At 39.5% G+C, this 71,851-nt stretch overlaps 5 protein-coding genes across 5 annotated transcripts in view; 3 read left to right on the forward strand and 2 right to left on the reverse strand.

The window, feature by feature from the left end:
* ulk1b (unc-51 like autophagy activating kinase 1) overlaps positions 1–5,408 on the forward strand; it is a 35,697-nt gene extending 30,289 nt beyond the window's left edge. Inside the window, 5 exon segments of the mRNA XM_055153584.1 lie at positions 516–706; positions 1,238–1,356; positions 1,450–1,607; positions 2,036–2,171; positions 3,098–5,408. Coding sequence (XP_055009559.1) covers positions 516–706; positions 1,238–1,356; positions 1,450–1,607; positions 2,036–2,171; positions 3,098–3,153 — 660 coding nt within the window. The 3' untranslated portion in view covers positions 3,154–5,408.
* Positions 5,409–5,800: 392 nt separating this feature from the next.
* On the forward strand, positions 5,801–16,986 carry si:ch211-222n4.2 (uncharacterized protein LOC101885505 homolog). The gene is made up of 7 exons (XM_055153983.1): positions 5,801–6,259; positions 9,799–9,846; positions 10,315–10,435; positions 12,567–12,762; positions 12,830–12,930; positions 14,688–14,747; positions 16,671–16,986. The coding sequence occupies exons 1-7, from the start codon at positions 5,950–5,952 to the stop codon at positions 16,795–16,797; spliced, it is 963 nt and encodes a 320-aa protein (XP_055009958.1). The 5' UTR covers positions 5,801–5,949; the 3' UTR covers positions 16,798–16,986.
* Positions 16,987–21,688: 4,702 nt separating this feature from the next.
* On the forward strand, positions 21,689–29,750 carry crkl (v-crk avian sarcoma virus CT10 oncogene homolog-like). Its single transcript, XM_020931588.2, has 3 exons — positions 21,689–22,847; positions 23,202–23,673; positions 25,939–29,750. The coding sequence occupies exons 1-3, from the start codon at positions 22,543–22,545 to the stop codon at positions 26,071–26,073; spliced, it is 912 nt and encodes a 303-aa protein (XP_020787247.1). The 5' UTR covers positions 21,689–22,542; the 3' UTR covers positions 26,074–29,750.
* An 11,475-nt stretch (positions 29,751–41,225) lies between these two features.
* LOC110166363 (T-box-containing protein TBX6L-like) lies at positions 41,226–48,399 on the reverse strand. Its single transcript, XM_020931599.2, has 8 exons — positions 48,387–48,399; positions 48,156–48,303; positions 46,678–46,780; positions 44,261–44,425; positions 43,966–44,186; positions 42,738–42,802; positions 42,437–42,632; positions 41,226–41,412 (listed from the first exon to the last, which is right to left on the reverse strand). Exons 1-8 carry the CDS (start codon positions 48,397–48,399, stop codon positions 41,226–41,228), a joined length of 1,098 nt encoding a protein of 365 aa, XP_020787258.1.
* Positions 48,400–71,651: 23,252 nt separating this feature from the next.
* The window catches only part of LOC110166364 (matrix metalloproteinase-17-like), a 165,388-nt gene continuing 165,188 nt past the window's right edge, over positions 71,652–71,851 (reverse strand). The window contains exon 10 of the mRNA XM_020931600.2: positions 71,652–71,851. This exon is cut by the window's right edge and continues 126 nt beyond it. Coding sequence (XP_020787259.2) covers positions 71,652–71,851 — 200 coding nt within the window.

Genomic DNA, 71,851 nt, shown 5'->3' on the forward strand with positions numbered 1-71,851 from the left:
AGTTATTATTATTATTATTATTATTATTATTATTATTAGTTATTATTATTATTTTTATTAATATTATTTTTTTGTCTTTTAACTAAAAATATGAAAACAAATATACTGTATATTTATTAAACGTTTGTTTTATTCTTGTTTGCATCTGTGTTTTGTTTTTGCCTAAATTTGACCTGTAAATAAAGTCATTTATATTAATATTTGACATAGTTATCGAACATTTGTACAGCCCTAGCTACTATTTTTCCCTGCAAAAATCTCTTTTGAAATAGTGCCGCTCAAATCACACTGCATAAAGTCATTCAGTTTAGCCTTTACTCAGAATTCCAGATGGCTCTATTCCAGAATTGTTAAAAATGTCAAATGTGAATTGAAATAATGTGAGTAGATCCTTTTAAACCAGGGTAAGAGTCTAGCCCGAGGTGAGCTTGAAGAAACAAGTGCACGTATTAATACAAAGCTGTTTAAAATTCTTCCACTGAACTATCTTCTTCTCCTCTTGTCTCTGGGAGCAGCAGGAGCATACGGACACAGTTCAGAGCCTGCGTTTCACCCTGGAGTTTGCACGCTGTCTGGTGGAGGTGGCTGCAGCCCGTGGCAGTGCAGCGGAGCACCCAGACACACCCCCTCCTCCTCCCCTCCAGCAGCAGCAGCAGCAGCACAGCCTGGTGGCCGATCAGATCAGCTCCCTCAGCAGAGAGTGGAGGTAAGGCTCCTCAGTGTGGTGAATGAGGTGAATTTGAGCTTTCCACGTTGTTTTAATGTTCTCTCATCAAAAACCTGCCGGAAGAGGTTAAAGATGTCATCCATACATGTTAGAGTAATGTAGTGATTTCTTCTGGGCAGTATTCGAACCCTCATTGCAGTTAGTTGTAAAATTCTGTCCAAAGCTCAATCCACAAGCCTTTGTCATACATGCTCCCATGCAACAAAACTCGATAGAAAACTACACAAAAACTTGACAAACCTGATGTAATGTGCAGCAGCTTCATTAGCAGAATGCTGATTGTATCGCAAGAGTGTTACATTTAGTCAGCAGCATTTTTTTTTAAATGGGTCAAAGACACAAAAAGTTAAATACTATAAAATAAACACCCAATCATATTTCAGTCATAGATTAGAGATGTGTAATTTGCATAATTCGCTGTTAATCTGGGCAGAAAGCAGGGTGTTTTGGGGTTAGACACTGGTTAGGAGAAGTGTCTACATTTTTTGAAACGTGTTTTTCTTTCCATAGCTATGCCGAACAGCTGGTTCTTTATCTGAAGAGCGCAGACCTGTTGTCGACCGCCTTACACACAGCAAAGGAGCGAGTGAAGGAGGGCAAACTCTACCCTTCCACAACTGTCAAACAAGGTGCACAGAGCTTTTCCCAACTTGAACGTTTATTATGGACAGTCTCTACTGACTTGAGAGCCTGACAGACTGTGTATTTTTGCCTCTGTGTAGTTGTGAAGAAGCTGAATGAGCTGTACAAGACCAGTGTAGCCTCCTGCCGCTCCCTTAGCACTCGTCTGGAGCGCTTCTTTTCCAGGAAGCATCGGCTGATGGACCAGATCAGCTCTATCACCGCGGAGAGGCTGCTGTTCAGCCACACTGTGCAGATGGTAAGTACCAGCAAGTGTAAAGTCAAAGAGGAGGGGTGGCTATTGAACAGAACACAGTATACAAGCTGATTTGAAATAGGCTCAAAGTACTTCCCTCACCCACAACAATATATATTTTATTTTATCTTATTAAAGGTTTGGGTTAGACAAATAAATGCTGATTGTAATGTGATAGTGCTCTGAAGGTACAGTGACTTAGCACAGAGAGCTGAGAGAGGTGAGACTCAGAGGGTCAAAATGAAACTGAAACCAAACAAACATGTTAATACCTTACAATAAAAGGTAACATGGTGATCTAAAAATGTTCTGTTAGCAGTTAATACCCAAGAGAATAGTAATACCGCCTCTTTAAGGCTTTTCAAATATAAAGTGTTACCTTTTTTAATTTATGTATGTATATTTTCACTTTGATTGTCCTTGTTGTGCAGGTTCAAGCTACTGCGTTGGATGAGATGTTCCACCAGGGGGAGGCCTCCATCCTGCGATATCACAAAGCACTGCTGCTAATGGAGGGCCTGTCTATGCTGCTCTCTGAACAGGAGGACATCCTCAGTGTTAGCAAATGTGAGTGTTTATTATCGTTGTCATGATACTAACATTTCAACTCGATTTCGATACTAAGGAATAGACACTTGATACTGAATCTGATGCCACATTGATAATAAAAAACACTCAAAAACGCACTTATTTAGACAATATTGATGTATTTTTTTTCAACATTAATAGTTAAAATTAATTGGCGTATATTAGTCTATGTGGTCTTAAAACTGTTCTGATGTAGCTCAAGATCATTCTAAAGCTATTCAGGAAAGGTTCATTTCTGTCCTGTGAATATGACTTTTTTAATACTGATAGTTGCTCAAATGAGTATTCAGTACTAGTAAAATTGAGTATTAGTTTTAGTATCAATTAGGGGTGTAACAATAACCAAAATATCGTGATATCATATAATCAAAATTCTCACAATAATATTGTGGACCATCACAATATATCGAATTACAAGTCTCTTTCCTTAAATTAAGAGTTATGGTGCAGCAATAGCTAAAAAAAAAGACAGGGAACTACATACACCATGATCCTTTGCTCTATTTCAGTGTAGACAACATGAAGAAATAACAGTTCTAAACACTTTTAAGTCTTAGTTCTTTGGATTAAGTCTTGTCAAGGCATTTTAAGAGGAAAAACAGTTAACAGTTTTATTATCCTCCACAAAATATCACAATAAATATCGTACCATGAGATGTATATTGTGAAAATATCATGCAGAGAGATTCGGATTTTGTTACAACCCTAATCTTGAGCCTCCTCACCATATCGTGAGCTTTCCCATGATATCTCAATAAATATCGCACCGGGAGGTTCATACCCTGACGATATCGTATCGTGAGACTTGGATATCATTACACCCCTAGTGTCAATTATTTGTACTGAAAGATTATATTCTATCCCAAAAAATAATTAAGATCAACAATTTTGTTCTGTTTTGACAGGTAAAGAGTGCATTGAGCGACGCATCACAGCTCTACAGTCTGGCCTCTGCGTTTAGGAGTGGACCACAGTGTAATGGAGTTTAGATCATATGTCATTTTTTCACCCAGACAAACTCTCAACAAGTCCCATATTTTCTACTAGATACATTATTTTTGTCTTCAGTTAGTCATCCAATTCAAGGATTTTGATTCACCTCCACGTCCACTTGATCATCTTAAACTATGGACTGTTGAAAATGGCTTTGGTAATGGGTCGGACAAAAAGCACGAATGTCTGTCTTGGAGATAGAAAGACTCTAAAGGCACTGAAGTCCAACAGAATCTCCTAAACTGAAGTAAACCATTGCAAATAAAACAAAGAGGACACCTATCCACACACTTAGTACACCTTGTTAGTGTTCTAGATGCTTCTAATTGCAATTGACAATTCTATAATCAAATCCAAATGCGGGGAATTGTAGCTCATGTAAGTTTTTTTTTTTTTTTTTTTCTGTGTGTCTCAAAGTTCAATCAAATGTCAGTGTACCCAGGTAAAGGACAGAAAAAGATCATTCTTAGCTTTTCAGCACACTGATGAAACCTGTTCAAATGACCAAAAACAGTAAAGTTACACTGTTAGATGTATTAGGACATGCTCTCTGTGGGACACGTAATAGAACAGAATAGAAATAGACAAAGTGAGTATGGCTTGCTTTTTAAAATAATCAAAACATCAACTCTATCCAAAAAACTGGAACTTTAAAATGTAGCTTTCCTACAAGGACTGGTGTTTGCCCCACTGCTCTCACTTTAGTGTGTTTTTGAAGAATGTGGGGGCGAGATGCTGTTGATTCCATATTTGTGTTCATGTCTGTTATGTCGGATCTGAATGAGTACAGTCACATTTGAATGTAAGCAGACGGGAGGAGCACAGAGCTAAGTCTAAGTGTTTGTCCAGCATTTAGACTGATCCCCAAGCTGTGTGGAATGACTTTGCACTGTTTAAGTACTGTATTCAGTGGTTTGGAATGGAACATGCAGAACATGCTACTTTTGATCATTTAGTGATGTTTCATTGAGTTGTTATCTAGTTACTGTTGTGTGTTAGATGTGAGAATGCTTATCCAAGACTGTATAAGCTATGTATCATTGCAGAGTTCTGCTGGTGACAGTGTTGTTTTTGGCGTGTGCATTCATTGTCTTGTTTTGTTAGTATAGTTTATCAGCCTCAGTCTGTCCTGAAGGCGCTGACATGTAGAGGCTGTTTTATTTGGAGTTTTCAAAGACGATGTGCATGAGCACATGCATGAGTGTTTTATTGAGGTATTAGTGATTTGATGAAATCCATGTTTGAACTACTAATGTTGGTTTCCAGTTTACACTGGGTACACTGCGTTTTACAGACAACGCACCGGAAAGTGGATTTCTCTAGATTGTACTTGTTTGCCTTAATAGTTGTTAAGTTGTTTGATAGAGTAAACCTTTAAAGAAATCAGAGTTAAACTTTTAAGACACAGAAGAAGAAATGAGTGAAGACACTGTCAGCAGAATGAAGCAATGTGTGAAGTGAATCTTTCAGACAGAAGTCCAGAGAAGGCTGTGTATATTTTGCTTTGTGGCCTTGTATAATGTTTGGTTGATATTACTTGTGTTTGTATGTGTGCACATTCCACATAGACTAACCATCTCTGTCTGACACCATATACTTAGTATTTGCAGACTTTGTTTTTCTTCTACTATAGAAATAATGTTGATGACTTTATAAATGAAACTAATGCATATGTCACTTTTACTTCCCATAATTGTTTATCAGCGTTTTTGATCACCTTAAGACTCAGAAATTGGATTTATGCAGCAGCCAGTTTCCTGGAAATGCCTAATGGACACCCAGAGTGTGTAGGGAACTACGCACCATCGCCTCGTACATGCTGTAACATGTTACAAGTGTCCTTGAAAAGATGGCCTCCAGTTGTGCTGGTAAAGAGAAGTGGAACCCCAGGAAGATTCAGCTAAAACATGCACTCCACCTTCTTCTATCATCGATGTATCAGACTTGTTTGCCAAGAATGTTTTTGTATTTTATTTTCACCTGACAAACTTTGTTTCACTTGTAAATATTGTAAATTAAGTTATTGTTGTTGTACATATTGAGCTATGGGTATGGAGGGAGCAGATTCCACCTACGTTTCCAAAGAATGGCGCTCTGATCTACCCAGTGCCTTGATAAAGGCGTTTTAAATGTGTCTCATCGGTGACACACTATTTCCTTCTTGTGTGAGCTCTAATATTACTGTGTGACTGAGAGTTGCAATAAAAAACAAAAGCAAAAAGCTATTGTATTTTGTTTGTGTTGATTATGTGGCTCTAATCAAATCTACTCAAACTCCTAGAAACATGAACCATTAGTCTATATACAAAGAGGACTCATGCTGCTGCTTATGTCACTGCTTTGACATCCCAGTGAAGAGTCAGTATTTAGGCCATTTTATCTTACTTGTATCTTATTTGAGGTTTTATTCTGTTTTCTCTTCACCCTAATGTTCACATGTGGTCACTTTTTAACAGTCTCCTCTGCTCCACCGTACCAAAACACCACAACAAACTCTGCTCTGGGACAGGGCATGAAACTATTTGATTAGCCAATGCACCTGTCAATCATGCACGAAGCGGGGGCGGGTCATCGTGCAGGAACAGGTGGTTGTCAAGGCAACGGCGTAAGTCTGATCAGGCGAGCGGCGCAAACTAAAACACTCCACAGCCAAACGCACGAGAAAGAGTAAGTGTAGTTTCAATCGCAGCGTTATTTAGTAAACTGTCTTTTTATTGCCTGTGAGAAAAGTCGTATCCGGTATGGTTCGGCATCAACACAAACTATGTCAAGCAGCAACATCAACCTACCCCCGGTGCGACATTTGCCTCACTGGACCCGAGTTGGAAGTCTGGGTAAACCATGCGCCGCGCCTCGCCTTCCGCCGGGGATCCAGCTAGAGCCGCTTCGTCCCGGCCCACCAGAGGACAGGGGGTCGGTGATGAGGGCGCATTCACCGGAGGAGGGCAGCCACACAGACCCGGACCCCCGCGTCGCCTCGTTGCAGAGAAATATCCAGTTCCTCCAGCAGCAGCACCAGGACACGCTGGGGAAGCTTCACACGGAAATCGAATACCTCAGACGGGAGAATAAAGGTGAAGACAGAATGTGTGTTTCAGTGGAAGGCCATTAAGGAATTGGCAATGACCTGGACACTAGACTGAGGTTTATAATGTAGTCTGCTTGGCCTCAAATCCACGTAAAACCATGCGTAAAACTGAGTACAAATGTAGGCCTCCAGACGCCCCCTTGAAGCTTATAATGTCAAACTTTCAGTCATTAAAGGGCCCGTATTACTCTGCTTTCTCATCTGTGTTATAATGTTGTTTCCTCATCAAAAACAGACCTGGAGATGTGTTTTGTTTCTTTTACACATGTTTAACACACAAACCCTGCAGATTTAGGCTTCTGAGTTCTTCTCTTAAACAGAAAAACACTAGTTCCACCTCGTGATGTCACGTGATAAAACGGGAAGTGCTCCACTGTGTTTGTTTTTTAACTTATACACTTTCACTAGAATCATTTAGATCAATTGTTGATCTCTACTGAACAAAAAATAAAAAGGTAGCTGTTAACTTGAAAACTACCTCTACATGACATCACAAGGTGGATCAGAGCATTTGAGCTTTTGTGGATATAGACTGACTAATAATAAAGGATGACCAAACATTTCTGATGAGGCAACAGCATTATGACATAGCTTGAAACTCAAGACTCAACTCTGAGTAATCTAGAATCTTTAAAGGTGCACCATGACACTTCTGGTGGAGTGTCCATCGTCTATAATTTGACAATTTATCTCCATGGGGAAAAAAATTATGGAGAAGCAACACTGCTCACAGTAAGAATCACAGACCGTATATATGAGTGGATGTAGCTCATGCTTTAGCCGCTGATAGGAAGTTCACCAAGAGGCTCTTCTGGCTCCTTCTGACTCTGGCTTCAATTGGCTTACATTAGGATCTCGTGGCTCCTCTCTCTGTACCTGCTGCAGTGAGCCTCATCATTTTGGTCTTAAAATTTTCATATTAACCTGCTCTATATGATCCAAATTTTTTTTCACTATTATGTCCATCAGAAAAATCCTATTCATAACATATTCAGATTCAGATTGGCTCCTGTAACCGTTAGAATCACGAGCCTCATTTGAGCAGAGCTGGACGCTATGGATGACTTCACACTCGCTTAGTTCACTTCCTTTATACAGTCTGTGGTAAGAAGGTATCTTTTTCATGGGCTGTTTTTGAGCAAACAAAACACCGAGTTGAATACATGCACAATGGTTAAGTCTAATGCCATACAGTCAGTGTTGGGAAGGTTACTTTTAAAATGTATTCCCCTACAGATTACAGATTACACACCCCAAAATGTAGTTTGTAACGTAATCCATTAAATTACTTAAAGTGAGTAACGTAATCTGATTACTTTGGATTACTTGATATTGTCATGTTTTTTTAAACGACATGAATGTAGCAACCACATCCTGAAAATTCTTGTTTGTTGTCTTCAAATTGTCTGAGCCCAAGTCTCCATGAATAAACAACTGTTTGCTGTAGAGAAACAAAGACCACGATATCTGAACATAAGAGGTTTTGTCTGTTAAAAGACAGTAACAAGATCAGCCTTTCCTTCACCAGATTAAAACATATTATTGATAGAGAAATTATTATTTTTACATGAGATCACCTTAAATTATGTCAACCTACTGTTAGGTGTCATGTTGTTTAGACCTGGTTTAGTCCTGATTTTTAGACCTGGTTTACTCCTGATTTTAGACCTGGTTTAGACCAGGTCTAGACCAGGTCTTTAGTCCTGGATTAGTTCTGGTTTAGTCCTGGATTAGTTCTGGTTTAGTCCTGGTGTTAGTTCTGGTTTAGAGGCGCACAGGAGGAAGTGCGGTTTACGCGAGAAAACACGTTCCACACGCGGCGCATGAGACGGCGGTGTCCGCGCTGTAACTACGGAAGGAGAAGTGGTCCGCGGGTTCTCAGGTTGATGACGATGATGAAGGTGTTTGTGTGTGTTTGTGTGTGTTTGTGTGTGTGTGTCCTCTCATGTCGCAGGTCATTATAGGACAGTAGTGCAGACATCATGAGTCTATGCAGGTTGTTTTCACCAGTGCCAGTAGCTCCTGTTTCACATTTAAGTTGTAGGCGATTTTATATTTGTTTTTTTTAATATATATATATCACATCGGGAGAAGAATTTTCAAGACACAAATGCGTTTTTACCAATGCACTGCTTTTTCCACTGTGTGACTGACACCGCCAACTTTAACATGACGTTTACATCGCTCTTATTGCGCGTTCTGTTTGGGTTTCCGGCAATGAGTGAAATGACCGAAATAAAAAAATAAATAAATGGGATGTAGCACAAAATGTGAAAACAGGAAAATACCGTCTTGTAATCCACTTATTTCAGCAAAGTAACTGTAATCCAATTACCACTCATTGAAACAGTAACTGTAACGGAATACAGTTACTCATAATTTGTACTCTGATTACGTAACGGCGGTACATGTAATCCGTTACTCCCCAACACTGCATACAGTGGAACATTGCAGGCAAAGCAATAACAACTCCATGAAGTCAAGCAGGCGGTGGACCCCACACTAGAAAAGTTACACAGCGCACCTTTGTGGAAGGCTCAGTATTCTAAACTATTTTTAATACCACAGTGGCCACGTTTACATGATGTTTGTTTGTTTTGTTTTTTTATTCTGAATAATCATTACGAATTAGTGTTTACATGGTCTTTTTAAAGCAAAATTTATTTTTATTCCAAATTAAGTTATTTTTAATCAGAATTAAAGCTCTCATGTAAACAGGACAAATGATAAGAAAGTATTTTTAGAATGGCTACAAATGTATTTTTGTTAGGCATACGAAATAGTTGTAGTCCTTGAAATAGGATCAAGGTAATAGCCTTTCTAGCCTATATCCTTCTAAATCTATTCAGGAAAGGTCAAATTCTTATGTTTTTTTCTCTGTATTGATGCCTGTCCAAACGAGTGAGTAGTTTCAATAGGCCTACTAGTTTTAGTATTGATTAGCAGCTGGGGATCGTTTTTCTTGATAACTCTAATGTAAAGTGGGCCTGACAATTCCATGTAATGCACTTCGCTACATCACAATTCAACTAAAAGTCATGGAGTCATTAGGCTACGGACTTTATTTGTACTAGGCTAATGTCCTCATAGGCTCCTCAGTATTATCTTATTTTACTTTAACAATTTCATGTACTCTACAGGGAACTTCTTTAACCTAATTTGTCTCGTATTAAAAATGTATCACAACTTAATGAGTGAAACAAATTGCCCTGTTTTCCTCCTGCTTTGGCGCTGAAAATCACTCGAGTGGACATTTAATCTAGGCAGGGTGGTCGCGTAGCAACTCCAGTGTTCTGACGGGGAAAATGAAAGGTGAGTGCTCGCTTTGTGGGAGGCGGTGTCACTTTCCGGCACGTGCTGGCCCTCATGCTGTTCCATATAGTGGCACATCTCAACACCGTCCCTCAGTGGTTCCTCCGTCACCTGTCTCTGCTCAGGCAGCACCTTATGGGCCATGTTACAAATGTGCATCTAATGAGCCTCTATATGGCACACTGTACACCTCTTGTCTTATGGCTGTTACAGAGCTGCAGTATAAGCTGATAATGGAGACGCCCACTGTCAGTCGGAAAGGTAAGTCACACAAAATAGACTTCAAATACATTTCAAATGACTAGGCCTGTCACGATAATTACAATATCAGCTTATCGTTCAATATATGAAAACTGGAACAATATTTATCATGGGTAGGATCATAGATTTTGCAAAAATGAGGAGCTGTTTTGACCATTTTTATGTAATGCCGTAAGATTTGAGTTGTAGAATAAATAACTAATGACTAATTACTCGTTCATTCTGATTTTTAGTGGGTGCAGCTCATGATTTTTAATGATATAGTATTGTTTAAAAATGGTTTACTGACATTATCCTGCTTTGTTTGAGTGGCATAAAGCAATTTTAATATTATCGTTTATCACCGTATATCTCTGTAGCAATATATGATGCTTCATTTTGTTATGGTGACAGGCCTACATGTTACTTTCTGTTATAATTTGAGTTGATATTAGAGTGTGGGTTTAATCTGGATGTTGTGGATAATAGCAGGATTGCCCGTGAGTCGCAGAGGCCTCAGACCACCCACTCAGGGCAGTGATGTGCGCTCAGGACTGTACCTGGAGGAACAGCTGCAGGACACGAGACCCCTGCATGATCAAGCAGCCAGGTTAGAATGATCTGTGTACACACCACCTGTCTGTTTTAGTGGTGGAGGAAGTACTCAGCTGTGTTACTTAAATGTGCATTGTGTAGCTTTTCTGGTGGAGGGTCTGCCAAATGCTTTTATTATTATAAACTGCTTTGTCTGGAATGTGTCACAGTATGGTGTTAAACCTTTCTATCTTCATGGAGACCAAACCAGAGCAAGTTACAGGTCAGATCTGTCAAGAGGCGACCCTGCTCACAGTCAGAATGTTCTTTTTCTAGGTATTTTTGAGTTATAAAACCATCTGTAACTGAATAAATGTAAGACTGATCTGTTTAATGTCATACTGTGGAACATTCTAGGAGAAGCAATGATATAACCATAAAAACAAGCAGGGTGACGGACTGCAACCAAAAAGTTAAAGTAGTAAGTAAAAGTGAAAGTATCACATGATGGGTTTGCCATCTGATTGTCTCCATGGAGATATTGATTTGCGTGGAATGTTCCACAATAAGTATGATAATAAATATGTCATGCATTTATTTAACTACAGGCATGTTTATTTATTTAACAACATTCTTACTGTGAACTGGCTTGCATCTCCCCAGATCTGACTTATCAAGTTTTCCTGGAGGCATCATTAGCTTATGTCCATAGAGATACTGCAAGACCAGGATGTAGAATAGGTTTGAGGTGGGAAAAGCAATAATATGACAAAATGTACCTGAGTTCTGTTTGATCTTTTATAAAAACCAGCATGGTCGACTGAGTCATGTTTCCTGTAAATATGGTTTTTATACATGCAGGATTCTAGTCCAAGGACCCTAAAAGGCTTTCTGTCCTTACACTATATACTGGCCTGACGTGCATAACATCTATAAATATGCTAAAACCAGTCAACAAAAGTATTTTAAATTAATAAAACAAAATTACAAATAATTTGTTATCAATGATCAGCCTCCGCCGCCTGGATTCAAACATGGCCCTCAGAAAAAAAGTGTCCACTATGCTATTAATAAGCATCTTAAAACCTCCACTTGGTTAATATTAAAGGTCCTATATATCTCTTGTAACTAGGGTGACCAGACATTCCGAAAAATTTGGGACAGTCCCGAAATCTAAAGCCCTAAATGTCCTGAAAATTACACTCAAACAGAAAGTAGTTATTTTCTGATAAACATGAAAAATTGTTCGTAGAGAGGTTGAGTCGCCTGCACGCAGCCACTTAGAAACCGTCCGGGACTGCGTGCAGCCCCCGCTATAATCTATCTATTTTGTTTATTTTTTGACGTTCTTCGCAGCAGCCAGCAGTGATTAATTGGTCGCGGGCCACATGTGTACATTGTTATTTTTCCACAATGACATTTTGAGTTCATGTCTGTCATGATTTTATGTTGTTTTCTTGTGGCAGAAATATTAATGAAACACTTGATCTTTGAATAAAAGTATGTTTGTGACAGGTTTGAACCCCACCCTCCAAAAAACAAAAAACAAAAAAACAGTCCCGAATTTCAGCCAATCCCATCTGGTCACCCTACTTGTAACTTTAAATTATAATGCTGTTACTTCCTTAAAAAGAAACATACCTGGAGTTGTGTTTTGTTTTTTTTTTCACACAGGTCTTTAGTCTGTCTTCATCTCCAAAGCTCAAAATGTTCTTTTCCGTCTTGTGATATCATGAAGCGTCAGTTTTCATGTTAACAGCTACATTTAACTTTTTTTTTTTAAATACACATTGGCAATTCGAGGTGTGAAATTACCCAAATGATTCTAGGGAAGGTGTATGGAGTTTAAAAACACAGTGTAGCACTTCCTGTATTACCACATGACATCACAGAGTGTTTTCTGTTTGAAACAATTCAGTTTAAATATGCAAGATTTATCTGTGTAAAATGTGTGAATGAAACAAAACACATTTCCAGGTACGTTTGTGATGATGCGATGAGGAAACAACATTACAAAAGATCAGAAAATAATGTAATATGGGCCATTTAAGTTAAAAAATAAATAAATATGATGTGGGACAACACAACCTCGACCCGCATACATGGAGCGCTGTAATATAAGCACATGATTTATTATGTATATGTACTACTACTATGTCTGCTATTAACCTCCATTCTGTGTGATCTATAATTCATACTGTGAGAAGTCTGGGAGAGTCCACAGACGCAGCAGGCTCCTTCAGCAAAGCACATGGCACGGAGCCGAGAGGGGGTCTCATCACGTCACTACAGCCTCTGCGCATCCACAGTAGCCCCGCCCACCCGCCACGCCCACCCACCCTGCACGAGTGTGAGGTCATCATCCGACAGCTCTACAATGCCAACAGTATACAGTCTCAGGAAGTAGGTCACTCAAACAGGTTACATTTGTGGTTTTTCAAAGGCTGATTGTTGTGCTGGTCTCTTTTAGCTTTTACGGGTGAAGGCTTTGCTGAGAGATATTGTTTTTAGTAAGAAAATCACACCAGAAAACTACATTCTCACCAAAACCTACCTTGCAGATGGGACAAGGTATTTGTTAGGTATTTTATTCATATTAAATTAAAGGTGCACTGTGTAACATTTCTGGTGGAGGGTCTGCCTTCAGATGTTATTGATCAGCCCTTCATTGGTGGGATATCCATTTGGAGTTTGCCATTTGCCTGGAAGATTCCACAGTATGGCATTTAAAAAACAAAACTCTTTTGCAAGTAGGCACTGACCAAACAAGGTCTGCTAAGTACTGACACTGCAGAACTAACATCACTTTAGTGCCAACTTTTGCTTCCTTGGCTTTAAATATATGCATCAATCATTAACTAAATATACTGCACTGGTTTATCAGCGTCACAGGTGCTCGCGCATCACAACTGCACATTGTACAAATAAATGGCACGAATGACTCACATTTTAAAGGTCTTATATTAGACAAAATATAGTCTTGCAACAAGACTAAATTTAACAATACTGCGTAACAGTATTTTTATCTCCTGGAGTTGTGTTTCATTCACACATGTTTGAGTAATCCTTTATTATGTGTTTGTCTACTAGCCAGGATGGCGCCATCTAGTGCCTCCGCTCAATTTCATTTCTCTCCAGTGACTAGGTCAGGAATCAGAATACACAAGACAGTTCACAAAAAACATATATTCTGTGTTGGCAACAATTCCCAAGAGAATGTTTAGTGAATTTTATCAAGTGGAAAGACGTTATTGCCCTTCTTCCTACAGGATTTAGGAAAAGCTTAATATACCAGTTAGCCCCGTTAGCGGCGCATTACATCACGACCAAATAGCAGCGATTGGTTAAATAAAAAAAGAACCCGCCTACCGTCGGGCAAACGAATTCTAATGCTGCGAGGTCAGACAGTTTCTACGAAGTGAAACCGAAACATATAATGCTCCATTCCACCCATGGTTGACGTAGTGGCCACTCATTGGTCCTCTCATTTTGATTGGTCAAAACAATCAAGTGATACACGAGCCCGCGCTCCATGCGTGCGTTCGCGTGCATTTGCGTGTGTCTGCAGGAGAAAAGAGCACTACTGCGCATGCTTGGTCGGCCCACAGCCACTGGAAGTACCTCGCCACGCTAGGATAATCTGGGATCATGCGCCATTGAGCTTGGCCCACTGATTTTAATGGACGGCCATTTTGAAACCCCGGGGCTTGGTTCCACCTTGTGATTTCATGTAGTCATAGTTTTCAAGTTAACAGCTGTTTACCTTTAGTTCAGCAGAGACGACCAATTCCAGGTCTGAAATCATCATCATACCAGTGAACATGTGTGGAGTTTAAAAACACAGTGGAGCATTTCCTGTATTATCACATGGCATCACAAGTTGGAACCTGAGTGTTTTCTGTTTGAGAGAAGAACTCAGCTGAAACATGCAAGCTTTGTGTGTTAAACATGTGTGAATGAAACAAAACACCACACCAGGTCTGTTTGTGAGGTAAAAACTATTTTATAACAGATCAGAAAATAGCCTAATATGGGCTCTTTAACAGTGTGCAGCGTCTGTGTAAAGTTAAAGCCAAAATAGAAAGTCGAAGCCACATTCCTGAACATTCTCCATACGTAGATATACATATATTTTATGCCATACTGTGGAAGATTATAGCTAAAGGAACAACATTTTCACATTTCCATGGAAGCAGGAAGTACGCAGAGGCCCTATTCCAGGTCAAGTATGAGTCACGTTTGTGGAGATGCAGATTCCTCCACCAGAAAAGTTACATAGTGCATCTTTAATGTGTACACATGTTGCTTACTTGAATTTTGTTTTGCAGGAAGTTTTCTGAAACAGAGAAGTTGCCAAAGCTTGGTCTTCAGACATTTCCAGAAAAAATGTATGTCATTATTTTTATTGTTATGAAGATACATGTTTGTTATAGTCTACTGTACTTTATAGCGTATTAGGGCTACTTACAGGTCAGATGAAGAAAAAATACATGTAAATGTAAATGTGTCAAAAACAAAACAAAAAATGGCCCCCAAAAGACATGCACATTTTTCAAAAACAGCTCATTTCCCTTAAAACACACACATTTGATGGACTGAAGGAAGTTGGTAGGGCTGCTTATAGATAAAAAAAAAAAAAAAAAAAAACTATGGTAAACAAATGCGACCCTCAGAATTATTTTGAATTGGCCCATATTACTTAGTAAGTTACTTAAAAAAAACAAAAAACTACCCTGATAAAGCCAGTATCAAATATGTTGTGTGTCCTATTGAGGATTGGCTCATTCTAAGCTTTTATTATGCACATATTTCAATTATTCACCCTACTGACCATGAGTCTGTAGTTCTTGATCATCCCTCTGCTTCGTCCGTGTTTTGACATGTGACCCTTGATGAAGAAAGTTTGAACACCGCTGTTGTAGATTGTGGGAAAAAATGAAGTATCAATCCTGTGAGTCTTCCGCATTTTTTTTCTCATAAATGTGCTACTTTTTTCTTGTAAATTTCCCTCTTTTTAAAGCATGAGTTGCTTGATTCAAAACTTATAAAATTGCTATACTTTTCTCACAGATCTGTGTTTAAATATTTTTTCCTTCATCTATAAGTGGCCCTAATACACCATTGTACTAATAGACTGTCAGAGAAAGAAACAAATATGACAAAAAGTAACAAATATGCATGTTTTTCTCTTAAAAATTAGCTGCTTTTTCATGCAAATTTGCCACTTTGCCACTTAAACACCTATGAGATTCAAAAGTTCTTCTTTCAAAATAATATCTTTGAAACTCAACAGTATTTAGTATTAGATCAATATTGTCCGTATGTGATAAGTGCCAGTTTTCACCAGTTTATCAGCAATCTATTTACGTTTGTTGCGGTGTATAGGCTGCATTCACACTAGACAACAGGAGTGTGCAAAAATATTGAAATATCGACATATCGTATTGTTTCTGATGATACAGTCTCAATATTGTGGGCTGTTGTATATTACAATATATTGCCAAGGGTATGTTTTTGGTATTTTTTACAAAATTATTTTGTGAAAGAGCTATAATTGTGTTTCTTGTTTGGAGAAAGTGAACTTGTTTATGCAGTACATTTGACATTTTCACTGTTTTGATGAGTGAAATGGGCATATTAAATGAAGTTAATATTAATATTCACTTTGCACAAACAATTTTTACTATCACTTCCTTTTTTTAGCCTTTCTTTTTACTGAACTGTATAGAATTGATTTGAAATATATCGTATTGAAACGTATTGAAACATATTGAATCAAAAGTGCACTGTATCGTGTCTATATATCGAAGTATGTATCGTATCGGCAACTTCTTAATGATACCCCGCTCTGCAATGACCAGGACAAGTGTGAGCTGGGCCTGCAAGATCAATCAGAATCGCATCAAAATTGCAATTAGCAAACTGCAATGGCTGCAATTTTTTAAGTGCCATAATTTCCTTCACAAACTATACGCAGAATATCCAGTCTTATTCTGCATAAAAAAAAAAAAGTGCTAACCCTGTAGCTCAGATCTGTACAAACGTCCTGAAATGTGATTGTTGTGTTAGTTTGTCAGTTCATATTTCAAACTTTTGGACACGTTAATAATGTGAACTTTGAACAGAATCCTATTAATAAAACATAAGTCACAAATCTAAACACAATGCTGTCAGAAAATCACTATCACATACTGTATTTTCCTCAAATCGTTCAGCCGTTGTGTGAGCGCAGTGTAAGATTTGATTGCCCACGAGTAATAGCTTTTTAATTGGCTTCTATAATCTTTTAGTCTTGTCTTCTCCGTCCACAGCTCTGAAACTCCCCAGTCGGCTGTGATCTTACCTGCTCTCAAACAGTCTTTCAGCACGTCCATCGCAGACAGACAGAGGAGGGCCCGCGCTGTGCAGAGGGGCCGATTCAAGAGAGTGGTGCAGTGACGCCAATACGCATCAAGAGGGTTTGGTATTTTCAACAAGGACTGACATGAGACTATGGAAGGCTTCTTAAAATGTGTTTTCATTTTGTAATTTTTCTTGAGTTTTCACAAGATCTTAAAACTGTAATGTCAACGCAAGGTACACATAGAAAAAATGTTTTATCTTGATATAGTAGAATGAGTTGTTTTTATGTCTAATAATAACAGGTGACATTTTGTTTAACTAGCTGGATAGATGTTTTCTTGTGTAATTCTGAATTACATTATTTTCAAATGAAAGTGTTGTTAAGTGTGTTCTGTGTTCTACTGGGTTTCTGATGACATCACAGCATTCTGTAGGCCAATGTTATTCAATATAGAGCTTGTGCGGTAGCTGAAATTAATATTATAAAAATGCAGGTTTTTGTTATAATATAGCAAGATGAGGGGTCTAGTCACTAATGGAAATGATCAGGCTGATTTACCTTTTGGATATTTCATGGCAAATTATAATGTAATCAACAGGAAAAGCTGACTGTTGCTCCCATCTGTTACTACATCATTACATTCTCTGAAAACCACCAAGATAAACTGAAGAACCATATTATAATTTATTGCATAACTAATGGTGCGTTCACACTTGGTTTGGTTCTGGTTTGAGCCCAGTTTGAGTCCTATAATGTAGATTTGGTTTTGTCTTTTCTAGTCCAGGTTTAGTCCTAGTCGAGTCCAGGTTTAGTCTCAGTTTAGTCCCGATTTTGATGTGAACATACCTTACACTTAGTATGAGTTTATAAAAGATCTAGTTTTCATTCATGAAATCAAATGAGAATTATTTATTGTCTGTTATTATTATTTATTACATGTATTAATGTTCTGTCACTATAATGATATTTTAAAGGTCGTATATTATGTAAAATTGGCTCTTATGAGCTTTAAAACATGTTATTATATCATCAGAAACATACCTGGAGGTGTGTTTTGTTTCTTTCACACATTTGAGTAGAGCAGGGGTCTCCAACCTGTAGCTCGGGAGCTACCAGTAGCTCTCCACCCCCTTCCAAGTAGCTCTCCAAGGGATTTACACATACACATACACATTGTGTTCAATAAGTAAGATTTTATGAATTAAATGCCTTTTACCATTGTACATGAATCATTTTGATGCCTAAGTTTGTGCACTAATAAATGGATAATGGTTTATGTTTTATAGACATTTAACTGTATCTCACCTAAGGCTCGATGTGGCTCTTATTTATGCTCAATTTCTTAAGACCACCAAAACTAGTAGCTCTTTGGCATTTTTGTTTTGTAAAAGCAGCTCACTGGAGGAAAAACACTGGAGACCCCTGGAGTAGAGACTGGTAATTCTAGGTCTAAATTTATCCAAAGGATCCTAGTGAAAGCATATGGAATACACAGTGACGCACTTCTTGTATTACCACATGACATCACAAGGTGAAACAGTGTTTTCTGTTTGAGAGAAGGACTCAGTCTAAATAAATGGGTTTGTGTGATAAACGTGTGGATGAAACAAAACACAACTCCAGGTATATTTTGGCTGAGAAAACAACCCAATAACAGATCTAGAGAATAGTGTAATATGGGCCGCTTAAATAGCAGATATCATACACTGACACACTCATTTGGAATTGCATATTTAGAACTGCCCAGTAGACAGCCTTTTCATAATACCTGCACCACATATTCGACTGTATGACCACATATCTTGTCACATATATATACAGTCCCTGACAAAAGTCTTGTCGCTTATCCATTTTGTAGAAACAAAAGCTTATAACCTGACTTTAAATTAATCGATTGGTTTTAGAAATGTCTCATATGAAAGCTAAAACCCTCCCAAATTATGCTTAATATACTAAAATAAATTTGCTTCACTGAAGAAAGATTGATCATTTAATGAACACAGAAAGGTCAGATTTTGGCAAGACAAAAGTTTTGTCGCCTACAGAAAATTGAACAAATAATTTACTTCAAATACAAAAATATGTTGCATAACGTCAGTGAATGAAGTAGTGGTGCTGTGAGATCCATATTTAATATCTTGTATGACTTCCATGAGCTTGAAGGACGCATCCATGCAGTTCGACAATGATTCATACAGTTTGTTGATGAAGTCATCAGGAATAGCAAAGAAAGCGTCTTACATGCCTCCCAGAGTTCATCAAGATTCTTTGGTTTTGTCTTCCATGCTTCCTCTTTCATTCTACCCCAGACATGTTCAATGATGTTCATGTCTGGTGACTGGGCTGGCCAGTCCTGGAGCACCTTGATCTACTTCGCCTTGAGAAACTTTGATGTAGAGATAGAAGTATGCGATGGAGCACCATCCTGCTGCAAAATCTGACCCCTTTTATGGTTGGGAATGTAAGAGGTAGTTAATACTTCTTGATATTTTAGGTTATTGATATTGCCTTCCACCCTGCAAATGTCTCACACACCCTCATACTGGATGGAACCCCAGACCATGATTTTTCCACCACCAAACTTAACTGTTTTCTGGGTGAATCTTGGATCCATGTGGGCTCCAGTAGGTCTCCTGCAATATTTGTGGGGGCTGTGATGTAATTCAACCGAGGATTCATCTGAGAAATCCACCTTCTGATACTTTTCCAGTGTCCATCCTTTTATCAGGCTGTGGGCCTTGGCAAATGTCACACAGTTTTTTAATTGCCTTTTGTTTAGTGCTGGTTTCTGTGCACAGATTCGACCATGGAGGCCATTTCGAGACAGAATTCTACAAACTGTTGTGGTTGACACAGGGACTTGAGGTGACCAGGCCTGGTGGAGTCTGCTGCAGTGGAAAAGGGGCCTTGGATTTTCGAGTCAACAAACGGTCCTCCGGAGCAGTTGTCTTGTGGGGTCTGCAGGACCTGGGCTTGTCAAAAACATCTCCAGTCATTTCAGATCTTTTTCTTATTCTTTGTACTTGACGCTGAGACACATTGAAGGTGTCACCACCTCAGCAGTGGATCTGGTCTTCAGCCTCTTGATAATTAACGCTTTGGTCTCAGGGTGGACCTTAGGCATGTTGTCAGAGGTCAAGTTACAGTTGATGTGAAGGTCTGGTGTGCTGGGGTTCTTTTTATACACACCCACTAATTGACTGATCAGTAACTGACCACAGGTGAGGCTGTAATCTAGGATTGGGTGCATCATATGACAAGGCGACAAGACTTTTGTCTTGCCAAAATCTGACCCTTCTGTGTTCATTGAATGATCAATATTTATTTAGTGAAGCAAATTTATTTTAGTATATTGAGCATAATTTGGGAGGGTTTTAGCTTTCATATGAGACATTTCTAAAACCAATCGATTAATTTAAAGTCAGGTTATAAGCTTTTGTTTCTACAAAATGGATAAGCGACAAGACTTTTGTCAGGGACTGTATGTTACATCATATCTTGAGTGTAAATATCTGCAGCTCATCCATGTTAAAATCATCTCCCCAGTGATTTTTATGTTCACCTTAGGAGGAGCCACCCACTTCGATATTTCCATTAATTTGTTGCATCACTGCGTCTTTGTGTAAATGTGGGAATTGGCAGGCAGAGCTATTAAGACGCAGTGACTACAGACCTATTAAGATTCACACTGTGTTGCAGTGGTGGGAAGTGCCAGCTGCAGCCTCAGGAGCCACAGTGGCCACAACCCAAATACCCCAAGCACAGAAACCTACACAATTTCCTTTTGCTACTCATTTTGCAGAGGTGGAACTAGAACTGAAATGTGTTTTTAGTTTATAGGCCTACTACCAGCTGTGGTATTAGGAGTGTAAAGTACTGACTTATTATTACTTACTATTTATTACTTTTTATTTCCAGTGATGGGAAGGATACTCTGAAAATGTATTTAGTTATAGAATACTGAATACTGCATAAAATCTGTATTTTGTAACCTATACCGTTACATGGGACAGAGTACTGTATTCTGAATACATAAACTTTTACATTGATTAACATTATATTATGATGTAAAAAAAAAACATGATTTATTACAAACAACTTTTTTTATTAGCTATGCATTAATTTATGTCTAATGATACACAAATCACACATACACAAGAGCTGGGTTCTCTTATACTCTTATACTAATATTGTGCACATAAAGTCAAAATTGGATGATATAGTTCTGCCAAGTATGCCTTTGGTTTTAGAAAAATAAAACCGCGTATCGACAAATGCAAAAGTATTTCTGGCTGATTGTGCAGTGGTTAGTCACAGGGTGCACTAAAAGCCCCTAAAAAAAGTTACTAATAAAGGTTGGGAATCACTGACTGCGCTGTACCAAACAAATTTAGTTGCTGTCACCAAAAGTAGACCTGGATAAAGTGTCTCAGTGGTAGCACAAAAGCTCATGGTTTAAAGGTTTATTTATTTGTTTTTTAAGGATCCCCATTAGTCTCTGCAATTGCCCAGACTACTCTTCCTGGGGTTTGTGATTTAGTCCATTTCAGCCAACTTGCAGTGACTGATGAGTAAAGAAATAATTCAGGATAAAGCAACTCTGGATAATCGATGGAGCTATAGGCTGTATAAACTGAATGTATGATTAATAGAATGTTGTTGTTTTTTTGTTTTTTTTCCAGTATATATGACTGTTGAGTAGTATGTGGCCATATTGCTAATACTAAGTCTGTAAAACAATATGACACGCTAGCGCAGTGTCGCAGAACATTTGTTCTCTTTTTTTCTGGACGGACATTTCCGCAGTTATAAATAGACGTGTGCTTTTCGTGGGAGCACAGAAGATGACCCGCTTGTGCCGGAGTTTTCAGTAAACGCTCTCTCGCTGTGTCATGGAACATGATTGACAGCGGAGGAGGTGGGAGCTGTGTCAGAGCCAGCGCCCGCCCCTTCTTCCTCCCACTTCCCCTTGCTTCAGGCGTCAGTGACGTGCAGCCAGAAAGAAAGCGGGACCTGCCCTCCCGTCGCCATTTTTCGGTCTCGTACTCGCACTTTTGGTGGCTCGTGTGAGTGGAGGCCAGTTAAACTCTATCGTGAGAGCTTTGTAAAGTCGGTAATCGAGCGGCGTGCGTAATAATGCGCACGGAGGTGTGGGGTTAAACGCCTGAGATGCGCGCGTTGGAGACAAGTCCCTGCTCTGAAATCATTTTTTGTGTGAAGACGTGTTGCGGGCCGCCATTTTTGCTGTGCTGCCTCAAAAGTCTGCTCTGACTCAAGGAAGAGGATTGTACATTGTGTTTCCATGAAGATTTCCTCACCAAAAGACGCAGCGATACAAACTAACCACTTGATTTCCTCTTCGCGGCTGCTGAGGATCTGTTAGCGGCATGCTTTGGTGAGCGCTAAAAGAAGGGGCTACTTTCCATTCGCTTTACAGACTGGTGGAGTTAAACGAGTTTTTCTCGGAAGGCGGAAAAGGGGAAGCTTCATTGATCAGTTGTTGCCTTGGTCTACATATTACCATCTTTTGCTGTTTTGTCTAGTTTCCTCTGAAACCTCCAGCCTGACATTGACTGTTGCGTAAAAAGTGGCACACTATGATCCAAAGTTGGCCCAGGCTAGTTGCAGCCTGTTTCTGAAGCACCGGGCTGCTGCTGTTGGTAAATTCTGATATCAACCAGGGTGTTTGGAGTTGGCAGCCGCTCCTGCGCCCAATACGCAGGGAAATATCACAGGACTACGCATGCCCTGCTCCGTGTTGACCAGTTTGAAACACCACGCGTTTTAAATTATTATTCAGACTTTGCTCTCCTCTGGATATTACCATACTTTCGCCAGAAATGTCGCGGTTTGATTCGTCGGATCGACCCTCCTGGTATTTTGGACCTGTGTCCAGACAAGAGGCACAGAATAGACTACAGGGGCAGAAGCATGGCATGTTTCTAGTCCGAGACTCGTCTACGTGCCCCGGCGACTACGTGCTGTCAGTATCTGAGAACTGTAAAGTGTCTCACTACATTATCAACTCCCTTTCCAGCAAAAGGTTTAAAATAGGCGACCAAGAGTTTGAAAACCTCCCAGCTCTACTAGAATTCTACAAAATTCATTTTCTGGACACGACCACATTGATAGAGCCAGCTCCAAGGTAAGGATATGCTACGCCCCTGAACTCTGGCCTGTGTTGAGCTGTGTAGACTACTGATTGAGTAACCTGAGCTTTATTGAGGTACACAGACATCTGTAAAGCTACAAGTTTCATGGGCACATAAATGTTATTACATTAGATATAAAGGTTTTGTGTATTCTCCACACATGTGACACTAACTGCACATAAGGTGACAGTCTGAGGGCAGCAGCTGTTTGATGTGTTGTTGACATTGTCACCAGCAAATGATGACTGTGTATCAGACTTTCTTACCATGTTACTAACGTCCATGTGTTTATAGTTCTTAAATCATGGTTCATGTTCAACTCTGAATGGCCTTTTCTATGTCCAAAGGTACCCAAGCACAGTAACAGGACCCATCCAGTCTATTGGTGGACCAGAGGATAACCAGGAGTATGTGCGGACTCTTTATGACTTCACTGGTAGTGATGCAGAGGACCTTCCCTTCAAAAGGGGTGAAATTTTGGTCATTCTGGAGAAGCCAGAGGAGCAATGGTGGAGCGCAAAGAACAAAGATGGCCGCGTTGGCATGATTCCTGTGCCCTATGTAGAGAAAGTGGTACGACCTTCACCCCTGCCTGGCCAGCCTTCACATGGCTCACGTAACTCCAACAGTTATGGAATCCCCGAGCCGTCCAATGCCCTGGTCCATGCGTACGCTCAGCCCCAGACGCCCTCTCCTCTGCCGGGCACACCTGGACCTGTCATCACCCCACTCCCATCCCTGCAGAACGGCCCTGTCATGGCCAAGGCCATCCAGAAACGAGTGCCCTGTGCCTATGATAAAACTGCACTTGCTTTAGAGGTATTGTATTTGATAGTTTTGTGTGTCATATGCTAAATTTCTATAACGTCTGTAAAACATGCTTGCTCTGTCCTTGGGTTTCAGAATGATACAAAATTAGGACAGTGGCCCTAGAGATTATCAATATAAAACAAATTTGAATAGGAGGAAGTGGTAACCCATGACAGCTGTACTTGTAATGATAACAATAATGCCATACATCTCTATATTGCCTTTCTAGAGATCGTGACTTCTGTCACTATTCAATCCATACACTCTTCAGTGGTAAGTCTTTAGTCACAGCTGCACTAGGCTCGACTGGAGTGAGCTGTGAACTGTTGAATGCTCTACTGTACCACTCTTATTCACTACACTAAAATGGCTTTGCCTGCTCATAAAATGGCTCAAAACACAGTCCACAGAATAAAGTTTTCATTGACTAGTTGGTGCTGTTGTGGATGGATGACATGTTGGGCAATGCCGTGTCCAGTATTTGCCATCTTACATGATTTATCTACTAAGAGCACTAGTTTCATTAGCAGGCCTGAGCTGCTCTTGGTGTGGTGGTGGGTGAAGTGTTGCAGAGTAATGCAGGTCTGTGCGGCTGAGGGCTCATGTTGAAACATGTAAGGTAATGCACAGTAATGCATTTATATACTGGGGCCACAGGGGGATCACTGTAACACTGGCCTGAGTACTTTCAGAGTACAACACCTCTCATGATTAGTAATATTTAAATCATCATCTTTGCTTAAAATACAGCAGTTCTCACCAAGTGCCAGTGGCTCAGTCTTCACACATATTAACTAAAGAGATCTCAGTGCTTTGACTAAACACACCACCCACCTTACCTTGAAGTGTGAAGCCACCCATATGACAGTCTAATGACATATACAAGACTTACTGCTCAATCTTCAGTGTTAAGGCAATTAAACATTGGGAGTGACTGGAAAGGCTTATTACATAATAGTGGTGTATATATATTGTGATTGTGATACTAGTGTTTGTTAAGCAAATGATCTGAAAGTTTTATAGTGGGTGAGTGTGTAAGATCATGTAGTTAGAGTATATATTTAGTTTTGCTTTGCTGTTGGCCTCTACATTGTGAGTCTGGTATCTGCTAAAGGTGAAGTGTGGGTCTGTCCCATTAGTCTTGCACCATGTTTATGAAGCTTGTCTTGCTCTTTTGTATAAAATTAGTTAAAGGCCTTCAGGTTGTGAATTCCTCAATGTGCCTGAAACCCTGTTGTGAAAGTGAAGTTGTGTATAGTGGCTTCAATCATGACTTGTTCTCTCTAATCCTGTATATAGAGCATATGGCTTAAACGGATTGGGGTCACTTTCAGTGCCACAAAGGTTTTAGTTCTTTGAAAGCAGAAGAAAATTCTATTTAATTTCCTGTTTCCTCACTACAAATAAAAAAAAAAGGTGAGATCTGCCTGTGACTTAACACATTTGTTTGACAAATGATTTGTTCAAAGTGCACTATGGCACTTTTGTGGCTGTGGTTGTCTGATGATGAAGTTAATACCATACTGCGGAACATTAGCTACAGGTATGTTGCATTTTTTAATTTACAGGTATGACTTAAAAGACAGATTGTTTCTATGAAAAGGATTGTCTCTTCACAGATTTGACCTGCTGTAACTTGGCCTTGTGATGGCACCTGCTTGTCTCCTTGGATTATAAATTATAGAGTTTAATGCTGTACTGTAGAACATTTAATGAAAAGCAGTAACCTCTCCATGGTTACACTTTTTTTGTCCCCTCCCCCAGAAATGTTACTCAGTGCACTTTATAAGTGTTTGTAGTATCTTGTATTTTTCAAAGTTAGACTCAACACCTAAACTCCTCCCACAACCACATTTCAAATAAAGCTGCTTACTGGGGTAGTACCTAGGGGACTAAAAAGGGAGTCGGCTGGTGAGGTTTGGGGCTGTAAGGAACACGCCCCCGCCACCAGGTGTTGGTAATCAGACTCACTTGGCTGTGGTCAGAGCAGTCCTGCGTGATGTCACATAGTACTTGAAATCGCTGTGGCCACTGGAGGCAGCACACACACAGTTTTTGACCAGAAAGCTGCAAATATACCTAGTTTGTTCTAAAATTGACAAAAAAAGGACTAAGAATAGTAGACAAAGCTATTAAAACCCCATACACAGAGAGCAAAAGTTTATTTAGTGTCCAGTTCCACTTGGATAACTTCTTTTCTTTGGTTCTATGTTACCGCTTTGTCAACTCTTGGATGTAGACTCACCATGTTGTGCCCTCTCCCCTCTATCGCAGGTGGGCGACATCGTGAAGGTGACGCGGATGAACATCAACGGCCAATGGGAGGGCGAGGTGAACGGGCGGAGGGGGCTCTTCCCTTTCACCCACGTCAAAATCCTGGACCCACAGAACCCAGACGAGAGTGATTGAGCACAAGCACACGTCCCGCCCGTGAAGCACCCGATCCCCGCCGGCCCCCGCTCCACCTCGTCCCCCCCCACCGTCACCATGGATACGTGCTTGCCATGCTAAGGGGCTGCTGTGCCATGACCTTCCTCTTGTTGCCTGGCGTCGCGAGGCTTTCAGACTGTTTACAGCTTTGGGGCATTGGATCCAAACTCATTTCTGGTCCCGCTCCTCTACTCCTCTCTTTCTGAGTTGTTTTCGAGTTTGTGTCCTGTTGAGTTCTCATTCTCTGGGCATACGAGTGACTGTATAGTGTAAGTGCATGTCTGCGTGTTCACTATAGATATTTACAACTTCACATTACAACTTGTCTTTTTTTTTTTTTTTTTTTTTTGAATTTTTGTCTCAGCATCTGTTTCATAAAGACTTAAACGCCTGGCTACATATACAGATATTATAATAAATGCATGTTTTTCTATCGGCCTTGGCTGTTTCTCCACAGAATTCTGAATGTTGGCATTTTGAGGACTTTTTAAATAATTGTTAATCGCTATGGCAACTATCCTTATTTATCATAATGCTGAAACCCATGGGTAAAACTCCAGCACAGATTGGAGCTTAATGCAGTCATTATTGCAGTAGAATCATTTTAGGAGTAGGTTAATTAACACGCAAAATAATTACAATTACATCTGTCTAAATAGATTAATCACTTGCTGTTGATACTAAATGAATAATGATGCAGCAGTGTTTGCGATGTGACTAGAATTCTATGTTATTTATTGTTGCGTTTAGTAGTTAACCCACAAAGTGTGAACTGAAACGTGCGTCAAAAATACCTGTATGTGTAGCCGGGCTTTCAGAGAGCTAGTGTGGTATATGAAATGGGGTAAATATGGAGCTAACTAGGCAGTCAAATGCCGTTCACTGTGCGTCTCCACTCGGACAGAGAGAGTTTATCAGCGTTTTTTAATGTGTACGTGAGGTGTGACTGGCGTGAACACATTGGTAACACTTGGCAATAGCTACACTTTAATTTGCTGTCATAAAGCACGAAGAAAGACTAGGGCTGCGTTTTTTCCGACAAGCTTTCCGATTGTGATAAGCTTTGGGATTTATTTATGTTTTGATAATGGGATTCTGTTCAAAGTTCACATTTTAAACATGTCTCACACAAAGACTGAAATATGAATGGACAAACTCCCGTATTTTCCGAGCTATTGGGCGCGTTCTCAAGCCTCCAACCCCATGAAAAAACAACTGCGCCCCACAATCCAGAGCGCCCTACACACAAATCCACTCTGGTGTCCCAGCACGACTTCAGTAAACTGCAAACACGCACAGAGCAGACGGAGACCACGCAGCGAAACACACCCGCAGCCACACTCATCACTCCACGCGGACGAGGAATGGAACGGAGGAACGAACCGAAAAAAGCGAGTGCAATGTGCCACTTCTAGACACAACTGAACAACTGTGAACACGCCAACAATCCAGCGGTCCCAGACAGCACCCTCCCTACGCGCCACAATTGACCAAAGCTGAGAGTCACCGTGAACGCCCCAAACAAAGTCCGACTGACCCATCTAACTGTTGTGTTTCGTTTAAAGTCCGGTGCAGTTTATTTGTGAAAAAAGTTCGAAAATAAATCATTCTATGACAGTGCACCTTATAATCCAGAGCACCTAATAGTGCGGAAAATACTGTAATACAAGAATCACAGTATAGGGTTACTTTAAAAATTGCAGCCATTTTTGTTTGGTAACTGTGTCCATTCAGATTGTAATGTTGATTTGATTTGACTTAATTGGTAATGAACACATAGTTTAATAAGAATGATTCAGGTTTATATCTTAACGCCTAACCTTAAAACCTTAATTAAGTTGGGTACTCTAGCCCACTAATGAATCTAACCCAGTTACTAAGCCTCAATCATTCTTAATAAACTATTTGTCCATGATGAAGTATTTCTTAAGGCTTTTTTTAAGGTGTAGTTATTATGAAGTGTTACCAACTTTCTTTTTGTTTGACCTCACAATCCTCTTTTCCTACTTGATTTGCCTGATTACACTTTCAAAAAGCAACCACCGCCATTTGTGATTTTAACTTTCATTTTAACTGTGCCACATGATCAATTTGTGTATTTTATTTCTGAAACTGAAAAGCCTTAGCGGCCATTTGCATGTATATTGGGGTACCTCCAACATACAAATGGACATTGCTTTGAGATTAGCGGGTTTTAGTGCCAACAGAGCCAAGCACTAGCAGCAGATACATTTTAATACGTTGAATAGGAGTGCCAAGCTGGCAAAAAAACCTACAACGGCGCTCGCTTGCACTTCTCACAGAATGCACAACGCAAGCTAAAAACGCAACGGGATTCGTGAACCGGGTTGGACGAAAAATATCCAGTCAATGCCTTTTTTTTTTTCCCCGAGATGCAATTTTTAGCGCATGCAGTCCCCTGTTTTAATTTCCTCATTGTGATGTATGATTGTGGTTGGTTTTATTCCTTACACTTGTGGTTTCAAAGTGAACAAGTGGAAGATTTCAGCTGCCTCTTAACCACTCGTTTTCGGAGAGATAAAGGAGCTACTCGATCCGTGCTACTTTTCAACCTCGTGATCCAATCCAGTCTCTCGTTTGGTGATGATGTGTTGTTTTGACCCGGACAGGGAGCAGTTGTCAGTTCCTTTTTGAGGTGACATTTTGAAAAGGGAAAATGCCTGCTGGGTGCCTATGTGCATGACCTCTTGGCTGGGGAGATGGCTTCTTCTTGGCCAAAATGCTGCTTTATGTCATTGTATTCTATGAAATTAATGTTTTTTTTTTCCTCATGTAACACCTGTCAGTCTGTAATATGAACAGCATCGGGTTCCTCAGTACAAGTCGACTAATTAAGCAATACATTTCGTTGTTATCTGGAGGTGAACTTGCTTTGTCATGCTTCAAAGTTTGTTTTATAATGGCATTAACAGTATTACTGTGCTCTTGCTCATTCTAGGAAAGCCTGTCTTTTACTTAAAGGGCCTATATTACGCAAAATGGACTCCCGTGAGCTTTTAGCCATGTTAGAATGTTGTTACCAAATCCAAAACATACCTCGAGTTGTATTTTGTTTCATTCATACATTGTTTGGGTTGTCCTGCATTAATGGGCTGCCTACATTTCCGAACCTCAAAATGTTCTGTTCCACCTCGTCATGTGGTAGTTTTAAAGTTAATAGCTTTTTTTTTTTTTTTGCCTGATTTGAACTGCTTTACTCTGCAATACACTATAATCTTAAGTTGTTTTTGTTTTAACTTTTGTTCAGTCAGGACACACAGAAAGTCCAAGTTTCAGGGCTGCAGATTTTCAAATGATTCTGTTGAAGGTGTATGGAGTTTAAAAACACAGACCGCCGCTTGATGACATCACAAGGTGGAACAGTGTTTTTCAGTTTGAGTGGAGAACACAGCAGGATTTGTGTGTTAAACATGTGTGAATGAAACAAAACACTACTCCAGTTATGTTGTTGACGAGGAAACAAGATTATAACATACATCATAAATTAGCATAATATAGGCCCAGAATTGAAAATCGTGCCTTTTATTTTCTTATACCATTTAAACATGTGTTAATATTTTCCATGGTTAACACCTGTGCTGGTATTGACCCTTTATGTACAGAACAAGTAAATAAAGTTTATGTCTACTTCTTTAGCCCGACCTCCTGCATGTTTTTGTGTAGCGTTTGGGGTTGTCAAAAGTATCGAAAATCAGATATTAATCACTACTAAAACTAGTTTGTATTTGTGTCAAAATCCAGTTTGAAATTTTAGTATTGTGACAACACTAGTAGCGTCTGGTCTTATTTTATCTGGAACATTTTTCTTGGTCCCATTTCTGACAGTTCCAGTTCTGACTCGGACTGCGCCCAGGAGATAGGAGGCAATTACTGAATTTTAATGAAGTTCTAATAAAAGAACGTCAGCTGACCTCCAGATGGGACACCAAAGTTTTCAAGGGCAGCGGCTCACATGGCCTCTCCCCCGAATCTAATTTATTCTGCACCAAAGACAAGCTAAAGTCGGTAGATTGTAATGAATTATGCAACATTTGGCATACATTTGTAACATAAAATTTAACAAAAATATAACAATTTTACACGACAGCAGAGGCAGGTAGAGTAGCAAAAACTGTATTTCTTCTTGAGCATTGCTATTTTGAAGTAACGTTTACTCTGATTTGAGTACAAAGTAGTGATCCAAAAAAGTGTAAAAATAAAAATGTATTTAGGAAAACAACTACTCAACTTAAATTTATTTAACATCTGATCTTTAATTTACAGTTAGTGTAATTTGAATTGTAAAATGTTAAATAATGCACAAGTTATTTTCATAAGATAGAAACAAAAAGAGAAATACTAAATAATTTCTGAAAGAGCGGTGAAAAAACCACAAATGTTGAAACAATGAAGCTTTTGTCACTTGTCAGACACAGTGGGAACAGTAGCCAAATCTATGACTCAAGTATGAGTACTGTTACTTCAATAAAAATAAGTAAAGGTACACTGCTACAAAAGTACACAAGTAAATGTAATTGATAATGACGAATGAGTGAACATTTTTGTTGATATATTTGAATCATTGTGAAATAGAAAGAGAATAGAAATGCCTAAATTTGTGGATTAATTATTTCAGTCAGCACATTTTTTACCATGACGTGATTCAAATGATATACTACATATGGTAAAGACACGATAGAATTTATTTTGACAAGCTATTAGGATGGAAGTATAAAAAATGAGATACCGAGTGAATCTAAATTTAGAATCGAAACTAGTTGACTCATTTCAGGAAGTTTCAATTCTGAAAAAGTGACATTTAAAGAACAGAACCTTTCCTAAACAGCTTCAGAAAGATCTTGAGCTGTATCAGACCAAATGTAAGACCACAGTGACACACTACGGAACCTACCCGGATATACACAGACCACATCGTAATATAAAACAAAATACTATTATTCAGTGTTGAAATGTTGTCATGGGATCAGAATCAGTATGGAGTATTGAATCTACTGCTTAAATCTGAAATGTTTGCATCATGACACTTTTGGGTAGAGGAGTTCAACTTCTCTTTTCTGTGTGAAGGTGATTTACATACAAGATACACATGAATTTTACACCATTCAAATGTAAATCAACTTCTGCTGTTTGACACGTTTACTATTTCCCCCAGGGTAATGTATTAGTCTGACACATAGGAAGAGTTTCACTGTAAGTATTATTTGAACCCTTTTACTTCAGCATTTGATCTGTATCCTCTGGCAGTGGCTCACTCCAAGTACCACTAAAAAAAAAAAAGATTTGGTTTTCCGAGTATCACCAGATCTAAACTAGGTCTGGAATTTCCCCATTGCGGGACAAATAAAGGCTCTCTTATCTTGTGTTATCTTATCTGTCTACGCAAGACTATTCCAGGTCTCAAAGTGGACTACATCATTTCCACTGTAGTTCTAAACAAGAAATGATCCAAGCGTAACACTGCTATATGGCACACGTTTATATAAATCTTATATTTTTAAAGAGGGAGTATTACACTTCTGTGGAATATTTGGAAAACACATAACATTTAGATCACCATGTTGCCTTTAATTGTTTGGAAAATGTTATATAGTGCAAAAGCAATGTATTAACATGTTTAATACTTTCACTTTCATTTTTGATGCTCCGTGTTCTCCCCCGCGCTCTTCCTTCACATTACAGTCTCTAGGTTTGTGGGCTGAGCACTGCACAGAATCTTACAACTAATCGTAAGAAGGGTTCAAATAGGGCCCAGGAGTGATCGCTAGATTACTCATACATGCATGCATAAAACTAGCCAGGTTGGCGCCACCTAGTGCCTCTACTCAATTTAATTTCTCTCCAGCGACTAGGTCAGGAATCGGAATACACTAGACGGTTCGCAAAAACTGAAGAGTGAGTTCGGGCACCAGCCAATCAGCGAAGAGCCATATATTGTGTGTTGTCAACGATTCCCGAGATCGAGGATTTAAAGCCGGAACAAAGAGAATGTTTGGTGAATTTCATCAAGGAGAAAGACGTTATTGCCCTTCTTCCTACGAGATTTGGGAAAAGCTTAATATACCAGTTAGCCCCGTTAGTGTAAGTACTCATTGTTACTGCCCCATGCCTACAGTTCTTTGAGTTTTGTGTGTGTTTTAATTCCATTCTTGTCCCCATGGATCCTGCTGTGGGAGCCCTTGTTCGTGACTAGTGGAGCGCCTTTACACCTGGCCAATCCTGCCTCACCTCCAGCCTCCTCCCCCCAGTTAAGAACATCGCCATCACCTGTTTGGGGCTGCTGGCCTTGGTGACCAGTATGCCATTTTGTGTTTGTGTTCATGTGTGTAGTTCTGTAGTTTAGTTCTGTTTTGTGGTGTCTTTTTAATTTGGGTTTGTGGGTTTATGTGTGTTTAATTTGGGAAACTTGTGTTTTAGTTTAGTCCCTTAGTTTACCACTTGTTTATGTAAGTCTGCATGACCTGTTTTGTGGCACAAAACTCGTCTGTTTTTTTGTTTCTTAGTTTAGAGTATTTTCTGTATATTTTAGTCTGTTTTGTTAATTTACTTTTTACACCCTGTTAACTAAACATGATTTAATTTATTCCATTTTCCATCTTGGTTATTTTTGTTGCTTCCCTGACCCCAACGAGCCGGGTCATAACACCCGCCTACCGTCAAGTAAACAAATCCTAATGCTGAGAGGTCAGACCATTTCTACATAGTGAAACCTGCTGATGAATCAGGCTAGTATAAAACCTCTTTAGACATGTTTTTGATGAGGGAACGTTGCAACATAGTGGAAAGCTCCAGAAAGTCAAATTTGCATTTCTCAAAGGTATTTAACTAATTTAATTTTTATTTTAAGTACTGTATTATTTAAAAATCCATACTGTTACACTGGTTTAGAGTTTGTTTGTTTTTTGTTTTTTTCAACTCTTTTTCTAAATTCTTGACTCACAGCATCCCAAACAGGGTTCAGTTTTTTCATTCAAAATAAAAAAATATATATATTCAGATTTTACCATCAAAACTCTCAGACTGTGGTCATGTGTTTTTCTTTGCTCTTTCATTCATCTGACAGAGCAGCTTAGAAGCTTAGTCCTGCTCTCAGGGACCACAGAGGATCAACAGTTTAGTGCAGACTGTCATTGGGGGTTTACACACGGGAATTTAGAGCTGGAAAAGCTGTGTTTTTTTGGTGCTCACAAATTGTATTTTTTTCCCGTATTCTGTCTGAATTTCCATACTGAAAGTGACAGAGTTTGGGCCAGTGTCCTTGAGAGTAGTTTTGAAAAACAAGCTGGATTCACTGATCATGTGTGTTTGTGAATGAGACCTGAAAACTGAGTGAACTGATGGGAAATGTTCCAAATGTTGTGACCCCTGCGTCTCTGAATCCTTGTATCATTTGTTCAGTCATTTTACGATATAAAATCAAAAATAAGAAAATGAAAAAACAACTATTTTCTTCATTATTTGTCTCCAAAACCAAAATGAAAAAAACAGATAACAATTCTTTTTTTCAGTTTTCAAATTTGTGTTTAAATGAATAATGGAAAAAACAAATAATGAGGTTTCCCGTTTACACGACTTAAACTGCGATGCCGGACTGAACCAGGACTAAACCAGGACTAAATCAAGACAGAACCAGGGCTAAACTGGTCTCAGTCCTGGTCTTGGTCCCGGTCTCAGTCCCATTCTCATTTCTGGTCTCAGTCTCCGTCTCAGTCCCCATCTCAGTCCTGGTCTTAGTTCTGGTCTCGGCCCCGGACCGGTCCCGGTCTCAGTCCTGGTCTCAGTCCCTGTCTCATTTCTGGTCTCAGTCCTTGTCTGGGTCCGGTCTGGTCCCGGTCTCAGTCCCCGTCTCAGTCCTGGTCTGATCCCAGTCTGGTCTCGGTCTCAGTCCCAGTCTCAATTCTGGTCTCAGTCCTGGTTTTAGTTCTGGTCTGGTCCTGGTCTAGTCTTGGTCGCAGTCCCGGTCTGGGTTCGGTCTGGTCCCGGTCTCAGTCCCCGTCTCAGTCCTGGTCTGATCCCAGTCTGGTCTCGGTCTCAGTCCCAGTCTCATTTCTGGTCTCAGTCCTGGTCTTAGTTCTGGTCTGGTCCTGGTCTGGTCTCGGTCTCAGTCCTGGTCTCAGTCCTGGTCTCATTTCTGGTATCAGTCCCGGTCTGGTCTCGGTCTTAGTTCTGGTCTCAGTTCTGGTCTCAGTCCCTGTCTGGTTCTGGTCTGGTCCTGGTCTGGTCCCGGTCTCAGTCCCCGTCTCAGTCCTGGTCTTAGTTCTATTCTTAGTTCTGGTCTGGTTCCAGTCTGTTCTCAGTCTCATTCCTGGTCTCAGTCCTCGTCCTGGTCTGGTCCCGGTCTCGGTCCTGGTTTAGTCCTGGTTCAGTCCGGGATCGTAGTTTAAGTCACGTAAACGGGAAACGGTTGTTATTCGTTTTTTCCATTATTCATTTAAACACAAAATCAAAAACTGAAGAAATGAATCGTTATCCATTTTTTCATTTTTGTTTTGGAGACAAATAAAGAAGAAAATAGTCGTTTCTTTCATTTTCATATTTTTGATTTTATTTTGAAAAACGAATGAACGAATGATACAGGGACGGATTCCTCTGTTTAGATACAAAAGATCGAACCAACGCATCAAGTTTTAAACGCCAAAATGATTGAAAAGCTACTGTACTTCTAGTTCTATCAGCCCGGTTTGAACTGTGTGGCTGCAGTTAAAGCGATCTCCATGAATCAAATCCAGCCTGACCTCTCCTCGGGCCACAGCGCTCTCACTTTTGGCTACAGTCGATGGAGGCCTCCCTATAGTCCATTAGCGTCACTGCCCTGAGCTCGCGTTCAAAAACAGACCCATGCAGCGGCAGTAGCGCGTTCATCCACACGGCCAAAACAGTGACAATGTGAGGAGAAAATATAGTTCCATTTTTCATGTCAACCTCAGTAGCGTTTTACGACAACTCCTCCGCGGTTGTGCTCTTAAGCCAGACTCTGAATCAATGTAGCATCTGCTGAGCTGTCAGGGGCTTTCTCATTTACATCAGCACTGAGAGGACGTTTAGCCCACTTACATGTTAGATAAGATTTTTAGATTGTTTTCTGTGGATTCAGAGCGGTCTATTAAGGCCATCTGAGTTGCCAAGTAACTGCATGTACTTACAATTATTACTCATCTAAAAGTACTCAACAATAATGAATGAAAATTTTCTATTACACTACTACTACTACTACTACTACGTTGGTTACTACTGATAACGTAAGGCCTAGTACTTTAGTCAAACTGTTCCTACAACAACAATGACAACAAATAGGGGATTGCAGTACTCTTGGGTAAGACATGGGAAGGGCATTTTGGGTAAATATCTGACACTAGACACTATTTCTGATGGTTTAAACGTGTGTACAATATTGCGCAATTCTTTAGGTCACAAAAAGCACTTTTTACACGTCTGTGCTCTTTATCAGTTGGTATCTGAACTGTGTCTCACCTCAGAGTCTCTGAATGAAAACCTGTTTCACACTTTTTTTTTTTAACTACAGAAGTCTTTTAAGTTGTAGTTTCTAGTAGTTTCTGCTCCTGTGTCTGTCTATTTATGATTCCTGTGTGTTTAGTTTTGGTCTATGGTTCAAATACTTGATCACTGTGTTTTAGGTTCTGCAAACATTCAAGTTTTGATATGAGAGTTAAAGGTGCATTATGTAACTTTTTGGCTCGGGGTCCATCACCTGCTTGTTTCTATGGATATGCCATTATTGCTCTGCCTGGAATGTTCCATAATATGGCATTAAACAGCTCTACCTTAGTTGTCCAGTGAGGTTTATTTGGTCTTCTGATAATTTATGTTTTTAGGTTGTTGTTTTTTTTTTTTTTCAGACCAAGAGCTTGTTTTCATACCTCACTAAGAATAGCTGATAAATAAGATCAATTAAATACAATCAATCGATTAACCTGCCCAGGGACAACAGGTGGAAATGAGCACTGATGCTACAACCTGGTACAATGCATCTCTCCTGTTAAGGTTAATGTAAAAATTGTGCACTGTCCCTGTCTCAATAAACTAACTAACTAACTCTTCCTCAGAGTGGTCACGCGATGTTGATGTGACGTGTCCGCTCAGCTGATTTAAACAGGTTTTGGCGCTGTCTTCCTACAGGAGGAGGCAGGACGACAGCGCCATCTGCTTTCTGACTTTCTCAGGACAGTATCGCAGGTGTGGGAAAGTAAAAAAGCCCCCTCGTCCTGGTTCATACACAAAGCAGAACAGGAACAACTCAATTTGGCCATTTCTGACCACTGTAAAAGAAAGAACTACATTGTGGACTGGGACGGAGCAAACATCATTAAGACAGAGGAAAACAAACACGGTCGCTTGTTTAAAGAGGCAATCGAAATACGAAAACGTGCCCATAGGACTATAAACAGGGACGAGGGGCTTTTTTACTCTCACACACCTGGGATACTGTCCTGAGAAAGTCGGACTGCAGGTGGCGATGTCGTCCTGCCTCCACCGGTAGGAAGACAGAGCCAAAACCTGTATAAATCAACTGTCACAGCAACATCATGTGACTCTGAGGAAGACCTCTAGTGAGCAGTCCAAACTGTCAGATATGAAAGCAAAGTATTGGTCTCAAAAAAGAACCTAATAACATAATAAGCTCTACCTTAGATTTATTCAATTACATGGTTTTACAGCTCAAAAATACCCAGAAAAACACATTCTGACTGTGAGCAGGGTTGTCTCTCCAGAAATATGACTGGGTAACTTGATCTGGCTGATGATATAAAGGTTTAATACTATATAGTGAAACATCCAAGACAAAGAATTTGACAGACACTCTAGCAGAAAAGTACACAGTGCACATTTAAGGCTTGAAAATGTTGAATTTGTGCTGAAATTTTAACTTAAGTGTCAAAGCGCCTGAAAAAAATTAACTAAAATGCTAACAGCCAATGCATTTAAGTATTTAACAGATAATATTTCATCATTTCCTTTAAATGTAGATCCTCTCTCCACTGCTTTATCATTCAGGTCATCTTCCTTCACTTACTCTCAGTTGGGTGACATTCTGACCTTAATATGAAGCGGCCATGACAGAATGCATAAAGCTGGGAGAATTACAACTCGGGCACGCTAATTGAGCCCATCTGTGCTCTGCAGTTCATTTATTTTACAGCGAAGTAAGAAGAATGGAGAATTAGCTGAGGAGCTCGCCCAGATAACCCACGCTGCCTCCACAACACCTCGGGGTCAAAACGTGAACTGAGTCGACTTTCACTCATACAGAAAACAGGCTGTGTTCACATGACGTCATTCATTCTAAACTGTCAGTCTTGTTGGGATAATCTCACTATTTTAAGACGCCTTCATTTGTTCTTAAAGGTGCACCGTGTAACATTTCTAGCGGAGGGTCTGCTACTTGTTTGTCTCGATGGAAATGCTGTTGCCTCGTCTAGAATGTTCCACAGTATTGATTAAACCTGTGTGTGGAGAGTCGCTCCTATTCACAGAAGGAATAATTGTATTTTTGAGCAATAGAAACACCTAATAAATGAATAAATAATAAATGAATAAATGCAAGATAAATTTGTTTAAAGTCATACCCTTTGTCTGAAATGGTCTACAATTTTACGTTTCATCCCCATGGAGAAAAGCACCAAAAGCAGCCTTGCCTAACCAGTTTTCTGTGGGAAACACTGATTACTGTTTTTCATTATTTAAAACTTGAGTAATACTAACTGTTCAGAGAGACACGATCACTCAGTTAACAATAAATTATCCTCATTAATTTTCAATAATGTTCACAAATTTATTTTGTGATTTACAAATAATGTCATAAAAACTTGAGTCGTGAAGATATGTGACTTTTAAAATATGAGTAACCAGAAAAAAGTTTGGGAAACACTGTTTTTGAGTAGGTGGCTTGCCCTTTCCAGGTGGGTGGAGAGTCCCTGCCTCAAGTGGAGGAGTTCAAGTATCTCGAAGTCTTGTTCATGAGTAAGGGGAGGATGGAGCGTGAGATTGACAGGTGGATCGGTGCAACGTCTGCAGTGATGCAGTCGCTGTATCACTGTTGTGGTGAAAAGGGAGCTGAGCTGAAAGGCAAAGCTCTTGATTTTCCAGTCAGTCTATGTTTCTACTCTCACCTGTGGTCATAAGCTCTGGGTAATGACCGAAAGGACAAGATCGCGGATACAAGCAGTCGAAATGAATTTCCTCCGCAGGGTGGCTGGGCGCTCCCTTAGAGATAGGGTGAGGAGCTCGGTCACATGGGAGGAGCTTGGAGTAGAGCTGCTGCTCCTCCACGTCGAGAGGAGCCAGCTGAGGTGGCTCGGGCATCTGTTCCAGGTGCCTCCTGGGCACCTCCCTCGAGAGGTGTTCCAGGCATGTTCCACCGGAAGGAGGCCCCGGGGAAGATCCACGACACACTGGAGGCACTATGTCTCTCAGCTGGCCTGAGAACACCTCGGGGTGTTTGGGGTGAAGGAAGTCTGGGAGTCCCTGCTTAGACTGATGCCCCCATGACCTGGTCCCAGATAAGTGGAAGAAAATGGATGGATGGATGTTTTTGAGCAATAAAAACCTCTGTAGTTGAATAAATGCACAATGGTTAAGTTCAAAGCAATAACCTCTCCATGGAGTCAAGCAGGTGACAAACCCTCTAAATGTTACACAGTGTACCTTTATGCATGTGACAAGTTTCCTTTTTTTTTTTCTTCTAATTGTTACTTCAGTTATAGTAGTAGGTTTGCGAAGGCAAGTTAAAAGGACCATATTACACTTTTCTGATCTGTTCGAATGTTGTTTCCTCATCAAAACATCCCTGGAATTGTGTTTTGCTTCAATCATGTTTAACAAACTAAATCCTACATATTTAGGCCAAGTCCTTCTCTCAAACAAAAAACACTCTGTACAACCTTGTGATATAATTTAGTAATACAGGAAGTGCTCCACTGTGTTTTCAAACTCTATACATCTTCACTAGAATCATTTGGATAATTTCAGAACTGGAATTTCCAAACTCTAAAGGTAAAAGGTAACTGTTAACTTAGGGTGACCAAAATCAAAAAGTGGGACATCCCTGGTTTGGAGTGGTAATTGAAGTGCGTAATTAAGAAAAAATTTTCTGCACTCAGTTCATTCATGACTTATTCAGAACTAACATGAGTCAGTATAGTCACATTTTCTTTGTGTTTTGGTCATTTTTAAGCAGATTTTCTGAATTTTACCTAAACAAATGTCTCTCTTTACTGTTGGCAGGGATCAGATTGGTCAGAAATATGGACACCTGGGACATTTCTTGTATAAAACTGGGAAAAATAGCTGGTTTTGGATAAATCTGCTGGGACAGGGGAAACAGGGCTCAAAACTGGGACTGTCTTGGTAAATAGGGACGTCTGGTCACCCTGCGTTAACTTCAAAACTACCACTGCATGACATCATAAGTTGGAACAGAGATGTGGGCAGACGAATAATAAAGGATTACGCAAACAAAACACAACTCCAGGTATGTTCTTGACGAGGTAACAACATTCTAACATGGCTGAAAGCTCCCGAGAGTAATTTTAGTTCTATTTGTGCATTAGGATTGTTGTTGCGCTACATGCTCAGAATATGCTTCTGCTCTGCGTTCCCTTTAGGCGTCTCGTGTCCCGGATCTGTGTCACTGGTTAAAGATTTAAAAGCACAGACGCTCGCTGCCTTCTGCTGAGGAGACAGCACCAGACGGATGCTATCTACACACTAGAAGTCTGACTGTCAACACGCTCTCAGGTCAGACTCTCTCTCGTCTCATGTTCTAATTCTGGCTCATGTACCGCAAATGTAATGACTACACACTTCCTCTTTAATATCACATATAGATGAAGCCACATGTGTTTACAAGATGAATGCCCATTTATGGAAGCAATTTATATTACTATAGAGGGAGTGAGTTGGTTGGGTGATATAGATAGTAAGTGCATGATCACTGGTTCAAGTAAATGTAAATGTTTATAGCCTATGCTGTTAAAAGAGGAACTGCAATCATATGAACCTGGGTTGCAACCCTGCATATGGAGAACACATTTAAGTATTTATTATATCTCAGTGTATGAACTGGCCTCATGTGAAAGCTCAGAACTTCAGATCAGAGAGAGTTCTTTTAGATTTAAACATGGCTGGATTCACTTCGTATTAAGATACAGTTCTCAAGATCAGGCTTTGACAAATTAGCACGGTCCAAAATCCATCCATCCATTCATTTTCTTCAGCTTATCTGGGGCTGGGATGCAGGAGCAGCACTTTGAGCAGGGACTCCCAGACTTCCTTCATCCCAGACATTTCCTCCAGCTCCTCCAGGGGGACTCTGAGGCGTTCCCAGGCCAGCCGAGAGACATAGTCCCTCCAGCGTGTCCTGGGTCTTCCCGGGGGCCTCCTTCTGGTGGGACATGCCCGGAACACCTCCCGAGGGTGGCACCCAGGAGGCATCCGGAACAGATGCCCAAGCCACCTCAACTGGCTCCTGTTGACATGGAGGAGCAACAACTCTACTCCGAGCTCCTCCTCTCTGACCGAGCTTCCCACTCTATCTCTAAGGGAGCGCCCAGTCAGCCTGTGGAGGAAACTCATTTTGACTGATTGCATCCATGATCTCCTCCTTTCGGTCATTACCCAGACCTCATGACCATAGGTGAGGGTAGGAACATAGATTGAGCGGTAAATCAAGAGCTTTGCCTTTTGGCTCAGCTCCTTCTTCACCACAACGACCGCATCACTCTTAAATACATTGGAATATAAGCATGTTCTTTGTAAGTAATTTCCAAATGAAATTGATCTGTAAAAAAGAATAGACTAGACTATTTTAGACTAGACTGGAATACACCAAAACAGTTATTTTCTCCACATGAATTTATTTACAATTATCAGCTTGTTTCCTCATGTCAAACTTTACTGTAACAGAAACCTCATTGCCTTTCACTCCACGATGAAAACTCTCAAACTCTTCTATAAAACATAAAACTTTCTTCTATACATTTGTACTAAAAGATACTTCTGATTTTCCTTTTTACATCTTTGTACACTCCTCTTTAGTTTTCCCAAAGTTTTTCAAAGAGTCCAAAAGCTCATTTTGCCTTTGTCTGTTCCCCTCATCACCAGCAGGAGTATGAGAAGAGAGGGTGCTGGCTCCAGTCGACCGTGTTGCTGTAGGGGTATGGGTGGGGGTATGGGTGCTGTGGGGCTGGGTACTCTGCTGTGGAGAGGGGGTGGACTGGCGGCTGCTCGTTGGAGGGTTCCACTTCACTGGTGGGGTAAGGGTATCGGCCATATTCCACAGATCTGTAAAATAATGGGAAAATCTGATTAGACAACTCTGATTTGATTTTATATTTCTTCTTTATTATTAATAATTTTTTTTTGTATTTTTAAAAGATTTGCTTTGGCTATTTTGCACAATAGTAAAATATAAAGTATGATACAAATAAAAGTCATGAAGATACTAAGGTGCTGAATTAAAAAAAACAAAAGTATAATTAGTATTTTACTAATGTTACTTCACTTGTGGAAATTTGAATTTTAATTACAAATTTGGGTTTTAATTGAAATTCACAATTATTTGAATACATTTTCTTCCTATTAAAAGTAGCCTATAGAGCATTGTTTCCCAAAGACCGGGTCGTGACCCTCAGGTGGGTTGCAAGAAGGTTTTTTTTGGTCACCTTGTTACGATCTGCATGTAGGTTGGAATGTTAAGACATGTTTTGTATAATTTCTAATCTTTTTGCAATTAAAACATTTAATGTCCAAATAGGCAACTTGTGGATTCTTTTATTACTGGTTCAGTGACTGTTTTTTAATTGTTTAAAACTTGAGTAATACTAATTGTTCAGAGACACAATCACTCAGTCAACAATAAAATATCCTCATTAATGTTCAATAATGGTCAAATCCATCTTTATTTTGTGATTTATGAATAATGTCTATTGATTTGGGTCGTGAAAGTTTGTGACTTTTAAAATATAGGTTCCCAGAAAAAAAGTTTGGGAAACAGTGTTATAGAGGGACAATAGTAAGTAGTACTAAGTAGTTAGTAGACTAAAGCTGTAGATTTGCTGAGTGGCTTGGTTCCACAGTAGGGTTGAAGTATCGAAAATCAGATGCTAATTGATACCAAAACTAGTATCGAAACTAGGTCAGGTATGGATATTAAAGGTCCACATTCCCGGGACAGAAATGAACCTTTCCCGAATAGCTTTAGAACTACACTACTTACTAATTACTACTTACTTACTGTAGCTACTTATTATACTGTCTGTCCAGCTCTATTTATTTTTAAATACATATTTCCTGTGCTGGTTCTTACCTGTATGAGTTGTATGGCAGGGACGCAGGCACCATCTGCTCCTCACAGCTGTAGTCGTACTCCAGGTCAAGAGGCTCTGCGTGGAGCCTGTCCGATGAGTCCTGCTCCAGGGGCCAAGCTGAGAGGTGGGGGCCCTTCTGAGGCTGCTCGGTGGAGGTGAGGGGCTTCTCTGTGTGGGATGGCATCCTCTTCAGGCCTGGGGAAGAAATGACAACTGTTAGAACACTAGGTAGACTCATGCATGCTGGTCTAGGAGTATGTACTGATTTAAATGGAATGTCTTGATGGTTGAGGTACTTACTTTGTGGGCTTTCAGGGGCAGGTTTTGTTGCTCTTTTAGCTGAAGGACTTCCAGATGTGCGGCATCTAGAAAAGTAAAAAGAAACCATGAGAAGAATGTTCAAAATAAAGTGCTTAAATGTATGAATTAGAGTTTAAATGTGAATGACAGATTTTTATTGCAGTATCACTTTTATTACTTTGTGCCATTATGAAAAGGAATGCACCAATACTGATACTGGTATTGAATATCGGTGCAGATCCAGGAAAATTAGCTGTATTTGGATATGGGTTCAGCTGATATGGGCCTTTTATTGGATGTAATAAGACTATTTACTGGGCCTGGAATGTTTCATAATATTTGAACTTTTATTCATACAAAGCTTGCTGGATACAACACAATTAGATCAATTTTGTAGTAATTTATCTGTGTTTTGATGGAAATAAAATCACATTTTCAATCCCTATGCTAGTTCTAGCTCTTCACAACATTCAGTTGTATCTATTTTTGTATACTCTGTCCATCTCAGTTTCTACTCATACTTCACCAATGAGCAAAGCACACTACATTCTTTATCATTTCAACAGCAAAGGAGAAATTCAATTTGTCGACTGGACAAATATTCTTTGGTCGAATATGTTTCACAGCTTATCCAAGCTGCTTCTTCAGTTCTGGTCAGAATGCTGGTGGACACTTCCTTATATCTGTCTGCAGGCAGGGGTTAAATAAATGTTTTTGACCAAACAACTTTTGTCCTGTCGACAAACTGAATTTCTCCTTTGCCATGGATTCTACATAACCAGGCTGGTGCCTCTGATCAATTTCATTTCTCTCCAGCGACTAGGTCAGAATTCGGAATACACTAGACAGTTCACAATAACCCTGGGAGTGCGAGTTTGGGCACCAGCCAATCAGAGATGAGCCATACATTCTGTGTTGGCAATAATTTCCCGAGATCGAAGATTTAAAGCCGGAACAAAGAGAATTTTTGGAGAATTTTATCAAGGGGAAAGACGTTACTGCCATTCTACGGGAAAAGCTTAATATACCAGTTAGCCCCATTAGCGGCACATTACATACATCACGACCAAATAGCAACGATTGGTTCAATTAAAAAAAGTATCCGCCTACGCTGTGAGATCAGACAGTTTCTATGAAGTGAAACCATCTGATGAATCAGACTAGATTCTACTTGGACGACTGAGGGATTTTTCACTTATCATTTCCATGTTCTTCGCCCAGTCCTTACCTCTTGTGTGAATGCGTGCCTCCTTCTCTGAACCCTTTGGCAAACGGGTTGTGGTCTATCTTGAGTTTGGTGATCTTGGGGTTCTGGTAGGCCGTGACCGCTGTGAACGTCGTCTCTGGGAAGGAGAAGGTCTGAAAGGGCCCCCATCTCACCGTGTACAGACTGTCAGCTTGGACCACATGGAAGCGTGGGTAGTAGCGATGCATGGAGTGGAGAATGATCTAAAAGGTGAAAAAATGTATATTACCAACACGCAATACAGGCAACACATCTTGGGTGTGAAAATGTTGCTTACATGTCCGTGCTGATCCAGAGTGTTGTTTGTCAGTTTCAGTTTGAGAAAGGACAGAGATTGCTTCATCCAGTGGCTTCCTGGAGCGGGGGAGTCTGGGTGCACGTAGGTCCTGCAGGGGGGCTGGGGCTCGGCTTTTCCGGCGACTTCCCACTGCTCCTTCTTCCACTGTGGATATAAATGGAAATGGTTGGTTAGATCACAGTACAATAATATAGTATACTTAAAGTGCATGTGACCAATTTTCATGTTTTTGCTTAATTTGGTAGGATAGTACCTGTGCATATTTATCATAGTGTACCGGAAAAGCTTGGCCAAAATTTAAGATATAAACACTTACGTCTATCAGAAAATGACTCAAAAGTAGTGAAATTATCTGTCCATGTAACAAGATAATTTTACTTGACAAGTTGACTTAAAATAAACTAGAATAACTCTAGACTAGAATGAATCAGTCTCAGAACTAGTAAATAGATAATAAATCTGAAAACAAGATATAAGTTTTTAAATCTTGGGCAGATCAGAGAAATTTGCAATTTGCAGTGATGGATGAAGTACTCAATTTTGTTACTTAAATAAAAGTACAGCTACATTGAGCAAAAGGTTATTCAAGTAAAAGTACTACATCACAAAATAAGTAAAAGTATTAAAGCATTGTAAAAATTTAAAGTGTGTATCAAAGGATAAAGAATTTTGCAGATTTTAAGTGTTTCAACTGATTTCTTTTTCTAGCTGTTTTTGTGTATTTGGTTTGCTCAAATTTCGGGAATGAAATGTGCTGAAAAACAAAAACCATAATGACATCAAAAAGAAAAGTACTTTTAACTTTTCAGTCCAGCTTTAAAATGTAGTAGAGTAGAAAGTACAGCTACATCGACTCAAATGTGGACTTAGACTCACTTAGACAAACTTTATTGATCCACAAGAGAAATTATTTGCCCACAGTAGTGAAGTAAACGTAAAAAAGTATCCACTGTAAAATTGTAAGTAAAGTACAGATACCTAAAAATTCTACTTAAGTATTGCACTTTTACTTTTGTACTTCGTGGTTTGCGAAGAAAAGAAACTAAAAAATACAGGAAGTAGCGCTGAGTTCTAAATCAGAATATTTCCATTTACGTCACCAACACTGAAAATTCCATCCACAATGCACAGATTAGAGATTTATCTATCAGTTTAAAAATGAATTTGCAAAAGAAAGCCTTTTTTGTCTAATCAAAACTATTGTGTAAATAAATGTGTTAAGAGGTAACGGCTAGAGAATTGCCTGTACTACCTCATATCTGCTGATCATGTCCAACCAGGAAGTAAAATTATAAACTTCCCCAAAATTCTAAAAAGAGCAAAACCAGTCATATGCACTTTTAGTAATACTTTGATACATAGTTTGCCTAGGGTGACCCGAGACAGTCCCAGTTTTGAGTCCTGTGTCCCCTGTCCCAGCAGATTTATCCAAAACGAGTAATTTGTCCCAGTTTTATACAAGAAATGCTCCAAAGTTTCCTTATTTTTGACCTAAACCAGGACTAAACTAAGATTAAACTAGGACTACATCAACTCTGAACCAAAACTATCACAATTTTTTGACTGATATGACCCCTGCCAACAGTGAAGAGGAGCATAAATTGTTATTTGGTTAGTCAAAATACAGAAAAACGTGTTCGTGAATGAGCATAAAGCAAAAAAAAAAAGAAGCCTTATCTGAAGTCTTTCAGATTATGACTGACACAAGAATCCACAATGTTACACTTTCTATTCACAGTTTTATACATACCAACCATTCCAGCCAAGGTGTGTCCCCGTTTAGAATTTTGAAAGTCTGGTCACCCTGAAACTGGCATTGCAGTTACGTGATCTGGATCACCCTATTTCCATTCACTGTATGGCTGCATTGTTATCGAGTGCATGCTAAAAGCTCTGACCAAATGGGCCGTTTGAATGCATGGACGGCTGGCTGCTCGTGGTTTAATGATTGCAAATGAGCGGGGATGCTAATTTAGATGCTAATTGATTGGGCCCCCAGCCGAGAGTTCACAAACAGGAAGTAGAGAAGGGCTTTGAAATGTGGCCCCCTGCTGACCAGACTGGACTAACCAGTGTCTGGCTACTGTCTGTTGGTTTAGAGCCCTGCGTCGTGAATAAGCAAGACAAACAGAACTGGCAATGAGTTTGAATTAGCTTACACTGTAAAAACTTTGACCAAAATTTAAGATCTAAACACTTAAATCTATCAGAAAATGACTTAAAGTAGCAGAATTATCCGTCCATGCAGCAAGGACAAGTTCTCTTAAAATAAACTACCTCTAAGCTAGAATTAAACAGCCTCTGAACTAGTAAGTACATAATAAATCTGAAAACAAGACAAATAACCTGATATAAATGTTAAAATCTTGGCCAGATCAGAGAAATTTGCGGTGTACCTTGTATTTGTATCCATCCACGGGAATCATATCCATCATGATGACATAGTTGGCAAAGGACTGGAGGCCGGAGAGGCTGACGCTGCAGTGAGGGAACATTCTCCTAAACAGAAAAAAGAAAAATGTTAGAAATCTGTACAGTTGGAGATGAAGATGTAAGTAAGTGTTGTAGAAGGTGAAGATGTTAGAATTTCAAATAAAGAGCAAGGGCCATTATAACTCTATGGGAGATTTACTTAAAAGTCATTACCATGCAAAAAACAATAATAAAAGTAAGTTGAAATGACTTTAATTTTAAAACATTTTTACAATTACAACAGTAATTTAAATTTAACAAGTGAAATGATCTACCAATAGAATAAGTTAACATTTTTTTCATTTTAAGTGCAAGGAGTTTTTTTTTTTAAGTAATAGGTATATAACAATAACCAAAATATCGTAATATCGTATCATCAAAGGTCTCACAATAACATCGTGGACCATCACAATATATCGAATTACAAGTCTCTTGATTTAAATGAAGAGTTATAGTGCAGCAATAGTTAAAAAAGATAGAGGGAACTACATAGGCCATGATCCTTTGCTCCATTTCAATGTAGACTAAAAGAAGAAATAACAGTTCTAAACACTTTTAAGTCTCAGTTCTTTGGATTAAGTCTTGTCAAGGCATTTTAAGAGGAAAAAGTTGCCTCCACAAAATATCACAATAAATATTTGTACCGTGAGATGTATATTGTGAAAATATCGTACCGAGAGATTTGGATATTGTTACATCCCTAATCGTGAGCCTCCCCACCATATCATGAGCTTTCCCATGATATCGCAATAAATATCGTACCGTGAGGTTCATACTGTGACGATATCGTATCATTAGACTTGGATATCGTTACACCCCTAGTTGCAGATGTAAATAAATGTTGTAGAACGTGATGATAGAATTTCAGATAAAGAGAGAAGGCCATTATAACTCTATGGGAGACTTACTGAAAATTCATTACAGTGCAGATAGTAATAATAAAAGTAAGTTTAAATGAGTTATATTTAAAACATTTTACTTTATTTAAGTACATCCAACTTAACAAGTTAAATGATCTACCAGTAGAATAGTTTTGTTTTTTTTATTCAAGCAGCATTTTTTTTCATTTTACGTACAAGGAGTTGTTATTTTTCTTATCTTAAGTGTACAGATGTATTTTCATATAAGTAAGTAAGTTCCATTGGTAGATCATTTTACTTTAATTTCTTAATTGAAGTAACCCCAACTAGTTTTTGCAGTGTATACTTGTTAGGGATTGGCCCCACAAACTTGCCATGTTAATCGTATGGGGTAAAGTCCTTTCAGTTTACAGATAGCACTAGTTTCATGCTGTTTTTGTTTCATGTGAATATAGGCCCAGAAACTACAGGCTAATCTGCAATCTGAGAGCAAATTCCACCATAGAATTATTGTTATTATTATCATTTTTCTAATACAATACCTTCCGTGTTTGGTGATAATCATCTCAGTTCCGATGTTATGAAACGACTTCCATAGATCAGAATTCTCCAAGTTCATTCGGACGCTGCTGTGCTGGAAGGCCTCACCGGTTGAAGAGTTCCTTGGCAAGCTCATATTAGGCACAGAATCTATATATAAAAAAAAAGTTGGTAGTTAGATTACCCAAAACTATGACCATTTTAAAGCATTTTTTGTATTTACTGAAACTTACCAGTAGCATGCATGTTCCACGTGTCCAAAACAACTTGTGGTAGAGCTTTAGACGTACTGCTATCAGAATCAAAAGAGAACTGTGAAATATTGCTTAGACCCCTGACCTTAAAAAGACCCCAATCTTGAACGTGATTGGCCGTCGCAGTGAGGAGGGGGCGGGTCTAAGTCACTAGGGGGGCAGGTAGTCATCCAGACAGACACAGGAGCCCAGGTGAGAAGTTACCTGATGGCTGGCCTTTGTAGTGTTTTGTTCCACGTGGAGTCTACAAACTGCAGAGTGTGGATTGTGTGTAGATTTGAGCTCTTTACATACAGACAACTGAAAAAAAACAGGTTTTATCTCACATTGGTGCTCTACAGTGGGAATAGTTTCAACACGTTTTGCACATAATGTAGACAGATTTTAAAGCACTTCCTTTTACAGGGTGCCCCAAAAAGTCATTTTAAAAGCAATTATCTTGAAAACTAATAAGTCTAGCGCAAACAAATTGAACAGTTTATTATGAGACTTTGTTGCCAGTTGGTAAAGTTTTTCCAAATTTTGCATTGAAGTCACGCTGCACAGTCTTGGGTGACTGTGTACGAGCATGTTCCAAGACGCAAAATAACTTTTTTTGGGGAGTGAACATGGCTCAACCTGAAAACAGAACAAAAATAAAAGATTAAATATAAAATCTTAATCTGTTTCTATACATTTGATGAAAGTTTGAGGTTATTTCAACAAAAACTGGCAAACGAAATGATGTTTTTTTTCTACTACTACCAGAAAAGAATTATAAACTTAGTGCGAAATCAAATGACATACTGTGGAACATTCTTGGCAAAGCGTTAACTTCTTCGTAGAGATAAGCAGGTGGTGAACTGTCAGCATGAAAGGTTACGCAATGCACTTTTAAGTACTTCATAAAATAACTTCTTTTCTACTGAATAACCATAAAATGATCATGTAGCCTATATATGGAACCAGAACTAGAACCAAACCAGCACTCAACCTGAAAACACAACAAAAATAAAACATGAAATACAAATCTTAATCTGTTTCTATACATTCCTTGAAAATTTGAGGTTATTTCAACAAGAATTGCCCAAATTATTGACCTGCGAAATGATATCAAATGTTTTTGGGACACCCTGTATATTAAAGTTATTCCATGTAACACTGCTTTGTGAAATCATGCATAAATGGCTGACCAGCAATAGTTACACATGTTTCTCATGTTTATCTGGACGCAATTGTAATGACTTCAAGTTTAAAAAGAAAGTGAAATGGAATAGGATTTGAATATAATGTGCCGTTTCTTATGTTGTAATTCAAAACTTTCATAGCATTAAAACAAGAAAATAATTGTGAAGAAACTATTAGACAGATGTATTTGCCTCAGAAGTATGGGCTACTGTATCACTTTGCAAAATGTGTCAGAATTCACAGGATAACAAATTATGCACTAGACTTAGCAGGCTTACAATTGGAGTATTGATGGAGCCATTAAATGAGTGTATAGGCAGTAACTTATCTGTAACAAATGTTGTCGTCTTCTTTGTTAGACTTGTGAAAATCCCAGACTCCACACATGTACAGTAGAGCAGTTATTTTCATGTTTTGTCTGATCCTGCATTAAAAAAAAACTCATTTTATTTTCAAAAATACACAAACCAAATAGAAATATGACTAAAATAAAGCAAATCATATCGTTGACTTAAATTCACTAACTATTTTATGGCATTTTGATTTAATAATTCTGCTATTTATGTTGTCTTTTGGCATGTGTATTAGAGTCTGTGTGACAAAGGTGGGACCAAGTTGTCATTTTGCAAGTCTCGAGTAAGTCTCAAGTCTCTGACCTCAAGTCCGAGTCAAGTCCCAAGTCAAATACAGGCAAGTCCAAGTCGAATCTTGAGTCACTGGCCCATAAGTCCAAGTCAAGTCCAAGTTGTCTGGTTTGAGCTTCAAGTCATTTCAAGTCTTCAACCCAAAGTACCAAATATAGCTTAGATTTTTGCAATTTATATGAATTTTAAATTGTACTTAAAAAGTCATGAGTAGTTGTATAAGAGTTGTAGAAATGCTATTTTTCCCCTTTTTTAAATTAAGATTTAAAAGTGCTTAATAACAGTTATTTTGTCATGTAGAAATGGAAGGATCATGTTCTATCCCGTTCCCTCTGTCTGCTTTGAGCTTCAAGTCATTTCAAGTCTTTAAACCAAAGTACCAAATATAGCTTAGATTTTTGCAATTTTAAGATAAATTGTACTTATAAAGTCACAGTATATTTATATATGAGTATTTATAGAGTCTATAAGAGTTGTAGAATTTAGTTTTTTCCTTTTTAAATGTCTTGACAAGATCTTAGAGTGAATCATTATGGACAGCATAAAACAAATTCAGATTTAAAAGTGCTTCTCAAGTCACAGGCCTCAAGTCCAAGTCAAGTCCCAAGTCTTAGTCCATTTCATCAAGTCAAGTCTCAAGTCCTAAAAATAGTGACTCAAATCTGACTGGAGTTCAAGTCACGACTTGCAAGTCCCCACCTCTGCTGTGTGATAATGAGGTATAAAATAATCAATAGTTATTTTAATAGTATTTTAATGGTTGCAGCACTATGGGTTTCCTCACATAGTCCAGAGGCTATCTTAAAACAAATGGGGACAGCGAAAATGAATATTGTTAAAATGAAGAGTTCTGTTGCATTATGGTGAATTCTTGACTCTAGCCACTAAAACAAATGATCAGGTTCAACATTTGTGCTTTTACATTTTGAATATTTGCTATGAAAATACCATAAACAAATTCTAGATTCTAAAAATGACCAAGTGGAAACTCAAAACATTCAAAAACAGCATCAATAATGAAACAGGAACACAACATTGAACCCAAGTTGAAGTCCAGTAGCAGAGGAGCCTGGGGCCAGACACAAACTCTCTCTTTCCTGACCGCAGATGTGTATTCAGACCACATCAGACCAGATTAGGAGCCTCATTTGAGTCTGGGCCTTTCTCCGACAATACCCCACAATAGGGCTAATCTGGAGAAACCATTTGGCAGCCGCCCCTCCCCTCCCCACCTCCCCTCCTCTACCTGGGCATAGAGGGCGCTGTGAGGGGCCAGGGCCGTTACAGTGAAAGGGAATGGAGGAGGGGGGACAGACTTCAAATCTAACAGTCTCATGAATATCAGAGACAAAGCCAGTGGTTGTCTAACTGCAGTGTTTTCTTTTCAAAACAACACCAGGCCGGGGCCATGCTGGGCACCAGACACTGCCATTTCTCTGAACTCTGCTTTGTGTACTGGGCAAACAGCACGGCCATGTCTGCTGTCCATGGACTAGAGCAAGAGTAGATCACAGAAGTAAAGTTATGGTTGATTTAAATACTCAGCAAGTACGCCTACATCATAGCAAGAACACGACTTAAAGGTCCTATATTACACAACTGTGATGAGCTTTAAGCCATGTTAGAATGCTGCTACCTCATCAGAAACATACCTGGAGTTGTGTTGTTTTAGTCACACATGTTTGAGTAATCCTGCAGTATTATTCTGTCTACATTTCCAAAGCTGATGTCATGTAGTGGTAGTTCTAAAGTTAAAGAGCTACCTTTTATCTGTTGTTTAGGATTGGAAATTATCCAAATGATTCTGTTGACTTTTAAAAATTCTATCCAGAGTATTTTACAGGATAATTGCTCGTGTTTTTAACACTTTTATAGCTTTAATCTGCAATTGTTTCACTGTCTTATATCTCTATTCACTGTTCTGTTTTATACTGCCTCTTGGCCAGGTCGTCAACTGACTTACCTGGTAAAATATTGAATAAATAAAATTCTAGTGAAGGTGTGTGGGATTTTATTATTATTTATTATTATTTATTTAAAGGCTAACTACGTAACTTTTCAGGTGAAGGATCCAGCACCTTCTTGTTAATTAATAAATTAATTAATTATTGCTTTTATATATCGTCTTTAAAGACACCCAAAGTGCTTTACGGTTCATTATTCATTCACTCAACAGTCAGTGGTGGTAAGATACTATTGTAGCCACAGCTGCCTTGGGGAAGAGAGGCTGCCAATCTGCTCCAATGGCCCCTCCAACCTCCACCAACACTCACTCACACACCACGATGTTATGTTATTGCTTTGCCTGAAACACATTTTAAAATGACAAAAATACAGAAAAACATGAACCATTCAGCATAGAGCACACACACCACGTCCAAACAGCCCCCACAGTGGAGTGTTTTAAGTCTCGTCTTATAACCCACTTTTACTCTCTGGCTTTTAACACCACGTGAGCTGTGTGGTCCTCTGTGTCTTTTATTTATTGTATTTATTTCGTATGTATTTTATTTATTTATTGCTATTCTATGATTTTACTCTTATTTTATTTGACTGGTTTTATTATTTTAAAACTAGTATGATTAAATCTGAGTGTTTATTTTATCATTTCATTATTGTTGTTATTATTATGTATTTGTGCAGCTCTTTGGAAACTGTTTGTGAAATGTGCTATAGAAACAAAGTGGATTGGATTGGATATTTAAGGAAGTACTTTTTGTAAATGGGACACGCCTGAAGCAGTCCTGAGCCTACATGCCCATAGCATTTATTTTTAATACTGATGCAAAACATTACTGCCACCTATGTAATTCATTAAAACGAACTCTTACTACTACTAGAAAAAAAAAAAAAAAGATATAAACTTAGTGCCAAGTCAAACGCCATAATGAGGAACACTCCTGGCAAAGCAATAACTTCTCTCTCTCTCTCTCTCTCATTATAAAAGGTTACGCAATGCACCTTTAAGTACTTTATGAAATAACTTCTTTTCAATTACATAACCATAAAATGATCATGTAGCCTATATATGAAGCACTGTAAATGGAGTACACACACCAGATCTAAACCTGGACTAAACTAGCACCAAACCAGCACTAACATGAAGATAACCCAAGTAATACACTTCTTACTAATTTCCCAAGAATGTATGTACTATATTTCACAATGTATTCACCTGACTTCCCTGGAATCACAGTAAACCCTGGCTTACGTATGCAGACAGCAGTTTCACAGTATTAGAAAGCCCAAAGCCCATATCCTTGTCTGAACATAGTTTTATTATGCTCAGTACAGACGTGTTGGGACACTTCCACCCCGACTCAGAGGAGGAATTCAGAGGAGCTGCCTGAAGGATATGTCACCTCTACGACTCCAGCTATGTGAGTTCATTGCTTTGAAACATCTGCTCATACTCTATCTAGTCATGTTTAACTCTTTCTCTGGCATCGACACTGCATTTGGCTCAACCCTGTTTGAGTTTTGAAAGCATTTGTGTAGCTATATGAAATAATTCCTCTCAACAAGTGACAAATTTGGTACCATTTTGATCCACTGACCTGTTTAATACTAAAAAATGAGAAGTGGTAATATGAGCCCTGACCCAGGAGAGCTGTGAAATTGTTGGAAATGAGAGAGAAACTAAAAATACAACAATACAACTCAGTTTGTAGCACCACAGGTATTAAAAATTTAGAGTTACACTTCAAAAACTACAATCTAACCAAGCTAAGATTACTTGAATTAAGAAATGATTGTTTAAATAAATGTATCAACCAATGGAACAAGACCTTTTGTACTTAAAATATGAAAATACTTACACTTAAAGATGCATTGTGTAACTTTTCTGTCAAATGCTTGTTTGGAATGTTTCACAGTCAGTGGCGGAGTTAGCAATTTGGGGGCCCTAGGTGAACTTGAGTTTGGGGCCCGGCCCTCACTATAATTCACCGTTTTTGTTTTTAATATATTTATTGTCTGTTTTCCCCATTGTTCTTGAGACATGCACGTCTCTATTTATGTGAATTATAGAAACTTGTCTTATTAATTAGGCCCTAACTAATAAGTGTGAGGGTGTCCGGGGTGTCCAAACTTTTTTCATCAAGGGCCACAAATCTAAACACAGATGAAGCAGAGGGCTGATTGAGGGCCATGGTGCTCAGTACAGTGAACAATTAAAATATGTGCATGTTTAATGAGCCATCAGTCTTTATTCATGCTAAGATCCTTAAAACCACACACTAAATATTAAATATTAGCCTTGTCAAGGTAGATTTTCAAAAAAACCTGCAATCAGAAGTTTAATTGATTCAAGGTAATTTGGGCCAATTCACCTGGAAGCCTGAGGGCCAAGAAAAATTTGTCTGAGGGCCGCATTTGGCCCATGAGCCATAGTTTGGACATGGCTGAGTTAGGGAGCCTACTAGATAACCAGAACTGGAAGTAGTTTTATTTTTTGGCTAGTACAATTACATGTTTGTTTACATCCATTACATATGGTTATAATTATTTTTCTTATGATTTTTGTTTAAAAGTAAATTACTCTCATTGAATGTCATATTGAGAGAAAATTAAATTGCTCTAAGGCCTCGGCCATTAGTGGCACTGAGGGCAACTGGTTGGGGGCCCCTCCAGGTGTGGCAGGTTAGGGGGCCCTAGACAGTCGCCTACTTTTGCCTAATCATAGCACAGCCTCTGTTCACAGGTATGACATTAAAACTTTCTATCTTCTTGGAGACCAAACCAGACCAAGTTACAGGTCAGATCTGTGGAGAGGCCACCCCGTTCACTATCAGAATGCCAGTTTTTCTAGGTATTTTTGAGCAGTAAAACCACCTATAATTTCATACATGTAATACAGAGAGGTGTTTAATGTCATACTGTGGAACATTCCAGACAGAGCAATGACATATCTATAGAAACAAGCAGTTGATATGATAGACCCTCCACCAGAAAAGTTACACAATGCACCTTTAAAATAAGAAAAAAAACAACTCTTTGCACTTAAATAAGAAACAAACTCTAATGTAACTTGAATTAAGATAAACACACGTATTCCATTAGTAGATCATTTTACATGTCAAACTGAATCTGCTCAAATAAAGTCAAATGTTCTTATTTAAAGTCCTTTTAATTTAGCTAGATATTGCTTTTTGCAGTGTAGCCTATGTGATACTTCTGTGTACGTAAAAAGAAAATAGCCGCCTGCCGTACATTGAGGGGTGGATGTGGTAAAGGTGTAGTAGCCTCTGAGAGACACTAATAGACTCAGTAAGATCATGAAGAAGGCTGGCTCTGTTGTGAGCGAGGAGCTGGTCTGTCTCACAGGAGGATGTGTCCAAAATCTGAAGTGTCTATGCCTATGTCAGCTTAGACAAAGAATTTAAGAACATGAGATGTGAGATCACTAATTTATTCACACATGCATGGATGACATCTCAGACCTCTTCAGGCATGTTTTGGATGAGGGAACAACATTATAACATGGTAGGCCTCTTTAAAAAAAACATATTTCGCTGTTTTCTGATCTTGTTTCCTCATCAAAAAGGCAAGGCAAGTTTATTTGTATAGCACAATTCGTACACAAACTAATTCAAAGTGCTTTACAGAATAAGAAATACATTAAAATCATAATAAAAACAAATAAAAACATAAATAATCATGAAGATTAAAATTTAAAAAAAGAGAGACATAAATTGGAGAGAAGAGTGCAGAATGAAAACCTTTCAGTTATATGCACAGTTAAACAGAAATGTTTAACATATCTGGAGTTGTGTTTTGTTTCATTCACACTCATTTAACACACAAACTGTACATATCTAGGCTGAGTTCTTCTCTCAAACAGAAACTTTTGTACCTTAATGTCATGTAAGCGCTCCACTGTGTTTTTAAACTTGCCTTTCACACTAAACACCTTCACTAGAATCATTTGGATGATCTCATCTCTGGAATTGTCAATCTCTACTGAACTAAAATAATAATAATATTGCATCAGTTTTATATAGCACTTTTTTGTACACTCAAATACACTTTACAGAGCATTATTTATTCACTCCATACCCAGTGGTGGTGAGCTACAGACTGACAGAAGTGAGGATGCCAATCTGCACCATAAGCCCCTCCAACCACCACTATCACTCACACACCACATTCATGCTAGGCAATGAGGGTGAAGTACCTTGCCTAAGGACACAGCAACAGTTTTCAAAATTGGCGCCCCACTGTGGCGCCTGATTTTCCCAGAGGTCTCCCTTGCAAGTACTAACCAGGCCCAGCCCTGCTTAGCTTCTGAGATCTGACAGGATCAGGCTTTAACAAGTCAGTACGACCACAAAAGTAAGAGGTAATATGACATCACAATGTGGAACTGAGCATGTTGAGCTTTGGAGATGTAAACAGACTAATAATAAAGGATTTCTCCAGCATGTTTGATGAAGTAAAAATAATTGGTAACATGACTAAAAGCTCACAAGAGTCAGTTTTGCATAATATAGGATCTTTAATGAGTACAAATCTAATCTCATCATTTGACTTTTTCCATTCTGGTCTTCATTATAACGCCCAGAATCCAGACTGAATATGTATGTCGATTCTAGTTGAAGTATTTTTGACCAGCAGAGGGCAGCACAGCACCACACCTCATGCATTAGATCAGCCTGTGTGTTACAGGCAGACACACACAAGTTCACCTTTTGCAAACATATTTTCAGTCATTATTACTGCTTTTGTAAATCATATTGACCGGTCCATAGCTTTAGCACTTCTCCCGACTTGCCCCATGCAAACTTTCCCCAGCCCAGCTCTATAATAAACTCAGTGTTCATACAAAATTGCTTGGATGCTGAATATTTGTGCTCCGGTGCGCTTTTTAGAGTGATCGATTGACTCAGTCCAGCCCACCTACTCGTCAGTGATAAACAGCCCGCGGCCATCATTTTGTGATAGAAAACAGCTCCGGCCACCACCACTACAACTCCCATTTCAATAAATCTCCATATTTGTAATGCACATGCACATACCATGACTGGGCCCACTCATACGAGACAGGTTTAGTCATCCCTGAAGAGGATGTGCAGATGAAGAAGAGAGAAGGGTGGATTCATAATTTAGTATTTTTCGATGCAGTTTTAAACCCGAGTATGATGGGGCTGTAGCCTTGAGAGTGGCTATCAATTTGTGCTGCTTGTGTTTGCCAGAGATACCAGTTTATATGCTAATGTATGTCGTTTTAGTGCTGGCCAATAAACAACGTCCGCAGGTTGGCTCCCACGCCCTGCCCTGTCTGGTAATGCAATGTAATGTTATGTAACCAGGGCAATAGTTACTCCATACATATATAAAGGGCTGATCTGTGTTGTGATGTTGTTTCTGTCAGGACACACGCTCATGGAGAGGCGCCTTTCCAGTACTATGGCCCCTGTCTCTGGAACCGGACCTGAGGGCGTCCATGTTTTTAAGAGTAGGCTCAAGACCCACCTTTTTGGCTTAGCTTTTGATTGAAATTTTAAACTCTGCTCCTGGTGTAGACGTCTCTCTGCTCCTGGTGTAGACGTCTCTCTGCTCCTGGTGTAGACGTCTCTCTGCTCCTGGTGTAGACGTCTCTCTGCTCCTGGTGTAGACGGCTCTCTCCTCCTCCTGGTGTAGACGTCTCTCTGCTCCTGGTGTAGACGTCTCTCTGCTCCTGGTGTAGACGTCTCTCTGCTCTCTCTCTCTGCCTCCTGGTGTAGACGTCTCTCTGCTCCTGCGTCTCTCTGCTCCTGGTGTAGACGTCTCTCTGCTCCTGGTGTAGACGTCTCTCTGCTCCTCCTGGTGTAGACGTCTCTCTGCTGGTGTAGACGTCTCTCTGCTCCTGGTGTAGACGTCTCTCTGCTCCTGCGTCTCTCTGCTCCTGTGTAGACGTCTCTCTGCTCCTGCGTCTCTCTGCTCCTGGTGTAGACGTCTCTCTGCTCCTCTGATGTGTCTCAGACGTCTCTCTGCTCCTGGTGTAGACGTCTCTCTGCTCCTGAGACGTCTCTCTGCTCCTGCTCTCTGCTCCTGTGTAGACGTCTCTCTGCTCCTGCGTCTCTCTGCTCCTGGTGTAGACGTCTCTCTGCTCCTGGTGTAGACGTCTCTCTGCTCCTCGTCTCTCTGCTCCTGTGTAGACGTCTAGACGTCTCTCTGCTCCTGCGTCTCTCTGCTCCTGATGTAGACGTCTCTCTGCTCCTGGTGTAGACGTCTCTCTGCTCCTGGTGTAGACGTCTCTCTGCTCCTGCGTCTCTCTGCTCCTGATGTAGACGTCTCTCTGCTCCTGATGTCCTGAGACGTCTCTCTCTCCTGCGTCTCTGCTCCATGTAGACGTCTCTCTGCTCCTGGTCTCTGTAGACGTCTCTCTGCTCCTGCGTCTCTCTGCTCCTGTGTAGACGTCTCTCTGCTCTGCTCTCTGCTCCTGTGTAGACGTCTCTCTGCTCCTGATGTAGACGTCTCTCTGCTCCTGGTGTAGACGTCTCTCTCTGAGAACTCTCTCTTTCTGCCAATCCATATTTTAAAAGTCACAAACATTATTCATAAATCACAAAATAAAGGTAGATTTGACCATTATTGAACATGAATGAGGATATTTTATTTTTGATTGAGTGATCGTGTCTCTGAACAGTTAGTATTACGTCATTAAACCACCAATAAAAGGATCCATAAGTCACCTATTTGGACATTAAATGCAGCCCATTTCTTTTTCTTTTCAACATTCAATTGATCCAGCAATGTTGGAACAAAATAGTCACTCGCTCTTTCATGTGTCAGTGTATATCACAAACCTATATGCAGATCGTAACAAGGCGACCCAAAATACATCTCTTGACCCACATGAGGGTCGCAACCCAGTCGTGTTTTGTTTCATTCACACAAGCTTGAGTAACCCTTTATTATTAGTCTGTTCACATCTCCAAAGCTCAAAATGCTCTGTTTCACCTTGTGATGTCATGAAGCAGTAGTTTTCAAGTTAAGGACATCACAAGGTGGAACAGAGTGTTCTGTCTGAGAGATGAACTAAGAACTAACTAGAACTAAGAAGCCTAAAAATGCAGGGTCTGTGTCTTAAACGTGTGAATGAAACAAAAGAAAACTCCAGGTATATTTCTGATGAGGAAAAAACATTATAACATATCAAAAAATAGTGTAATATGGGCCCTTCCTTCTTTTGTACATGTATCAAATTGTTCATTAATTTGGATGTCAACTGGCTTTACAAATGATTCTTGTACAACTTTTTGGCTGTTGTCTGGACGTCCTCATTTGCATTCTAATGTCCTTCATTAGAGTAGCATTCAATTAACAGATATACCTTACTTTACCGTACTCCATGGATGCCATGCCCTGCTCAGGTCCAGCCCCTTCCCACCCCTCCCTGGTCTGCCGATGAGGGGCCTCTTGTGTATTCTCCCCCTATGCAGGTTTTGGGGGTCCGGCTCGCAGCTCTTTGATGTGAGTGTAAAGACAGGACAAATGCAAAGTGGTCCTCACAACAACAGCTGCTCATCTCCCTCGGAGCACCACCTCACCGTGTCCACAGAGAGATGTCCTGTCAACAGAAGAAGTGCATTTAAAGTGGATTATATGGATGTGTGCAGAGACGCCAGTTCTTCTTCTTTTTTTTTTTTTTTAGCAACTTTGGACTTCTTTATTTGGAAAGATACAAATTCATAAGATTCTGTTCAAGATGCGTTGCATGACTTGCATTTGTAGGTCATAAAAGTTATTTCTATGGAAATGACTGAAATACAGTTAAGATAAGGGCAAGATACACTTTATTGTCCCCATAGGGAATCAGCCCTGTGCTCTTGTTACTAGTCTTGGTCAGGATCATTTCAGCTGGAGGACTGCACATAATGTGCAAGTTTTGAGTTGATGTGTGAAACTAGAATGCCCAGAAGAAATTCACCAAGATGACACCACACAGAATGGTCCAGGTGACCCGGGATAGACCCTGCAGCCTCCTTGCTGTGAAGCATGAGTGCTATCCACTCAGACACCTCACTGTACAAGTGGGTAAAGCTGCCATCCATAATTAGATTGGCCGAGCCAGTCATGTTGCATTCTCACTGAACATCACTAGATGCTGTCTACATGACCTCAGTCTTCAACATGTCAGCTTTGGCCTGACTGAAGAAGAGCATAGAGCAGAGGGTCGCTTCCTTCTCCTTGATTCCTCTCCTCGATTCTGTAGGAAATGGGTGAGGAGGTCCCACCCAATAATAAAACTTTACTGAGACCAATAAAGTTTGATTATTTTATCTGATTTCTGCCTCCTGAAGCTTCCCTCATGTTTACTCTTTCATTCCATGTTTCTTTTTTTTTTTTTTTGGGGGACACTGTAACAGGGATAAAGTATTATTCCTCTGCCACTTTAATGGGTGTGATTTTTCTTTGTGTTTTTTTTTTTTTTTTTTCTTGTTTGTTGTGGGCCAGTGGCCATGTAATTGGTAGCTGGGGGGCGGTGCTTATTGCTTAAAAACTCTGTGGACCTTCTCTCTCTCTCACACACACACACACGCGCACACACACACACATACACACAAACACCTGGTTGTCTCTTTGTTCAGGACCTCCTTGGGCAGTCCTGGTGAAACTGGGTCCACATCAGCCGTGCCAGCTGTCGATTGCCTGCGACGGAGTCACACTAGCCGATTAATGCCCGGACCTCTGGACAGGTCCTTTAACAAACTCAACAGACTTCTCCCACCCTTCTGACCTGTTGCTTCCCCTTTTTAAATTAAAACGGCTGCAGATTATTATAATAAATTCCTTAACACTGAACTTGGCTGTGTATAGTTCTCTGGTGATCCACCACATCTGCTGTGCGGGGCGGTCAAGGCCTTAGTTACAGCATTGCTTAATGTGACACATTTGATTGACAGCTGAAAAATGAAGGATCAGTGTGAGGAATCAAGGAGAAGGAAGCGAGGAAAGAGAATTGGGATGCGGTCCAGGTGAGTGTGAACAGATACCAGGTGAGGGGAGGGGGAACAGGTTTCACATCTGCCATCTACTGGTGAAAACAAATCACATAAACTTTAGGATGATAACTTTAATGTTTTAAAGCTGTTGTAATTTTACATACGCATTTACATTTGTGTGTGGATAGTAACAAGTCACATGAGGCTGTATTTCTTTATTATAGATCATAAAGTTTTGCCTCACGCTACATACATTAAAATTAGCCACACACTTGACACACGTGACATTGTTGTGCTCTAAAATGGGTTTTGTAGAATACATTTTGCAAAGTAGTCTAAAAATGTGTGGTCTATACTGTATGAACAATGATAATATAAAATAAAATTGCTTTTCTAGGTCCTCAGATTTCTTGCCCATGCCACAGTGTAATGAAACCATGGAGACTCCTGTAGAACTCATGGCCGTCACAGTCCAGTCTTGCAGCTGTCACCGTAACTTCCCACAGCTGATGGACTCCACAATGCCCCTTTTGTGCCAGGCTCGTCGTGCCAATGCTCCAAAAACCAAAAACATCTGTCCAACTCTTCACGCACTCACATACATACACATAATCTGCTCAGTCCATCTCTGATTTGAGCATTTCTTCATTCTTTTTCCTCTTTGCCTTACCTCCTTTTCACTCATGGCTGCTACTCTGCTATTCTTTGCCTCTCCGATGTTTGGTTATCGATCGACCCCCTTTCCGTACTGATCTCCGTAAACGTTCTCCACATTCTTGGCGTTGCGGACTTGAGCTGTGGGGGCATTGATTAGTTCTGCTCATGACCAGACTGGCACCACAAGAGGCAGAATGGTGCAAAATGACATATTTGACAGAAAGCAGCTCTAAACTTTGAGAACTCTCCTAATGTGATCCTTTGCCTTAGGGAGCAGGTGGTCTTCTGGTGCACGCTGAGGTTAATTAACAGCAGTCGAGTGTGTCCGGAACTGGGAGGGAAATGCCCGTGTGAGCTGGGGAGTGACTTTTAATCTTTACAACGGAATTTCGGCTCAAAATGTAATTAAAATGTGTCTGAATCCATTTTGTTATTGGCAAATATTCTGCGTGGTGTTAATAAATACCAACAGAAATGAAATGTTGTTGTTTGGAGTTTGAGGCTCCAGGGTGAGAGGAGTGTGTGAAAAGTTTCTTATGTTTGGTTCCGGCAGAGGACGTGACTTGTAATGTTCTGTTTCACCTTGTGAACTCATGAAGCTGCAATTTTCAAGTGAACAGCTCCTTTTAAATTTAGTTCAGTTGAGACCGGCAATTTCAGAGCTGAAATTATCCAAATGATTCTGGTGAGGGTGTATGGAGTTTTAAAACACAGTGAAGCACTTCCTGTATTACCACTTTTTTTTTTTTTTTTTTTAACCACAAACCTTTTAGAGAGCAGTGTAGTCACATGTTGGGCTGTTATCTCTTCCCACCAAATTATTCAAATGAAGCTTTGTGTGTTTTTTAGGCACCAGATCGACCAAAGTGAAAGATTGGCAAGTGAAATAAATAACAATCAAATGAATGCATTAGTGTTTTTCCAAATATTCAAAGTTGCTTTATAGTTTGAATTATTAATTTACTCCACATTCAGTACTGCTAAGCTATAATATCCACAGCTGCCCTGGGGTAGACTGATGGAAGCCCCTTCAACCATCACCAACACTCACACACCACATTCATACATGGCAATGTTAGTCTTGCCTAAGGACACAACAACAATTTGCATCAGAGCCTTAGTGTGGAACCTGGAATGTCCAGTGGATTCTCCTCCAAGTCCTGACCAGGCCAGATCCTGCTGAGCTTCTGAGATCAGACGAGGTCAGGCTTTGACAGGGTGGGATGAATAATATTCATTTGTGACATCATGGACCTAATGGTTTCATCATTGTGTTTTTATTTGTTCTATATCTATAATCAAAGTGTCCTGTGTACATGAAGCTGCAGCGTGATCACATAGATTCTACAAACAGGCGATGAGAACTTCTGTGTGTGCCATAACTATTGACTAGCTCATTTGTTTACACAGCTCTGTTCTGTTTTTGTCTCTGTGTTTGAATGGAGCAGGTTTCTTGACTAAGCCTTCATTGCATAAACATCTTTGGCACCTCCTTAACTGAAAACAAAGCCTGCTCTGTGTTTATTGTGTTTTTGCATGCTCCGCATGTTGATTCCTCAGAACTGATCTGCTGTGGTTTCAACAACACAATGTGATTATGTTAGAATGAACATGCTGCGCTTGACTTCATCACTGACCAGTGACAATCCACTGAGCAGCCTCTGAAACAGGCCTGCTCACACTGTGTGTGTGCGTGTGTGTCACTGTGTGTGTGTGCCACAGTGTGTGTGTTCCACAGTGTGTGTGTGTGCCACAGTGTGTGTGTGTGTGCCCTGTTGTGTGTGTGCCACACTGTGTGTGTGTGCCACACTGTGTGTGCGTACCACACTGTGTGTGTGTGCCGCAGAAATATAATTGTTCTATTGACCTTCTTTTTCCTTGACAATAATATTATTAATAAAGCTTTTTTCTTTTTTTAGCATTTGACAAGTCAAAATCTAGAAACACAATATAAATGTACGCTTCTGCATCACCTTTACCTGATCGTCTTTTGTGACCAAACCCCCTTGTCAAAGCCTGATCTCATCAGACCTTAGAAGCTCCACTGTGTCTTTAGGCAAAACAACAGAGTAGTAGTTTACCACCAGCGAGTGTGGAGAGAATGAATAATGCACGATTGCAAAGCAAGCCTCTGGAAAAGAGCTATATAAGAATTATGTTTATTATTATCATTATACAACCCCCTACTGATAGAAGGAAGCTAATTATACATTGTTCAAACAAAGCACAGTGTTTTCTTTGTCAGGGGCTCCGCTCTAAGTAAACATTGTATATACTGGAACTTTCAGACAAACACATATTTTAAAAAGTATTTCTACACACAACCCAAACAAACACTATCACTCCGCAGTAGATTCATTCAGATTTTAATTTTTCATACAAAAATATTTTACATTAGAAAACACAGCCATAAAATATACACAGCCCACAGGATTTCTGCCATAACAGCCGTAACCCTTAACTCAAATATATTCGTCTAGATTCTGATTGTAAGTAAATAGAGCTTTACAATAAAACAACAAACCCATGTATCCAAAAGTAATCTTAAGAAATCTCCCACTGTACAGAAGAGGCCATGGTCTCTTCCACAGACTAAAGTAACTAGAGTAACCATTTATTCTCATTTTGATACAGAATATACAAATAAACAGTGGGGAGTGTGTGCGCAATGACAAAAATAAAGTTTGAAAAGTATTTGCAGTTTGTCTCTTCAGAAATTTCACGTTTCTATCTATAAAAATACATCCGTTTGTACCAGAGGGATCAACGCTGTCATGTATTATTTAGATAAGATTCACAGTGCCCCCTAGCTGTGATTAATGGTATCAAAATAAAAGTCTTACTACCTGGTTGTCTGAAGTATCGAAAATCAGATACTAATTGATTCTAAAACTAAATACTCATTTAAGCAGGTATCAATACTGAAAAAAAAATCCTCTCTTAAGCTTTAAAAATTATAATATTCAACACAGATTTTGATACTCATTAAGTCTATTGTTAAAGATGCATAGTGTAACTTTTCTGGTGCAGGGTTCGTCGAATGCTTTTCTCCGTGGAGATGTTATTGCTTTGTCTGGAATGTTTCACAGTATGGCATTAAACCTTTATATCTTCACTTAGACCAAACCAGACCAAGTTACGGGTCAGATCTGTGAAGAGGCGACTCCATTCTCAATCAGAACGCCTTTCTTTCTAGGTATTTTTATGAACATGTCATGAACATTGCCAAAACTAAGGACATGGTGACTGATTTTAGACATGCGCCTTCCCACCGTGTTAGTGTCCTCCACGGTGATGTTGTCGAAATCATTGGTAGTTACAAATATCTGGCCACCGTGAAGGATAATAAATTGAAATTTGACCTAAACACTCAAAGTATTGTCAATCGAGAGCAGCAAAGAATGTACCTGTTGAGAAAACTGAACTCTTTTAACGTAAACAAAACTATTCTCGACAATTTTTACTGTTCTTTTATCGAAAATCTGCTGGTTTCAATCCTTGTCCTTAAAGGATAAAAACAAACTGCAGAACATTGTTAAAACCTGCTCAAAAATCACAGGGGTCAAACTGAAGGAGCTGCATTCTCTGTGGGAGGAGCAAGTTCTGAGCAAAGCAAAGTGTCTCCTGGCTCAGTCCCTCCATCCTCTGGCTCCTGACTTTATCATGATGCTTTCGGGGCGTCGGTTCTATGCTCAGGTACGAAAGACTAACCGCTTCTCAAATTCTTTTGTGCCCTCTGTGTGTGTTTGTGTGTGCGAGAAGCGAGAACTGGTCTGAGTATGCAGCAAATGAATTGTCCTATGGGATCAATAAAGTTTTCTGGATCTGATTTTTGAGCTATAAAACTACCCGTAATTGAATAAATGTAAGGTAGAGTTGTTTAATGTCATACTGCGGAACATTCCAGGCAGAGCAAAGACAAAACCAATAGAAACAAGCAGATGGCAGACCCCCCAACCAAAAAGTTACATAGTGCACCTTTAAAATGATCATATGGATGTCAAAATCAGTGTCAAGTCTATTCTTAAGTCTCAAAATCAAGTTTGAATTTTTGATCAGTTCTGTGGTAACGCTTCAGTTTATGGGCCACAGTCAGAAGAATAACAGGTGCTTCATTACGTCTGTTAGTTTTTATAAAGCAGTTAAACTTTTATGTCGGACCATTTTCACTCCATTAAAACAATTCATTATAAATAAAAGATGCAATTGTACATTCACTATAATCGTAATAAGTATTAATAAGTGTTTTATAGATAATAACAAATAGCTGGATAATCACTAAAGGTCTTATATTATACAAAAGGGATGTAAGAATAACCAAAATATCGTGATATTGTATCGTCAGAAGTCTCACAGTAATATCGTGGACTGTCAAAATATATCGAATCACAAGTTCCTTTGTTTTTAAATGATTGGTTTTATAGAAGCAACAGCTTATGAACATCGGAAACTACATATCCCATGATTCATTTCAGTGCAGACAACGTGAAGAAGTATGTTTTTGACTTGAATTCTTGGGATTATGATGGAAATAATTCACACCAAAATCTTGTCAAGGTATTTTAAAAGCAAAAAAGTGTCCCATCTACAATTATACTATCCTCTTCAAAATATTGCAATAAATATCGTACCGTGAGATTTGGAAATTGTTACATCCCTAATACAAAATGGATTCTTGTAAACTTTAAGCCATGTTATAATGAAAGCATCCAAATGATTCTAATGAAGGTGTATGGAGTTTAAAAACACAGTGGAGCACGTGACATGACATCTGTATTACCCCATGACACGAGGTGGAACAGGGTGTTTCCTGTTTGAGAGAAAAACTCAGCCTAAATGTGCAGGATTTGGGAGTTAAACAAAACACAACTCCAGGTCTGTTTGTGATGAGGAAACAACATTATGACATAGATCAGAAAATAGCTTAATATAAGACCTTTAAGGAGCATGCCACTCAGGCTACGTTCAGACTGTAGCCTCACGTGACCCAAATTAGATTTTTTCGCTCTGATGTGACCTGTATCTGATCTTTTAATGACAATTTGAACAACACAGATCAGATTTTTTCAAATGCGACTCATTCCACTTGGATATGTGCTCCTAAAACTGATATACATCCGATCTTTTGACATGTGACTTCAGTCTGAACGGCCATGTCACATTCATCCCACCTACACATCAGGCTCAGAGTCTAGTCAATGGAGGGAACGCGAGGTTAGTGAGTTCATTAATATTTGGGGGGATCGCTGTATTCAGGCCAAACTGGAGGGGTTTTATTCAAACTGGGCGTTTTTTGAAATGTCCGAGCGCAGATACAGGCGGTCCTGGCTGCAATGTCAACAAAAAATAAAGAGCCTGCGAGCCAAATACAAGGAGGCTAAAGACTCAAACAAACAAAGCGACCGTGGACGTGTAATCTGTTCATTTTACAAGAACTGGACTGAATTTTGTGAAGGCTACTTCCATAAACACTGCTCGATGTGTGTGATAACGTCACGTCCTCCAGTGCACATGCGAGACACTTTTGGGGCGTTTAACTCTTTCCCCCATGAAGACGACACTTGACGACCCCCTTTTGTATCCTTAATGACGTGTTCTGACACCTCCGCTGTATCACTAAAGACGTAATTTGACGACCATTTTTCACATGTAAACAGAGGCTGCGAGAGGTGGGGGCCACTACAAACCATACTAGGCTGACCAATAGGATTCAAGGATACGTTTTCGCCGATTTTTTTTCTGAAGTTAATCGCAGTAGTGACGGCTGTAGCTTCCGGAAAAAACACAACACGAAAAATTGCAGCGCTGCGGCTCAGAACATGCATATATCGGATGCTGAATGTAGTTTTTTGTTTTTGATTTTGCACCTGACCAGGTAAACTTTCATTTTAAGTGAGCTGTTATAAACCACCCATTTAAACATCCATAAATGAAGAGTTCAGGGTCTAAGGTTTTCAGAAATACCAAATATGTCTGTGTTTCAAGCTCGTGAGTGTGAAAATCATTTATTATTACTCGTGGAAGTCCGTTTTCTTTTATGCAGTTATGCTCTATGGGTAGCCCTAGTAATATATGTATGGGTTGTTCCTAGTAGGAGTCCAAGGGGGAAAGAGTTAAAGTTCACACTGGAGATCACATACAAGTCGCATGTAATTGGAAACGTGAACGACCTCGCAAAAAAGTCACATTTCACACAAAAAATCTGAATTGAGCATTAGGCCCTGCAGTCTGAACGTATTAATATATAGACGCTAAACAGACGTGTTCCCAGTTCAACAGCATTGAAAATACAAGTTCACATGATCTGAGCCCTGAATTTTTGTTCGTACAAAATGGTAACACAAGAGAACACAAGAACTCCACCTGCTGACGCACTGAGAGGTGAAGCAGTTTAAATGAGGTAAAAAACAATAGCTACGTTTGAAGTAAATTAGCTGCTTAGTGAAGGCAAGTTTAGCAATCAAATGAGCACGGATTAAGATAATGAAAGTATACTGAATTACCCATACGTGTGAATCAAACAAAACAGAACTCAAGTAATAGTTTTCATGAAGCAACAAGAAAAAAAAAAAGTTTAAAATCTATGGAACATAATAAAGTACTTGTGAGTATGAGCATAAAATTGTGGTATAGGTTTTCAAATATAACTATGACAAAATAATTAGTATTTAGCCTTTCAGTTCAGTGAGTCAGCCAAAAGTGTTTCATTTGAATAAGACTTAACACATAATTCAATATAAATAAAATGTAAATGTGAAATATATAATCGGGTCTACTAATGCACTGGCTTTACGGTTATCAGAAGTATCCAAAATCAGATGCCAAAACTAGTATTGAAACTAGAGCAGGTATCAATACTAGAAAAGTCACATTCAGGACACAAATGAACCTTTCCTGAACAGCTTTAGAATGATCTTAAGAATGTATCAGAACAAGTATAAGAGCACACAGACTAGTATACGCCCACTGGACCACTGAGGGATTTACACAGATACAATAAGACCACATGGTTAAAGAAAGTACTGTATTTTTCAAACTATAACTGGCACTTTTTTCATGGTTTGGGTGGTCCTATGACTTATACTCCGGTGTGACTTATATATTAAAATGTTCAGACTGACAGCCACCAGAGGGCACTCTAGGCTTGTGTGCCAGTATCTGCTACTCCTATTACTCCTATATTACTGTCACTTTGCGCTACTGTGCATGTCTCCTGCAGAAAAAGCCGCTGTCCTGTTGCAAATAGTGAAATATTCAGCAGAAAACAGTAATCGAGCAGCAGAAAGAAAGTTTGGAGTGAGCGAGAAACTTGTGAGGACTGGCCGAAAGCGGGGATGGAGAACACAGCTTCACGGCAACCGGGAGAATGCACCATGCAACTTTTCTGGAAGTCATTAAATGGATCGACAAAGCCTGGACTTCAGTGACAACCGAAACCATCCTGTTGGGAGTCAGAAAGGCCAGAATAATTCTAACTGGAACTGATGTTGAGTCTGACGACAGCTACGCAGAAGAGGAAGCGGTGCTCTGTTTACCTCCGGAGGTCGCGGAGTTGCTCAGAAGTGACACTGAGGACGAAGAACTCAATGGATTTAGTGATTTGGAGCGAGATGGAAAGTTTGGTAAACTTGTTATGTTATGTCGTTTATGCTATAGCTATCTGAATAACTGTTAATATGTGACGTTAACATACCAGACGCCTGTTCAGCCTGTTGTTCTTTATTCTATTGTTGTTACCATAACTTTCCATTCAAGATGAAACGTTGGTTCCTGGTCTCTGATTTTATCAAATACATCTCCCCCAAAAAGTGCGACTTACACTCTGGTGTGAGTTGTATATGTTTTTTCTTCTTCATTACGCATGTTTTGGCTGGTGCGACTTATAATCCGGAAAATACGGTACTATGATTTAACGTTGAAAATCCCATTCTATTGTCTAAATAAAGAGTATCAAAATCAAGTTCAAAATATTAGTATAGTGACAGCATTAACTATCTTAAAAATAAGTCTAGTTTTCTTTTTAACAGTTATTTATGTGTTCATAATATTCCCAATTCAATCATTTTTTGCATGTTGTAAAAATAATTGATATTCTAGACAATACCTCTGAAGGGACAAACTGCTTTAACATTGCCTATTTTTTACCGCTATGACTTTTTAATGGAACAGCATCCCGATGGAGCTATAGGATCATTTAGCATTCCGCGCGGCCCGGACACACTTCTGCTTAACGTAGTGGGTTGACGTGGAGCCAAAATCTGTGAGAGAACCATCTGACCTTCATTATAAAGAGTTGCCATTCCTTTTGAATGTGGTGCGCATGAGGCATTGGCCCAGAGAAGGAGCTGCACAGAACATGAAAGACGTGTTCTTCATGTGTCTCTAGGTCAAAACCGTGTCAGTAGAGTCTTTGACCTGCTAAAATAAATACATCATCAAAATTATATACTATAAACATTTAAGCACCAAAGAAACTGGGACACTGTGAACATGTAAATCAAACAGAAGGTAGTGTTTTTGTGTGACAATTATAGAAGAACAACAGCTATTTTCCCTCTTTATGGCTGATTATTAGTATTTGGAACATGGCAACAAAAATCTAAACTGGAATGGGAAAAGGCAGTTGGTCATTTAAAGGTACAGGATGTAACTTTCTGGAGCACGCCACATGCTTGATTCCATGAAAACAGAAATTTAAAACCATACTTTGGGACTTTCTAGAGGAGAATTGATACTTTGCAGCAGACATGATCAACATTCTCCAGAGGTGTGATGCTAACTGTAGGCACTGCTCTATCTGAGGCTTGTTAAACTTTAATCTGAGCTTTATTTTAACACAATCTGACTAGAAAGAGTTGGTTTAGTTGGAACTACAACAGGTAAGATGATTTGTGCTGTTAAACGAGTCTCTCAATCATAAAATTACAGTTACAATTACAGCCAACTACCTAAACACAACTATGAACGTTTGTATTGATCACAGGCTCCTGAACATGTGCTGTTTAAATCCATTTTGTATTCATTTTCTTTACTTTTCAGATGTACAACGTTTTGGTAAATGCTGAACATTACACCATAGAGATGCATGTAGAACACTGCAAATTGTCAATTATGATGAACAATATGTCTTATTGTGGAATATTATAACCAAAGGAACTACATTTCCGTGGAGAGAAGCAGAAGGCCTCTTCCATGCCAAAAAGAGTCAGGTCTGAGACTCAAGCTCACTCTGCCGCTTGCCAAATATTTCTTGCAATATTTGCCGTAACTTTGCACAATTACACAACTCACACAGACTCACAGATACAATTTAGCTAAACGTCCACCATTGTGAAATTTAAAGCAGAACTCGGTAACTTAAATCTGACTACTGCTGATTCCTGTATTATCTCATTAGTTTCACTGTAACATAACAAAACGAAAGGATCCATGTTTTTCAGTGCTATAAACAACCAAACAAACAACTTTCCTGAATAAAAAAACAAGATTTGTTTCTATTTTTGGCAAAAAAAAAAGTTACACACTGTGACTTTAATTGACCAAATATTTGTATTGTACATGTGTTTACCTGTATGTCTGGGATGTGCTGTTGCCTTCAAATTCAAGAGTAACTGTTATATTGTTATTTTGTGTGTGTGTGGTTTTGTTTGTTTGGGAAAAAAAAGAAAGGGAGAGGCAATAGCCTTCTCTGAAAACTACAAAAGATCAGATCCTGTTTTGATTTGCATTTCAATCTCAATATCCCAGCTTTTTTGGTGGTATAAAAAAGTGAAATTCTCCCAATTTTTGCTTGAGCTGAGCGTCCACTGGTCTGTCTGAGTCCTAAAGTAGAGTCCAGTGCTTTGGCATCATAGCAGGTGAGAGGAGAGAGCCTGCCACAGCGTCCACAGAGGGGCCAGCAGCCAGAGGGGGGAGGGCTGTGAGCGCAGCCCCAGAGGAGAGCCACTGTCCGAGGTACAGGAGCACACCTCGTAGCCGTTGTGGGCGTGGTCCGGGGCTCCGTGCACGTTCCCTCTGCTCTCGGGGCTTTTGGCCTCTGGCTGTGGAG

This window comes from Boleophthalmus pectinirostris, unplaced genomic scaffold (genome assembly GCF_026225935.1).
Source record: "Boleophthalmus pectinirostris isolate CB_2022bp ecotype Guang Dong unplaced genomic scaffold, ASM2622593v1 HiC_scaffold_18, whole genome shotgun sequence".
NCBI classification, from domain to species: Eukaryota; Metazoa; Chordata; class Actinopteri; order Gobiiformes; family Gobiidae; genus Boleophthalmus; species Boleophthalmus pectinirostris.

What these genes read in the sequence shown, in the direction of transcription:
- si:ch211-222n4.2 (XM_055153983.1), top strand. Translation starts at nt 5,950, where the DNA reads ATGTCAAGCAGCAACATCAACCTACCCCCGGTGCGACATTTGCCTCAC. An exon ending in CCTCAGACGGGAGAATAAAG is followed by an intron (nt 6,260 to 9,798) that starts GTGAAGACAGAA and finishes TGGCTGTTACAG; the next exon opens with AGCTGCAGTATAAGCTGATA. An exon ending in GCCCACTGTCAGTCGGAAAG is followed by an intron (nt 9,847 to 10,314) that starts GTAAGTCACACA and finishes TGTGGATAATAG; the next exon opens with CAGGATTGCCCGTGAGTCGC.
- crkl (XM_020931588.2), top strand. Translation starts at nt 22,543, where the DNA reads ATGTCGCGGTTTGATTCGTCGGATCGACCCTCCTGGTATTTTGGACCT. An exon ending in TTGATAGAGCCAGCTCCAAG is followed by an intron (nt 22,848 to 23,201) that starts GTAAGGATATGC and finishes CTATGTCCAAAG; the next exon opens with GTACCCAAGCACAGTAACAG. An exon ending in AAACTGCACTTGCTTTAGAG is followed by an intron (nt 23,674 to 25,938) that starts GTATTGTATTTG and finishes CCTCTATCGCAG; the next exon opens with GTGGGCGACATCGTGAAGGT.
- LOC110166363 (XM_020931599.2), bottom strand. An exon ending in TGCCCCTGAAAGCCCACAAA is followed by an intron (nt 42,633 to 42,737) that starts GTAAGTACCTCA and finishes TTTCTTCCCCAG; the next exon opens with GCCTGAAGAGGATGCCATCC. An exon ending in CTGCCATACAACTCATACAG is followed by an intron (nt 41,413 to 42,436) that starts GTAAGAACCAGC and finishes ATTATTTTACAG; the next exon opens with ATCTGTGGAATATGGCCGAT.